At 41.6% G+C, this 64118-nt stretch overlaps 2 protein-coding genes and 1 pseudogene across 5 annotated transcripts; all 3 read left to right on the top strand.

The window, feature by feature from the left end:
• The first annotated feature begins 7034 nt into the window (after window positions 1-7034).
• Window positions 7035-13018, top strand: LOC117559887 (cytochrome P450 2K1-like). The gene is made up of 10 exons (XM_034236612.1): window positions 7035-7300; window positions 7424-7586; window positions 7670-7819; window positions 7913-7985; window positions 9762-9849; window positions 10464-10643; window positions 11516-11657; window positions 11757-11941; window positions 12090-12231; window positions 12305-13018. Exons 1-10 carry the CDS (start codon window positions 7094-7096, stop codon window positions 12490-12492), a joined length of 1518 nt encoding a protein of 505 aa, XP_034092503.1. The 5' UTR covers window positions 7035-7093; the 3' UTR covers window positions 12493-13018.
• Window positions 13019-23078: 10060 nt separating this feature from the next.
• LOC117559886 (cytochrome P450 2K1-like) lies at window positions 23079-48438 on the top strand. Of its 4 annotated transcripts, none has more exons than XM_034236608.1 (9): window positions 23079-23302; window positions 23423-23585; window positions 23669-23818; window positions 23912-24072; window positions 28775-28954; window positions 47299-47440; window positions 47522-47724; window positions 47873-48014; window positions 48088-48438. In XM_034236608.1, exons 1-9 carry the CDS (start codon window positions 23096-23098, stop codon window positions 48273-48275), a joined length of 1536 nt encoding a protein of 511 aa, XP_034092499.1. In that variant the 5' UTR covers window positions 23079-23095; the 3' UTR covers window positions 48276-48438. The 4 variants fall into 4 exon arrangements, with proteins under 4 accessions (XP_034092499.1, XP_034092500.1, XP_034092502.1 ...); XM_034236609.1 differs by having other exon boundaries at window positions 47540-47724; XM_034236610.1 differs by having other exon boundaries at window positions 23183-23330.
• A 6446-nt stretch (window positions 48439-54884) lies between these two features.
• LOC117559889 lies at window positions 54885-58120 on the top strand (annotated as a pseudogene).
• The last annotated feature ends 5998 nt before the right edge of the window (window positions 58121-64118 follow it).

Raw genomic sequence — 64118 nt, forward strand, 5'->3', positions numbered from 1 at the left:
ATGGATGCCATGGCCTAATTCTTTCTCTGTACACCGTCAGTTTCTATCCCTCAGACCGGTTACTGTTTCCCTGCTAACGTCCACTCTTTAAATTCTACTGGGTTCTGTTGGTTTCTTCACTGGTTTGAGACAAGTGCCCTTATTCGAATCACCTCCCTTTGTAGCCAGATTTCACCACAGTAGAGGCGAGTTTCTGTCTTTAGGTTTAAACAGCTTCACAGTCAGGTGTATCCAGGATGGTCTCTCCGCCACTCTAACTGCAGTCGGTGTAGACAGGAGTACTTGGTAGGGACCCTCCCACTTGGGCGAGTGCCAGCTCTTCCTCTTTATCGCTCTGGTGAACACTCACTCTCCTGGTTTCACTGTCTGTGTAGTGTCAGGTACTTCCTGTGCAGAGGGGACAAGAACATTTGTGATCTCTTTTCTTCTCAAAATGTTTGCCATATATTCTGCAGTGTTTTCACTCATACTCTCGTCCTCTCTTACAAATGGTTTTAACTCAGGCAGATAATATGGTCTTCCATATAACATTTCAAAAGGTGATAGCCCTCTAGCAGTAGAATGTGCATGCTTAGCATCAATGGTGCTAAGCATCTCATCCATGTTTTCCCTGTCTCGGCCATCATCTTCTTCAGTTTAGCTTTTACTGTACCATTATTTCTTTCTATCAACCCTGCTGACTGTGGATGATAAGAACAATGTCGTTTTAATTGTATTCCAAATACAGCTGTCAAATCCTGAATTACTTTATTTACAAAGTGTGTGCCATTATCACTATAGATCTTTTCCGGAATTCCAAAACGTGGGATTATGTGATTTGTCAATGCTCTAGCCACTGTCAATGCATCCGGATTCCTAGTTAGAAAAACTTCAATCCATTTTGAGTACATGTCAATGATTGTTAGACAATATTTCATTCCCTCATATTTATTTAGTTCAATAAAGTCCATGCAAATGTGCTGAACGGATACTGGCTCCGGTATTTTACCTCTCTTTGGTTTGAACTGTCCCTGAGGGTTATACTGTGCACACACAGAACATGCTAAACATTTTTTTTTTAGAGTAGTTTGTAAAGCCATAGGCTGTGAATATCTTCTGTATTACGTCCACCATTCCCACTGTTGAGCCGTGGTCCAACCCATGGCTCAATATAGCTGCATATCGAAATAAGCTATTTGGTAATACAAATGTGCCTTCTGTACTTTCCCACAACCCCTCTGTATTCTGTGTACACAACTTCTTCTTCCAGTATATCTTTTCTTTGTCAGGTGCATTAGCTTGCATGTCTTTTAGGATGTCATGATCAATGTGTTCCATATTTTCAGAAATATATTGGTCATTGTCCTGTCACTGTCTTTGCACTGCTTTCTTAGCCTCTTCATCTGCCTTTCGGTTCCCTGTGGAAATTGGGTCCGTCCCTGTAGTGTGTGCTGCACACTACAGACCGCCACTCTCTTAGGGAGTTGTACTGCATCCAAAAGTGATAGGATCAAATCTTTATGTGTAATAGGTTTGTTTGTGGATGTTACCATCCCCCTATTTTTCCATTGTTGTGCAAACACATGTATACATGAATAAGCATAGTTGCTGTCTGTATAAATGTTAACTGTCTTCCCTTTTCCCAGTTTTCATGCCTCTGTTAGTGCGATTAGTTCTGCTGCCTGTGCTGATAAGTGAGACGGCAATGCTGCGCCCTTGAGCAGTTTCGTCTGTGTCACATACAGCATAACCTGTTGCATTAGTTCCATCAAGATTCCTCTTTCATGAACCGTCAACATACATCGTTATGTCTGCATCTGGGAAGGGAATGTCCGTCAGGTCTGTCCTTGGTAACACTCTGTTCTCAGTTTCTGCGATACAGTCATGTGATTCCCCATCTATCTATACTGGCAGTAGTGTAGCTAGATTTAAAGTAGGCCTAATACATCTCTCGATAGTAAGATTTGGTTGTGATAACAACGTAGCCATGCATGCTAAATGTCTAGCTGGTGACATATAGGTTTGTTTATTTTGTAACAATAGTACGGACACTGCATGAGTTACTTTTAGAGTTAAGGATCTAAAAAGCACTATTGTTGCAGATGCCTGTACTGCCATGGAGGCTGCTATTACTGCTTGTAAACAAATGGGCATGGCTCGAGCTATGGTGTCCAACTGTGAGGAGTAAAATGCCACTGGTCTATTTTTTTCCCCCATGTAGTTGAGTGAGTACTGACGTCATAAATCCATTTTTACAATCTGCTGTCTGAACAAACGGTTTTGCATAATCTGGTTATTTTTTGTAAAGAACTTTGAATTGCCTTGTGTTGAAAAGTGATATATAAATAAACTTGCCTTGCCTTGCCTTGCCTATACCCAAGGCCTCTAGTTTGAAACCACAAACCATTTAAAAGTACTCTAGATAAGTTTACCTGTGTCTTTCTAGGACTTTTTTGGTATCCTTCCGCGAACCAAGGGGTTGAAACCAAAACGGTGCCTGTATTGACTTTCTCTCCTGTGTCGGTAGTTCAAGGATCCGTCACTCCTCTCCTCTCCAGCGTAACCTGGCCCCCCTATTTACCAAATTGTTTCTTTGTAAAGGAAACAAGGTAGGGGTATTTTTTAAGAGTCTCTCGACTCCCTGTGCACAGTGTCAGGCTCGTTTGCCCGGAGAAAAAAGGAGATCTTGGATCCGGCTCGAAGGAACAATATGTTAGAAAAATATCACTTGACACCAGGTTGAGAATCAATGATCAGGTAACTAATTTATTCTTGCAAGAAGGAGCAGAGTTAAATCACATACAAAGGATATGGGTTAACTCACACACATGGGGTATGTTGCTCAAAGGAACAGCAAAAAACATCAGGCTTATATAGTCCAAAACACAGGAGATATAACCCTGTCTCCTAAAAATTACGTTCCCACAGAACAAAACTGCATTCTCAATTACGTTTAGCAAGAAACGTATTTTCTCCCACGTTACGTTTCTTATGAACGTATCTTAAATACGTTTATTTTCGACATATCTTTGCCATTTATTGTCTTGCTTATAATAATGATAATAGTCATTTATAAATATCATTTTAGAGCACACATTTGAAATCAGTAGGCGAGGCTGTAATTTCGCCAGCTGTTACTCTCATGAGCGAGGCAGAAAATAATAGTTTTATAATGCCAAAAAGCTGCTCTGTCGTTTATTGCACCTCAAACATTAAAACAAATCCAGTTACGTGTTTCTGTACTTCCTCCAAGAAGAAAGGACAGTAACAGAAGATCTCTGTGACGCCAGATGTGGTGTTGTTAATGCGATATGATATCCGAAAAACATTTCAGTTTAGGATGGCCGAAGACACTACACTACCCATAATCCCCAGCTATTGTTTGGGACAACAGTCCCGTTGACAAACCCCGTGATTAATCTTCAAGCTCTGGGAGTGGATGTTGGAGTGGCAGTGCGCCAAGGTTACGCCGAGCGTCAAGCTCTTTGAAATGGAACGAAACCACGGCAGACTATTCAAAACTGGACTCGAACGCCCCCCGAGAACTACACATGCTGGCTATTGTGTTTCGCAACATGTTCTCTATGGCACGTCTCTACTGGGAATTGTAGTTTTAAAAGACGTTTTCGTTTTTCCAAAAATTAGAAGTTGACAGTGACAGTATTGAACTGTGTACAGCCCTGGAGGTTTAGGCGATAGGAAACACATTGTTGTGTACACATTTAATAATGTAATTACTACATGGGTGAAAATCGCTTGTATCCATAATGGGCAGCATTAATATATATTCTACTCCACTACAATTCAGAGGTTAACCTGGTATTTTTACTCCACTACATTTACTTTAGTAACTCTGCAGATTCTGATTAATGATGTGAAATATAAACAACCCTTAAAGCAGACTTTAGTTACACCTGAGTAAAATTCAGGGAAGGTGATTGTCAAGTGCCAACAATCAGGAGAGATATTTGATAGTTGGTGCTTGAGAAGACTAAACATGTATCTGCAGATCTCTATAAAGTATATTCATTACTCGTTATTCTCTACTAATAGTTAATTAAAAACTGTATATAATTGCTATTTTGCACATCCCTTTCAAGATTTCAAGATTTTCAAAGGTGTATTGACATATCATATACACAACTACGGTGTAGTTATGCAATGAATGAAAAACTTGGGTCACAGGTTCCTCAACAGTGCATTACAAGACATCTATCAATATGTGTGTATACCTCCACCATTAAACTGTCAAATTCTGCACATTTATTATACTATCTACATACATAAGAGTATAATTCATATGTATAATATCAGTTAAAATAAGTGCTTCAACATAGTTAACATTGCAGGAAAGCAATATATTAGACGTTAAGTACTTTGTCAGGCTTAATATTTATCTGTAGATAGATACCCCCAAAGCTTTTTTCTTATTTGAAAGAAGACCTTAACCTAAAGTATTCTTTAATGTGTTAATAAAGGTTAATTAGTTTGTCTGTTTTGCACATCCTCATATTAATATCTTTGTACATCCTGCACTAAACTGTTTTATTGTAGAGATCACTTGCAGTATCTTCTTGATTTTTTTATATTCTATACTTCTATCATTGACCTTCTACTTTCCCCCTATGAAAGTATGTACTCTTAATAGTTTTTTCATCAAATAACATTATTCAACAAAAATAACATTATTCAACAAAAATAATTCAATAACGTGCTTTAACCACTAGGCGGTGCACACAAGGTACACACAGCATACTAATAATAACTTTGTATTATTAGTGTAGGACACTTGTGTATGTACAACATCTGAAGATGTGTAGTTTTATTTATGTTTTTACATAATTTTACAGGATATTGCTATACTATTTCTCATGCTTTACTTCTACACATTAATATCTGATTTGTAAAACATCACAGACAGAAAGCCATATCCGTCATTTAATGGTAAGCTATTGAAATTGTGATTCCATAGATGTGTCTCCCATTACCCAAAACCCCTGACTATTCTCTCAACTCAGTATTTACATTCTTATATTCAAAGAAAATCAGTAATATCTTTAAAAACTACAAGTCCTTTTCTATCAGCTGTGCACCGTTATGGTGTAAATGTAACCTATTATCTACCAATTGGATCAAATATAAAAGTCAGCCGAATTAGTATTGATACTGCAAGGAGATGTATTTTGTGAAAAGAAATGCAAGGTGTTGTTTAATTGTTGATATATTTATGATCCACGTCACATATTCAGTTTCGGCGGCAGTTCTCCTGTTTGTCTAGAAGTCTTCACATCAGGGCTCTATAAATAGAGAACTACAGCAGATGTGTAATATTTAATGCAGCCGAACCGTGTATTACAATGCCGTTAAGTGATGACTTCCAAAGAGAAAAGCAAGAACACTCGAAATAAAGTATTATTATTATTTTATTTTTTCGGATATCATATCGCATTAACATCATATCCCAACATGCATTGCGGCTAAACATCCAATCAACGAGCTTCAAGCTGAGGATCTTGGGTAATCTGTTCAGTGGGTTTGTGTGTATCCTGTGGAGTCTATTTGTATATAACATTACAAGACTGATTCTTATTATTACATGATATGCTTATTATGCTCATGAGATTGCTATGACTATAGAATAAATAGACACAATCACTAATCCCAGGTTCTGATGGGTTAGATACCAATGAGGGGAATAGTCAGAAGAAAGTTTTAGCTTGCAATAGAAAGTAGCAGAAGCCAGATGCAGGCACTGTAGGAACAATGAGTTATTGAGGCTATGGCCTTGGCCGCCTGGGTTAACTCCGTGCCCACGCATAGCTGGGAATCAGTATAACCAAGATTCCACTTTTCTGTAGAAGCTTCCTCAAAAAAAATTACGTATGATGGTGCCAGAGTAGGGAGGGACTTCCACAGGCCGGCCGAATGCTGATTGGAGGATCGTGTTGCCAAGAGACTCTATCTGAGTCTCCGCACCAACCAAAGAGAACCAAGTCTAAACCGTGGTATCTCTTCAGCTAGTCTTGACCAATCATAAATGTACGGGCAACGCCCTGTGTAATAAAATGTATTGTCGCACAAGGTTCGAGGCTCTTGACGGATTTGGTGGTTACAGATTACAGCTTTGCTGCCTGTGATTCCCAAAGACGTGATGAGTCCTTGGCCAAGTGAATATATATTTTGCTCTCTTTACAATAAATAGTTAAACTTAGAAGTTGTCTGTCTTTTCTGGAATTCTGAACCCAACAATCCTCAAAATGTCCCTTATAGGCCTACGTCTGTTTCACGCATGCTAAAAAGCCCAAGATTATAGAATTAAACGAATAAATAAAAACAAGGATAATTGTGTGTTATTGTTGAGTAAATAAGGAAAAAAAGATTTTCAAAAATACAGATTTCAGTATTTTGAGGCTCTAAGCCCCATTTATTTTCCTCACAGACGGGAAAAAAAGTCCGACATTATACGATTTAAAATAAAAACATAAAACACTGGCATGTAATTTACATTAGAATAAATAGAATGGTTTTGAATAATAGATGATAGTAAAATCTACGTCACTTTACAGCCCCGCCCACTTTTGGGGAAACCAACGCTGTCATTTGAACGGCGATCAAGCCTGAAGCCACAGAGATCTTCTGTTACTGTCCTTTCTTCTTAGAGGAAGTACAGAAACACGTAACTCTGGATTTGTTTTAACCTGTTAAACCCCGAGCCTGTTTTTCAGGTTTCAGGCTCGAAAATGACATTCCCAGAACAAATGACTATAACTTCACTTCTAAAAGGTTTATATGAATAATTGTTGTTATCAAAGCAAGGTTACATCTGTGAGTTGGATGTAGAAGTGTCAGAATCAATATAGATTTTTCTGTGTCAGAGTAAATTCAGATGGAACATAGCAAAAAAATGTAAATTCCTGTCTCCGCCTAAAGAAAACCCATTACTTATAGTGAAGACCAACCTTGAATGCACACAAACATTATGTAACAACCAATTATACTGCAGATCTTGTCCCTCCCTTGTCCATCCTCCACGCCTCCAAAGCCTTACCTCTTCATCCAAACACCCACATAGCAAACAAGTTAGAGTTGGACTTCAGAAGACTTGATTAACGTCATGGGAATATTAGATATATTTCTCCAGGCCTGGAGCACTAGCTCCCTGTTGATGGCTCTAGTTGTCCTGATGTGCTTCTACATATTATTTTCTTCCAGCTTCAGCTCCCAGGATGAAGGAAAGGAACCACCAGGTCCAAAACCACTCCCCTTCCTTGGGAACCTGCTGCAGCTTGACCTGAGGAGACCCTACCACTCATTAATGGAGGTGAAGCAGTGCCGGAAGACAAGTTATTGTAGGGTAGTCTGTTTTACAGCTATCTTATCTTGTGTGCTTTTTATTGTGCACGTTTTATATAAAATACATATCATGACCTTATTCTGTTCTTAGCTTTCCAGAAAATATGGATCAGTGTTTACCATCTATATGGGACCAAAAAAAGTGGTGGTCCTGGCAGGTTACAAGACGGTGAAGGAGGCACTTGTTAACCATGCTCAAGAGTTTGGAGACAGAGACCCATTTCTAATTTTTGAGGAATATAATCAAGGGCATGGTGAGGAAAACATTTATAATTTAATTAAACCTACATCCTTCAGTTTTTTATTCAACATATTTTTCTGAAACACTTTAACTCAGGCATTACATGGGCCAATGGTGAATCATGGAAAGAGATGAGACGCTTTACCTTGACTAACCTCAGAGACTTTGGAATGGGAAAGAAGGCCTGTGAGGACAAAATCATTGAGGAATGTAACCAGCTTATTGGAGTGCTAAAGCAATTCAAAGGTAAAGGTCTTATTATTAAAATGTAATATCTGATCAACTTTTTCTGGGAAAATAGATATGACTTTAATATGTGTTCCTGTTTCCCTGTCACAGGAGAAGCTTTTGATACGACCACACCAATATTTTGTGCAGTCTGTAACATTATTTGCTCGATGGTCTATGGCAGGGGTACTCAAATACAAATCTTAAAGGTCCAAAATAAATATTTCAATAAGACAAAGGTCCGTTTATTACGGTCATTCAAACTTTTAAACAATTGCAACAAGATTCTTAACACGAGGTTGCAAAAACAAAAATAATCTGTATGCAGCAGTTTTCATTGTTATTGTGTCTGTGCTTGACCCCTCAGAGTCGCAGTGTAAGAGCTGCACAGTTATGAATAAAGGCAGCTGCACCCTCTTTCATTCAGCGTTCCCATTAGTGCTTTATAAATGTCTTGCCCCCTTGTGTGTCCACTGAGGTTCGTCAGGCCCAACACATCTTCAACAAACTCCCCCTTTGCCTCATCATAAAAACTCACAAACATCAGCAACTGAGCATTGTCAGTGGTGTCAGTGGACTCACCCACAGCTAAGGAAATGCACTGTGCATTTTTTATTCCATCACAAAGCTGATTAATCAAATCACCAGCCAGTATGTTCTTCTGGTTGCTGTGGAATCTGAGAGGGGGATTTGCTTGATTTGACCTGTTATTTCCTCTTTTTGTTTGCCTTCAACATGGTCTCCATCACTTCAGTCATGCATTCTTTTATACTCAGTTATGATCCAGTGGAAAGTCCTTACCTACTGGCCTAGTTCAATCAAAGTGGTTACTTTTTTTTGGCTGGGCAGTGTAGTTTTACACACCGTCTGATTTGACTTTCTCAGGACTTAAAACAGTTTTTTGGGGGCAGACCCCCTCAAAGAAAAAAATATATTTACACACGTAAGGTCATCATCTTAATAGTTGTGTATGCTCATCCGTGAGCAGAGCATCAAGTTGGCATGTCTATTACAGCTGAATGCGGCGATTACCATGTTGTTCAGCAAAACGCCTCACAAACGTATTAAGATCAACAGCTTTAGTGCGTTTTGATTCAATGCTGAGTACAGCCAAACTGACACAGTCTCTTCTCTGTCATTGTAGACCGCAAATACCCTCATTCCTTCAGTGCTTGGGTCCGAATGCTTCTCGTTTTGCGCCGTCCAGTTCAAAATGAAATCGCCGCCAATCGTATATCCACGCTCGCGCCAGGACCGGGGGAGGGGTTACATGACGTGCATCTTGTGCTGCATTCACTTGCACTCGGACATTAGAGACTTTCTCTCATAAATGTCCGATGAGCCACAACTTTTCTTTCAAAACAAAGCTGCCAACTGGGGTGGCAGCTGGGGTGGCAAGGCCTATTTTTAGGGTGTCAGTTGCCACCCCGGTAGGTGAAACTAGGCTACTAGCTACAGTACAGATGGAACTAGATGAGCTGTTAACTCTCGCTCTGAATTTTTTTTTTTTAAATTCTCGCTCTGACTTAGACAGGTTGAAAGAGACACACACATGTTTCCCACCCGCATTCCGCGAAGACCCGCCCTACTGTGCCTCTGATTCGTAGATTGTTTGGGGGAAAAAAACGCTGACTGGATGCTGAATGTGATTGGACCAAAGCGTTGACACACACAGGTGGAACACAGTGGAACAGTCAGACATGCAGAGCGCTGTTTGCAGTGGACATAAAGGAGAATTTTGACTCGTTGCGAATGCGTTGTGGCGATGTCTCACATATAATACAGAAAGATAATACATATGAAAAGTATAATTTGCTCAGAGTCCGGAGATAGTGGTGTTTCGGTCCGGATCCGGAGCGGAGTCCGTAGTTTGAGGATGCCTGCTCTAGAGGAACGTAGACTTCTACAGATGGATTTGAGTCCTCCAAATTATGCAACCTTGTACGTCACTCTATGGCATCAGATTTCAATATGATGATCCAGAGTTTAGGTCTCTGCTGGAGGATATGAGCAGACGTGGTCGACTTTTGGGCACCATTTCAATCCAGGTATGATTATATTTCCCGAAGACCTTGAATGTGAGTATAGTGTGAGTATATGAATAGCAAACAAATTATAATTACATAATTAAACTTGACAAGTTTATTAAAAAAGAACATTTACCGTTTATTGTCTGCTATCGGGGGTGGGGCAGGAACAGTTTATAATAGACCTGTATATCTTTAACATATAACCAATGTGTTTGTGTTTTTATTGTTCACAGAGGCACAAAAGTGTCAATCAGAAATTGTCTGCAAGAGCAAAAGGTTCTTCATTGATGTAACGACTTAATTTTAGATGCATTTCATCTTCACTGGGGGAGCAAGCCCCCTCTGTAGTCGCTGAAATCAAGAAGGAAAAACCTTGCTTTTTGATAATTACATTTTTCAATGTAAATGAAATACCATTGAACTTAAGCTAGTCTTCAATCTCTATCCGCTGAGTATTTGTCAATCTTAAATCTTTCTTAGGTGCTGTCTGAGGTTAGGGCCCCTCACGTAAGGTAATTAATCTAATACAGCCCACTGTTTTTGGCAGAGGTACAATCAGAGACAACTTCCAGCTGTAAGAGATTGCTTTTGGAAAGGAGATTGTTACAATTTATATTTCTATTCTTTGGCAGGTGTACAACATGTTCCCAAGGTTCTTCAAATGGATTGGGAACAGGAAGCTTTTCTTCAGATTGGGTGTTGCCAGTAGAAAACAGAACCTAAAGATTATCTGTCATTTGAAAGAGACCCACATACCACAGATGTGCAGAGGATTTGTGGACGCCTTTCTGCTCAGGAAGCAACATCTTGAGGTTGGGAAACATATATCAAAATAGATATGTTGGTCAAAGTAGATGGGGATATTAGGAGCTTGTGAAAATATTTTTGCTGAATGTACACTAGCTGGAAAGAAAAGTATTACAGCAGAATGCCAGTATTGGTCATGTATTTGCTTTTGTTTGTTGGAGTGGTTAAGAACAAGATGAGTGACATTGTGTCAGGGATGAGCGAAGCAGGCAGGACCCAAACGCAGATTTCTCAGAAAAAACACCTTTATTCCAAGGCAAAATGAAACCAAACAGAACTCTTCCCCGTGAACAACGTCAAACTACAACAAGGAACTCACAAAGACTAACAGAAAACACAGAACCTAAATGCACACAGGACTAATCAAACAAACAAGAGACAGGTGAGGAAGTAGGAGGGAGGAGAAAACACAGGGGCACCAGGTGAACACAATCGGGTAATCAGGGAGGGAAAACAGACAGAAAGCAACAGGCAAAAATAAGACAGAAAAAGACAAGACAAAACACAACACAGACAGATTGTGACACATTGGTCAACTAAAGAATAAAAACATCAGGATTAGGGTTAGGCAGTGGTTTTTCTGTGGCCACCGACGGAGCCCAACATTGAAAAAGCCAGATTTGTTGACATTGCATTGACCATTATACCTTCATTTTCAACAGCTTATATTCATCTAGTAAAAAAAAATATAGAAGAATCACTTTACTTTTCATAATGGGCAATGGATATCCAAAGTTGCAAATTGGTTCAAAACTGACGGTTAACATACTGTACTGTACATTTATGACAGTAATTGCAAAATTGATTAACTGCAAAGAAATACATATTTGTGATCAGAATTGTTTGAATAAAAGCAGTGATATGTGTTTACTTGAAGACATCTGGGATTACCAACAGTCACTTTCACGATGACAACCTTATGGCAACAGTCTTGAATCTCTTTGCTGCTGGCACTGACACAACATCAAATACACTGAGATGGGCACTTCTGCTTGTGACCAAGTATCCAGAAATACAAGGTAAGAAGCTTAATATATCCACATCCTTCAGACCAAGCAAAAAAACATGAAGTTCAAGCCGAATTGTCATCATAAAAATAGAAGCTCTTCATTATTTAGACCAGGTCCAAGAGGAGCTGAGCAGAGTGATAGGACCTCGTCAAGTACAAATTCAGGACAGAAAGAACCTGCACTTCGTCAATGCTGTCCTCCATGAGATACAGAGATTGGCTAACATTGCCCCAATATCGGTTCCTCGCAAAACTAGCCAAGATGTGACCTTTGAAGGTCACTTCATTAAGAAGGTACAACTGAATTAAACAAACACCTAATTTTCCTTTATACTAATCTTCATGTCTTAAAATGAATGTTATATGCAGGAAATGTTGTTTTTGCTTTAAGACATTTTAAATGTATCACGTCATATAAAAACATTTTCAACTCTGCATACAGGGGACCACAGTGTTTCCTTTGTTGACGTCTGTCCTGTATGATGAGAGTGAATGGGAGAACCCACACAGCTTTTATCCTGCTCACTTCCTTGACAAAGATGGACGGTTTGTGAAGCGAGATGCCTTCATGCCTTTCTCTGCAGGTTTGTGAGCTTAGGCAACACTTCTTGTTCACTTTGTAGTAACTGGCAGACTAACCTTCACACTCTCTAACAGGTCTCAGAGCTTGTCCCGGAGAAAGTTTGGCCAAAATGGAGCTCTTCCTCTTTTTCACCAGCCTCCTGCAGTACTTTAGATTCACCCCTGCTCCAGGAGTTTCAGAGGACTTACTCGATCTGACTCCATGCCTGCACCTAACCCTCGACCCAGTACCGCATAAACTGTGTGCTGCACCTCGAATATGAGGAGTTTACCAGGAGGGACTAAGTTCAACACAACTGAAGTATTTGGGATGATGAATATTGATTGGATGTCAGAAGTGCTTATGTGCAAGCAATCAAAAATGATTATATAGCTATTACTGGCACAATCATTCTAAATATATTACATAATGTCTTTCTTGTAACTTGAAATGTAAAATACGAATGAATGTAACTCTTTTATCTTGAAGTTTTACATTTTCCAAGTTGAGTAACACAGCAATAAAGTTATAAACTTTAAGGAACTCTCCTCATCAAAAACGCTTCAAAATCAATACGACAAATCTTCCTGCAGCAAACCTATCCACCAAAGATAATGTGATTTTTAAAGGGATATACAATTAAAACCAGTCTGACCAAAGTAGAGGGTTCCCCAATGTCTTCATATGTCACTGTACATTTATCGTCCTCTCCAACATTATGTATCTGTGAAACAAAATTGAACAAATGTGTCCACCTATCGTCAAAATAAAACATTTCATAATGTATTTTTTTATTTTAAACATTACAATATCGCAAATAAAATCATTTATTTCTCGCTTTTGTTCCCTGAAATAAAAAACTTTAACTTTAAGTAACTGGAATGATTCTGACTAGTTCTTATCCAAATGTTGACAAGACAACCATTGCTAGAGACACAAATAAACAATAATTAACCTCCACAAACCTGGAACAAAACTTAATCTTGTTAATATATATAACATTTTAGCTGTAGCTTTCCTGGTCTATACAATCCCTATTGGCTACAGAGGTTTCCACTAGGTGCAATATTATGTATTTGTAATATTTAGCAACCAAACAAAACATACCTTGAGGTGTTGTTGAAATGACACTGATAAAGACAATATTTTCAACATAATAACATACAGTATTAACATTGCCATGTCCATGTTCTGCAGGTGTTGCCACCAACATCCTTCCCTGTTTCATTTCATTTAATTTCAAACCTTTATTTAGACAGATAGGTCCCTTGAGATCATGCCATGGATCTCTTTTACAAGGGAGACCTGCATCAATTTAGTTCCACATGAAACATAAAAACAACATAAAAACAAACAATAGAGGACATCAAATGTACATATTCACCAACACTTACAAACACCCATAGTGTCAGAAAGCATCTCGTGCAGACGTGCCTGAAAAACATTCAGAGAAATAAAATGGTTCAATTTCAATTTGGACTGTAGGCTGTTCCAAGCAAGTGGAGCTGCGCACATAAAAGCAAGACAATAGCTGCCCGCAACTTTCTGCTTTACCAGAGAACAGATGTAATACATCAAGCTATGTTGGGCAAACGCCCAACATAGCTTTATAAATAAAAGTGTACCAGTGACTGAGCCTCCGTACAGAGAGTGATGGTAAACCTGCCTTGGTATACAGTGTACAGTGATGTGTAAGCGCTTTACAATTTGTGACAAATCTCAGAGCGCTGTGATATGCAGCATCCAATTTGCTCAGGTAATTGGCAGGTGCATTCATATACAACAAATCACCATAGTCCAGCACAGGTCAAAAGGTCACAGAGCCTTTTCCTGGCCTCAAGCGCGAAACAGGACTTGTTTCTGAAAAAGAACCCTAGCCTAACCCTCAGTTTTTTAAGCAGGTTATTGACATGAAGTTTAAAAGAGAGACAATCATCAAGTCAGATACCAAGGTATTTGTAACAGGCAACAACTTCAAGTTTTGTTCCTTGCGTAGTTACAATATCTAAAACAGGCTCTTGTGTCTTTTTAGCTTTTGAAAAGAGCATTACCTTGGTTTTATCCACATTTAAAAGAAGCTTTAATTCAGAGAGCTGAGTCTGAATAGTGTTAAAAACAGCCTGTAATTTAACAACAGCCTCTTTAATGGAGGGACCACAATACATCACAGTATCATCCACATAAAAATGTAAAGTAGCTTCATCCACATTATCACCTACGCTGTTAATATATATGGAGAATAAAAGTGGTCCTAAAAAAGAACCTTGTGGTACACCATTAGAAATGGTCACCGCAATCACACCCGTAGAAGCAGAAACAGGCAGGAGCAGGCCTTCACACCGGAACCAAGACAGGTGGATGGCACCAGAGCAGGCCTCCGATCCAGCAGAACACGGGCCCTCCTCCGTGACAATCCTCCTCCTCTCCCAGCACACGACAAAAATATGAAATGGAAAGACAAATTGAAGCAAACCAGTCCAAAATCTCCCAGATCTTTTGTCTTTGTATCAAAAGGCCGTGTTTCTGAGTATTCCCAGCATGAAGACGATACCTGACTGTGTGTATCCAGCCTCAAGTCACGTCAGTCAACGAATGTCTGAAACTTCTATGTGTGGTGTGTAACCTTTGTTTTAAGCAGCAAACATATCGCTGTCTGTTTGATTTAGCTTGTAGTCATCACCAATTCTTATTTTTTAAGTACATAAAATGCATTACTTCTGTTTCTGACAAAACAACCATCAGATGAGTCTGGGTGAAAGTTGAGAGAGAGCAAGTTATAATAAAACCTTAAATAACATTTGATATGGTGATCTTTGCCACCAATCTATTACAAGTAATTTGAGATAAGTTATACATGTGACCCAGTTAAGTTGATCATTTACGAGGGTTCAAAATATCTTGGTTGCAAGGTCATGTTTGGCCAGCTGGTGAGAAATTAGCTGTCTCGTCTACCCCTCTCTATGAAAGTCTGCTTTTCAAATATAGCAGTTTAGATCAACTCTCACTTTAACTTGAACTAGTCTTTCCTTTATTACATGACATTACATGTCACTTGTTAGACGCTTTTATCCAAAGCGACTTACATACTCAATACTGTGGACAATCCCCACAGGAGCAATTTGGGGTGAAGTGTATCAGGGACACAACGACATGCTGACTGCAGTGGGGTTTGACCTGTGACCCCCTGATCCAAACACCAACACACAACCCACTGCACCACACGCCTCCCTTTATCTTGACCCTTGAAGTAACATAGTCAATAGTCACTGTGGTTATCAAAAATATGAGTTAATAACTACTTTAATTCTTAAAAGTTTAATTAATTGAAAGTTTCATGTAGTTTTTAGTAGTACAGTGTTATCATAATCATAGGCAATGCTCCAGCAACAGATCTTCTGATTGCAGAGCATAAGCTATGAGAGAAAAACAATGGTAGTAACGTTGGGTTACGTATTGTAACCCTTGTTATATTAACACAGGCGGAGCCCTCTACTGGACTCTATGGGTACTACCTTACCCTGCGAGCATTCTCCCACTGAGACTTCTATAGACGTAGCCGGCCTTGGGCGGGCCTACCTGAATGCGCGCGCATCACACCGTATAAAAGGAGTCCTCGTCTCCTGACTATCATCCTACACCTCTCTTCAGCGTGCGGAATAGGACAGACAGTGCCCTGAGTAGAGGGCTCCGACCTGTATTACTATAACAAGGGTTACAATACGTAACCCAACGTTATATCTCTCACAGGCTCCACCCTCTACTGGACTCTATGGGTACAGTGGGTGGAGCCCCGATGTATACGCGCACTGTCGTCCAACAACATTCCACCCTACTGCCCCTGACCGGCTTTTCTGGTCAGCAGCTGCTGCCCCACATTCTCCTTTAAGGCGAGACACCCCAGGTGAATAGGGCAATTTTTTTAACTTAAAGGTATCAGCTAGAAATTTCTCCAGTTAATTACTTACAATAAGGCAATTGTCTTTTGTATTACAAGTTTTCTGAAATAGCATGTTTAAATATGCAAATTATCCATTATCTCATTAAATATGCACATATTTTAACACATTTCAGGAATCGAAATCTGAACTTTGGATAAAGCCAGATTCAAAATTATTGTTTCATTTTGTAGTCATATTAGTATCTAAGGCTTTTACAGAAGGGATATTGGATATCTCTTTGTATCACTCCATAAATCAGAAAATACTGTCAACAGCCCTAAAATATCCATTTTCGCCATGTTTTTAGGTATACAATGTTGTATAATTCAGGCTATGAATTATATATGAACAAACCCTTCAGTAAAAGCCTTCATAATATTGATAGGAATATAACTGGAAGGTTTGGTGTATTTACGTGCTACTGAAGTGGACATTTCGAACTCAGAGTAGGAGAAAAAACTCATTTTGAGAAAACGACCTTTAAAGATTGCAGTGAGGCGCTAGCTAAACCCTCCTGTTCTTTGGATGACAGCTTGCGCATCGATGCACTCCGTGAAGGTATTTCATGTTCAGGGTCATTTTATTTGTTATAACCTTGCTTCGTGCAAGTGAAAATTGTTGTCGTCTTCTCTGTGAACGTTTTTTTCGCCGTTCTTTTGGCATTTTGAGATTTCAATTTCTAGCTGAAAGCTAACCAGGAAGTGTTTTAGCACACCACGTGACGCATCTGAACGAATCACGTTGTCAGAAATTGACACCAGCCAATGAGATTTCGTTTCTTGTTTTAAGAGCCCTTTGTGCTTTCACGATTGGTTGCTGATACAAAGGAAATTACCATATTTGGATCCGATGAGATTGTGTAGGAGAGACACAGCTTTCCAGCGATACCTCTGTTGACATGGTGCAAACAGCGGTCGCGGTACTTTATGTTACGTTAGAATGCTAACTTTTGGTGAATTTAGGAGAAATCTACAGACGCAAATAGACAAACTATAGTAAAATAAACACTTAAATGTGTATTTTGTATGTTTTCCTTCCAAAAGCCTGAAAGAAAACATGTTATGGAATCAAAATAGCACAAAATCTCAAAATTGACCAGTACTTGAAAAACGATGTTTTTGCCTGCCGTGTCTCGCCTTAACCCGGTTGTGACCGAGGAGAAATCTGGGATGTGGCTGACAGAGCACACCCTGCTGCGCTTACCTCGCAGAAAGTGTGCTCAAAAAACAGTGCCGGGGGACCCCCCCCCCGCCCATAGACGGATGGGGAGAGCCCCCTCGGCCCCGAATGGGCTTACTACACGCCTGCCTCCCTGAATCCCTAAGGATAACAGGGAGAGCGCCAGAGCCCATGCCCCACACTCAAACACTGACCCCGTGCAGAGTGTGTGGACTAAAGTGTGGAGGGCTACCCCCCTCCAGCCCTGTAAGGGCCCAACGCGCCCCTCGCCCATCCCGGGACCCTCAGAGGGCCCGAGAACAGCGAAGGCGCATTACGTCCGGGGAGGGGGTCAGATGCCAACTGACCCACAACCCCCCCCCCCCCCCCCCCCCCCTACCAGTCCTGTGTTGCCCCCGCAAGCACAGATGAGGAGAAAGAGCCAGACATGTCCAAGAGATAAAACCTTATGAAGGGGCCTGGCGTCGACCAAGACGCCGCTGTGCATATATCCTCCACACTCACACCGTTGAATAAGGCTGTTGACACAGCTACAGCCCGTGTGGAGTGCACACGAGCCCCCGTGGGGCAGGCTCTCCCTGCCTGTCCGTAGGCATGTGCAATGCACTGCAGAGCCAGTCTGCCAGGCGTTTCTTGGACAGAGCTTTCCCGATCACCCCGCCCCCGAAGCACACGAACAGCTGTTCGGTGCGTCTAAGGGCAGCCGTGCGCTCCACATAACTAGCGCACGCACCGGGCAGAGGAGGTGCAGTTTAGCTTCCCTGTCCCCACCATGGGGGGGAAGACTAAAACCCCCTAACTGAATAGCCCTTGACCTGAACGCACTCCTTAGGCTCTTGGGCACAAAGGACTAAGGAGGGGTTCGGTCTGAGTGTCGCGCCGCTCCGGTCACCCCGAATCTGTAAACAGCTCGGGTGCACCGACAGAGCGGTTAACTCGGACACTCTTTTGGCTGACGTTAAGGCAAGAAGCAAAGCTGTCTTCCACAACAGTGCTTTTAGGGAGGAGAGCTCCAGAGGCTCAAATGGTATAAGGCCAGAGCTCCGAGCACTAGGGGCAGGTCCCACTGCGGGGTGGAGGCGTGCACTACTGGGCGCAGCCACCTGACCCCCTGTAAAAACCGCAACATCAGTGGTTGACTAAAGGCTAACCTTCCGCCAAATCCCTCATGGCAGGACGAGATGGCTGCTGCATACACTTTCACTGTTAAATGCGCAAGCCCTCTGTCCACCACCACCAACACCTGATCTGCCGGATTTGGAAGCCCCTCTTTAGTTTTTCACCTGCAGGGCCCAGAGTAAAATGCTTTTGTGAGCACAAACTAGAGGGGAACAGCAAGCACCAGTGTGATTTTGGTGAAGTTGTGACTATCCTGGAGAAAGATATAGGGGGGGTTCCAAATCCGGCAGGAGAAATACCTGCTCTGAACATGTTATGTAGAGAACAGTGCAGATCTTCCCTATTGACACCAGGATTAACCTAGTCTAAAATAAGGAACATTAATAGTGTGATAGAAAATGAAATGTAATGTAATAGAGGCACAGATATAAGATCAATAATACACTTTATTTTAGGGCACCTTTCAAAGCAGGCCCGGACTGGCCATCGGGAGGACCGGGAGGTTTCCCGATGGCCTGCCTGTTAAGTGGCCTGCTGGCCTGAGGAATTTTTGTTTTGTATGTATTGTGAACGCAACGCTGCGCAAATGTGGGTCTGACTCTGCCTCACAGAGGGTGACTGGCTGTCTACAATACATGATGTGGCCTGCCGACATGGCCACTTTCATACAGATCATACTAATGCCCTCGATTGGTCTCTGTGTGTCATTCAAGCTCGGGAGTGTGTGTATGTGTGGCGTGAGCGAGGGAGAAAGCTTGCGCACCGGTTACGTGTATTGTTGTTAGCATCTGGTGCTAGCTAGCTGCGCTAACGGATATCATGAGCTGTCAACAAGGTGGAGGAGAGTCCTCTGCTGTCAGACTGAGAGACTGATAACTACAGCTCAGGTGAGGTAAAGTGTTTAGATAGTTAACTTAGTCTAAGTTCTCTGTGGGTCTCAAACGGTTTGGTCACCATTTATGTAAACACATATTTCCATTTGAGAGGTGATTAGTAAAATGCATGAATAAATTAAAAAAAGTTAACTAGGTGAAAAAAGGCAAGATACACTTTTAAAACTTGTTGAGAGCTAAAACTAGTCTTTGCTTCTGCCTCAAAGAGGAGCAGGGGGGAGAGGGGGGAGACAGGTGAGGCTGGTTCAGGAGCCCAGACACACTCACAACTATAAATGAACCAAAAACAAATAAATAAACAAGTTTCAGTGTTTTTTCATATTGGATATGGTATGTTATTGGTTATGGCCATGTTCTCATGATTTTATGATTATTTAAATGTATACAGTTCTGTTTCATATGGGTGTAGTCTCTTTATTTCCCCCTCAAAGTGCACCAGATTGATGCATTTAAGTCCAACATTAAAAAAAAAATCTTACCGGGGGAGCATGCCCCCGGACCCACCTAGAGGATTTGAGGTCCACCTCCACTTAAAATATGTTCACATGGATAGGTTCCTAAATAGATTTGCAATTTTTTTTTAAATAGTGACCCATGTCCATATGTTTATTCTGGGGTAGTAGATTTAAAGTTTAGGGCTATCACTATGGGCAGCAACGCTGTAAATATTGACAAATAAATCAAGGAAAATGGCACAAAAGAAAACTGGTAGTGGCCTGGCTGGGTGTATAATTCCCAGCCTGACTTATTGTCCCAGTCCGGCCCTGTTTCAAAGCATTCAATGTCACCTTAAAATACAATTAAAAAAAAATATGAGTGGCATTACAATACAAACATGTGTTAAGTAGGGATATATAAAAATGATATTCAAAGGAGCAATTCAAGTGAGTGAAGCCAGTTTGAACACATTATCTTTTCTTGATTGAAAATAACACAGTGTCTGACATGATCATGTGATATCATTACTGTTATATCATTGCTTACTATTCGTGGTTATCAGACACTTAAACAACAGAGAAGGTTTTAAGAAATAGGACTATTGACAAATCACATATTATCTTGTCATTGTCTGTTCTGTAGGAAGGAGGAACATAACAGAGTGGGACTATACACTCAAAAACTGAAGTTTATTCCAATACGAAGATTGTGAAATATCTGAAAAACGTGTCCTTAAAACGAGCCTCCTCGCAATTGTATGCACATTATTTATTCAGCCGTTTGCTGTTTAATCTGATATATCATTCAAAGAGAGAAAAAAGCTTTGAAAAGGGTGAAAAAAACGGCGAACGCTCAATACAAGGCGATGACGTCACCTTTGCGCGTCCCCGCGAACAGGGCTTCAAATCCACGGCAAGGCTTCAACCTACGGCATAACACCGGCACGCCGGTTCCACGGGGTGGGCCGAAGAGGTGGAGGGGCGCCGCGGGCACGGGATCTCCGTACGGACATTATGGGGAAAAAGTGGAATTGTGGAGAGAAATGACTCTTACTCTGGGATAAATGCAATAGTCTTTACTGAATGCATTTTTCCCACACACACACACCTCACTCCAGAACTAGAGTTTACAAATGTAAACCACCGTTCTCCTGCGGGGGTCCCTGAACGCACCGCGGCCAATCTCACGAGGGCCGCGCGCCCACGTATTAATGCTGTATTTCCCATTGCAATGGTGAAATGCATTAATCGGAGCTATTATACCAGGCAAGGTGTGTTTTCTGACAACAGCACGCCGGCAATAGCGTCTCTTGAACCCGCACAGTGCTTTGACAGCACTCGGTTTATTCCACTCACGTGCACACGCCCACCTGCTGGCTCCCTATACTGGGGTTTACAGCAGGGGCGGGGAGTGTAGGACAGTGTTTCTTCCGCTGGGGATGGGCAAGAAGCAGCTACGCTGCGACTATTCCTCATCCCGTGAGCAAGGAGATCGATCCAAAGAGCCCTTCCGTAAACACGGGGCCCAGGAGATCAACACGATCCTCTTTGGAAAGTGCCACGCGGCGTGATATCCCAGGGACATCACACGGCGGGCAGCGGTGGCGGCCTGTGATGAAGTAGGGTTGAACCTATATCACGTGAAGCCACCGAGCACCGGTCCCCGGGGGAACCGGGCCTAGGGCCAGGCCCGTGGACCAAGCTACTTATTCGGCCTTGCGGCCCAATAATCGCTCTGACCTGGTGAGGCGGGGGCATCTCTAGCAATAAGTGAGTAGCCCAGACACCCGCCGCCATGATCATCATCCAGGGAGAGTACAGCCTTGGATGGTGGACTTCCATGGACGCCAGACCCGGAAGGAATGGCGAACGTGAATGGCACCGCCTCGGCCATATCCTGGTCCCCCAACCACTCGAAGCAAGGTGGTGGGGATCGGCGGCCGCTATTTCAGCCAGGGCACGAAGGACAGGCCCGGGTCTCTAGCAGTGGCGACTCCCTGGAGGTATGATAACTAGTGATGGCAGTTTGACACTGAAGCTTCGAACGGAGCTTCAACCCTGGACTTCCTATTCCATAGAAGCAGTGCTTCGAAGCTTGCTTCAAATCACGTTACATGTGACGTCCGAAGCAGCAACTGCTTCAAATCACGTGACATGTGACGTCCGAACCAGCAACTGCTTCATTTCCTGAATGAATAACTTGACTGGTTCGCGGTCCAATCAGGCGATTCAATGCACTGCCTCGTCTCGATTCTGACAGGTGACAGGTTGAAACAGTTTCAAATTTGAGCGCTTCAACACTTCAACACCGCTCTAAACAATGCGCAATGTGTGGGTTGTTGTCGTAGTTTGCGTTGTTGCTGTTGAGTTGTTGTTGGCATTGCATTTGAATTGGATCATTATAGAGCAAGCCAGGAAGAAAGATAGGTCGTTCTGGCTCGTGAAACACTTCGAAATGTGGAGAAGTTGTGAACAAAAAGAAAATGAGTAATATAAAAACACTTGAATGGTCTAAGGAATAGATAGCCCAGTGGGTAGAGCCGGCGGCCAGGATCCAGCGATGTCCTCCGCGCAGCTGGTTCAAAGCCCGGAATAGTTAAACTTTTAATCATTGCTTTTCAACTTTAATACTTTAATGACTGATAAAAGGCCCTCTCCTCCCAAAAATATGTCTATCACTCTCTAGTCTCTTCTCAATAACCCAATACACACAATTATCAATCTTTAATTGCAAATAGAACATGATATTCAGTCTTAGTGTGTGTGTGCATCGAATATTTTTCAAGGCAAAGATACGTTAAACCCACTGCAGCCTTGCACTTCGCCAGGAGAGGTCGCTGTAACTGAAGCTTCGAGAAATGAACCTATTTCCGACACAATTGTCCAAGTGGTTCGATGCTTCATTCAAAGCTTCATTTTGCCATCACTAATGATAACTCTTTCTTCTTCTTTCAAACGTCTCAGTCTCTCGTGGAATCACTTCCGCTGCTGAAGAGAAAAGGATGATAGTCAGGAGGCGAGGCCTCCTTTTATACGGTGTGATGCGCGCGCATTCAGGTAGGCCCGCCCAAGGCCGGCTACGTCTATAGAAGTCTCAGTGGGAGAATGCTTGCATAGAGGGTAGTATCCATAGAGTCCAGCAGAGGGCGGAGCCTGTGAGAGATATAACCACACACACAAACATTATGTAACAACTAATTATTCTGCAGATCTTGTCCCTCCCTTGTCCATTCTCCACGCCTCCAAAGCCTTACCTCTTCATCCAAACACCCACATAGCAAACAAGTTAGAATTGGACTTCAGAAGACTTGATTAACGTCATGGGAATATTAGATATTTTTCTCCAGGCCTGGAGCACTAGCTCCCTGTTGATGGCTCTAGTTGTCCTGATGTGCTTCTACATCTTATTTTCTTCCAGCTTCAGCTCCCAGGATGAAGGAAAGGAACCACCAGGTCCAAAACCACTTCCCTTCCTTGGGAACCTGCTGCAGCTTGACCTGAGGAGACCCTACCACTCATTAATGGAGGTGAAGCAGTGCCGGAAGACAAGTTATTGTAGGGTCTGTTTTACAGCTATCTTATCTTGTGTGCTTTTTATTGTGCACGTTTTATATAAAATACATATCATGACCTTATTCTGTTCTTAGCTTTCCAGAAAATATGGATCAGTGTTTACCATCTATATGGGACCAAATAAAGTGGTGGTCCTGGCAGGTTACAAGACAGTAAAGGAGGCACTTCTCAATCGAGCTGAAGAGTTTGGAGACAGAGACCCATTTCTAATTTTTCAGGAATATAATCAAGGGCATGGTGAGGAAAACATTTATAATTTAATTAAACCTACATCCTTCAGTTTTTTATTCAACATATTTTTCTGAAACACTTTAACTCAGGCATTACATGGGCCAATGGTGAATCATGGAAAGAGATGAGACGCTTTACCTTGACTAACCTCAGAGACTTTGGAATGGGAAAGAAGGCCTGCGAGGACAAAATCATTGAGGAATGTAACCAGCTTATTGGAGTGCTAAAGCAATTCAAAGGTAAAGGTGTTATTATTAAAATGTAATATCTGATCAACTTTTTCTGGGAAAATAGATATGACTTTAATATGTGTTCCTGTTTCCCTGTCACAGGAGAAGCTTTTGATACGACCACACCAATATTTTGTGCAGTCTGTAACATTATTTGCTCGATGGTCTATGGCATCAGATTTGAATATGATGATCCAGAGTTTAGGTCTCTGCTGGAGGATATGAGCAGACGTGGTCGACTTTTGGGCACCATTTCAATCCAGGTATGATTATATTTTCCGAAGACCTTGAATGTGAGTATAGTGTGAGTATATGAATAGCAAACAAATTATAATTACATAATTAAACTTGACAAGTTTAGTAAAAAAGAACATTTACCGTTTATTGTCTGCTATCGGGGGTGGGGCAGGAACAGTTTATAATAGACCTGTATATCTTTAACATATAACCAATGTGTTTGTGTTTTTATTGTTCACAGAGGCACAAAAGTGTAAATCAGAAATTGTCTGCAAGAGCAAAAGGTTCTTCATTGATGTAACGACTTAATTTTAGATGCATTTCATCTTCACTGGGGGAGCAAGTCCCCTCTGTAGTCACTGAAATCAAGAAGGACTAAACCTTGCTTTTTGATAATTACATTTTTCAATGTAAATGAAATACCACTTGTTTGTAGCCTTTATTTAACCAGGTGAAGCCCCTTGAGATCAAAATATCTCTTTTTCAAGGGTGACCTGCAGGACATTAGTTACACATGTAACATAAAAACAACAGAACAACAATAAGGATGACATACAACATAATGTACAGGGTACAGTTTACAAACTCTATTTACAGTGACAGGTACCATGAGTATCAAACAGCATGTCACCCAGCCGAGTTTTAAAATGATGCAGGGGAACCAAAGTGCTCAGTTTGAAACATGTTTGCAGACTGTTCCAATTTAGTGGAGCTGCACAACTAAAAGCTTTCTTCCCTTAAAGCCATGCTGGGTAAACTACCTTTTTATATCTGCTCTCTGATCTCTCGACGAATTGAAAGTACATATTGCCTGAGATCTCATGATGTTGTTTTATTAAATGTGCCAAGTGCTAGGACTGTCTTAGGTGAACATGTACCAGTGACTGAGCCTCCGTACAGTTAGTGAAGGCAGACCTGCCTTGGCCTACAGGGTACAGTGATGAGTAAGTGCTTTATAGTTAGTAACAAATCTCAGGGCACTGTGATAGGCGGCATCTAACTTTTCCAGGCAATGGGCAGGTGCATTCATATAGATCAAATCACCATAGTCCAGCACAGGTAAAAAGGTCACAGAGCCTTTTCCTGGCCTCAAAAGAGAAACAGGACTTGTTTCTGAAAAAGAAACCTAGTCTAACCCTCAGCTTTTTAAGCAGGTTATTGACATGAAGTTTAAAAGTAAGACAATCATCAAGCCAGATACCTAGGTATTTATAACTGGTAACCACTTCAAGTACATGTCCTTGCATAGTAACAATATCCAAAACAGGCTCTGGTGTCTTTTTAGCTTTTGAAAATAGCATTAACTTGGTTTTATCAACATTTAAAATAAGCTTAAATTCAGCAAGCTGAGTCTGAATAATGTTAAAAACAGCCTGTAATTTAACACCAGCCTCCTGAATGGAGGGACCTGCACAGAACATCACGGTATCATCAGCATAAAAATGTAAAGTAGCATCATCCACATTTTCACCTAAACTGTTGATATAGATGGAGAATAAAAGTGGACCTAAAACAGAACCTTGAGGAACACCATTAGCAATGTTTAACCACTCAGAAGACAGCCCATCAAAGTGAACACATTGGGACCTTTCAGAGAGGTAGTTCACAAACCACCCCACTGCATGGCTGGATATGCCGATACTGAGTAGCCTCTGCTTTAAGATGCGATGATCGACGGTATCAAACGCTTTGGAAAGGTCAATAAATAGAGCTGCACAACTCTGCTTATTGTCTAAAATACTCGTAATGTCATTCACCACTTTCATTGTGGCAGTGATGGTGCTATGTTGTTTTCTGAAGCCTGACTGATGTTTAGACAGGATATCATTTGTACATAAAAACTCCTTTACCTGTTCACTCACTAGGTGTTCGAGCACCTTCGCCAGAACTGACAATTTAGAGATTGGCCTATAGTTATTTAAAATAGTTGCCTCCCCTCCTTTTAGTAAAGGCAAGACATACGCTGACTTCCATACTTTTGGAATTGCATTTGTGCTGAGGGAGAGGTTAAAGAGAGTAGTAAGAGGAAGAGCAATAAAATCTGCAGCTATCTTTAAAAAGAAAGGTTCTACGTTGTCCGGGCCAGCCGTTTCTTAGGATCTAGCTTAGATAAGGCTTCATGAACAACATTGACAGTAAAAGGAGTAAAACTGAAAGGGTTTTCCAGACCACATTGTTCAGAGTCACGGATTGGGGTGTTCACAGAAGCAGAGTTAGTCACAGAATCAAACATAGAACCGCAGGACACAAATGCTCATTAAAGCAATTTAACATAGTGGCCCTGTCCGATATAGAGCCAGATGCTGTGGTAGGCACGGAGGTAGCTCATTACGGATTTCACCGGTGGATATCGATTTTATTGCTTTCCAAAATTTCCTAGGATTATTTAGGTTTTCTGTGGTAATTGACAAGTAGTACTTCGACTTTGCACTTTTGACCTTTGAAGTGAAGCTATTCCTTAGCTGCCTAAAACGCAGCCACTCTACCTCTGAGCCTGATTGCCTAGCCTTTGCCCAGGCCTTGTTTCTCTCATGAAGGAGACTAGACAGCTCAGCAGAAAACCAAGGATAGTCTCGTCCCTTTACTCTAAATTTACGCAGGGGTGCATGTCTATCAATGATCTCCATAAAACCAAGATAAAAATAAGACCATGCAGTTTCCACATCAGCACACAGATCGATTTTACCCCAATCAAAATCAAACAGATCATGCACAAAACCCTGCTCAACAAAATGTTTTTTGTCTCTCTTGATGATAATGCGAGGTTTAACCTTTTGGACCTTAGTGTCCCTAATTGTGGCTACAACACAGTGATCGCTCAGATCATTTGCAAATACTCCCACAGATGAATATTTATGGAGAACATTAGTTAAAATGAGATCAATTAGGGAGGATTTATTAGGGGACTTAATATTTGGGGCGAGTAGGACTGTCACAATCTGAGTAACATTCAAAGAGATACAAAGGTTTTTAAAATCCTCTGACACTGCAGTTAACCAGTCCCAGTTAAAATCTCCAAGTAGCACTATTTCCTTGTAGTCTAGTTGTGATAAAAGATTTGCTAGTGAAGACAAGGAGTCTTTGACAGCTGAGGGGGGTCTGTAACAGCCCACGACCATGACCTGTTGACACCTTTGCCACTTCTATATTAAGGCTAAAAATTCAAATTGCTTACTGATCGATTTGGAAACTAATGTGGTTACACTGAACTTATTCTTAACATAAATGGCAACGCCACCACCTTTATTAGGCTGGTCGGTACGATACACATTAAAACCATTTAAGGCAATGTCAGAGGCCAAAATAGATTTGTTTAGCCATGTTTCTGATAAGACAATGACGTCAGCATCAGTCGAGCTCGCCCAGATACGGACAAAATCTAGTTTACCCAACAGACTGCGCACATTCAAGTGGATGAAACCCAACCCAGACCTAGCTTTAAAATCAGCAGGAGTAGCGATCTGACTACTACTACTGGGCGGACCAGGGTTAGGTTGTACATTTTCTGACAGTAATAACAACAAAAACAGGCATATTTTCCTCTTAAACGACACAAATACATTGTCATCTAATTTAGAAACACCGGAAAAGTCTGCGAGAGTGTGATTAGAGCTTAAGAAGCAGTCCTGAAGAACCATCATCGCAGGAAAATAAAAAAGACAAACATATTTTGTCGAGCAGATTGACTGTGACAAGGCAACCGGTAATTGTTTGAGCAACACATCCGAACCTTTGCAGGGGATGCCCACTGCGGGTGGCAGAACAGACCTGAATCCAGTAGTCTTCTCAGAATGACTAGAGATCTTCTCATAGTCTAAAACAGTTAACAGGCACAGCAGAATCCCGATATGGGCCATTTCCCCAGACCAGCACACAGTATCCGCGATGTTCCTGGAGCAAAATCAGCACAGCAGCAAAGGACAGGCGAAAACAGCAGCGTGGAAGTGCTCCGGTCCCTCCGTGGTATCCCCGGGGTGAAAGCAGGCCTCTGCAACAGCAGAACCAGGACAGGTGAAAAGCAGGCCCCAGCGGTGGTAAAATCCTCGTCCGCACAGCAGCACACGCCCGGTGGAAGCAGGCCAAGCCCGAAGCGTGGATCCACTCCGTCTCTCCGCGACGACTCCGGGGTAAAAACCTCTCCAGTACAGCCGTATTATACAGGTGGGAGCAGGCCTCCGTAGATCGCAGATCGCAGGCAGCAAACAGGTGGAGCCACTCCGTCTCTTCGCGACGAGCAGGCCTCCGTAAATCGCAGATCGCATTGCAGCAACAGGTGGGAGCCGCTCCGTCTCTTCGCGACGTCTCCGGAGGAAAAACACCTCAGTACAGCCGCACTCGACAGGTGGGAGTAGGCCTCCACAGTTCGCAGACAACTAAAACTACTACTTGTATAAGCAGGGATGGCTAAAAGTTTGTAAGCAGGAGAGCTAGATGCTAACAGATGCTAACAGATGCCAGATGCTAACAGGTAAATGCGAGCCTGTAGAAATTGCGACTGCCTCGATGTGATGATTGAGCTTAAGCTGGTCTTCAATCTCTATCCGCTGAGTATTTGTCAATCTTAAATCTTTCTTATGTGCTGTCTGAGGTTAGGGCCCCTCACGTAGGTAATTAATCTAATACAGCCCACTGTTTTTGGCAGAGGGTACAATCAGAGACAACTTCCAGCTGTAAGAGATTGCTTTTGGAAAGGAGATTGTTACAATTTATATTTGTATTCTTTGGCAGGTGTACAACATGTTCCCAAGGTTCTTCAAATGGATTGGGAACAGGAAGCTTTTCTTCAGATTGGGTGTTGCCAGTAGAAAACAGAACCTAAAGATTATCCGTCATTTGAAAGAGACCCACATACCACAGATGTGCAGAGGATTTGTGGACGCCTTTCTGCTCAGGAAGCAACATCTTGAGGTTAGGAAACATATATCAAAATAGATATGTTGGTCAAAGTAGATGGGGATATTAGGAACTTGTGAAAATATGTTGCTGAATGTACACTAGCTGGAAAGAAAAGTAGAAAAGTATTACAGCAGAATGACAGTATTGGTCATGTATTTGCTTTTGTTTGTTGGAGTGGTTAAGAACAAGATGAGTGACATTGTGGTCAGGGGATGAGCGAAGCAGGCAGGACCCAAACGCAGATTTCTCAGAAAAAACACCTTTATTCCAAGGCAAAATGAAACCAAACAGAACTCTTCCCCGTGAACAACGTCAAACTACAACAAGGAACGATAGTTACGTAGGTAACTATGGTTCTATGAATACTGGATGACCGCCAGAGGCGGTGCTTTAGCACTGGATATCTTCTGTCTCGCGCATGCGCAGGTCGAATATTTATATCAACAGTGTCACGTGTGACTTCGTATGACCCCGGAAGGCATAAGTTCCGGTGCCGTCAACGAGTTCAGTCCTATGGAATCTTCTCGCAGAAACACGAAATTCCGAGTGACTAAGAACTCTGGTGGTGGGACAAGCGCTGTTTTGTGAGCACACGGCCCCTTCTAGGACCACCGTAACACAAAAAGAGCTGGTCAGACTGACACATGCCTGCGGTAGTCTGGACATAAGCTCTAAGGGCCCGCACCGGGCATAGGAGTCTTGACCTCTCTTCCACCTCTCCTGATGGGGGGTCAAACCGTGCCAGCTGGATAGGCCGATTAAAGTGAGAGCGTGCAAGCACCTTAGGGAGGAATGCTGTGTTCGGCCATAAGGTGACACCTGAGCCATCTGAGTTCCACCTCAGACACGAGCTGTTCACGGACAAGGCCTGAAGCTCGCTTACACGCTTTGCTGAAGGTGATGGCAGAAGGAAAGCAGTCTTGGCTGAGAGCCACCTCAGATCTGCCTCTAACAAGGGTTCAAAGGGAGGCAAGCATAGGGCATCCAGCACCAAGGGCAGATCCCATGTAGGGGCCCTTGGGATGTTCGGGGGGCAAAGTCTCAGTGCTCCCCTTAAAAAGAGGGATACCAGCCTATGGCTCCCCACTGTGCTGTTGTCAACCCTTGCATGTTGGGCTGATATAGCAGCCACATAACACCCTGACGGTAGCGGGACACCGGCAATGTACTGGGTCCTCATTTCGCCCTTGGCACCAGTCAGAGAACAGTTTCCACCTGTTTCCGTACTGTCTACGAGTAGATGGTGCCCTCGCATTGAGAGTAGTTATACACATACCACTTTCGTCTCATTAGTATGCATAGAAAGTGACAGGTCACACCTCTAAGCCCCGCCCCCTTCCACAGGAAGTCCCACCCCTCCATAAGCCCCGCCCCTTCCGCCGGAAGTCCCGCCCCCACTTCCGGTTTTTCAAAATAAAATTAAACAATATTTTAAAAATGATCAAAATAAAAATGCTGCCTCTACCGGTCGCCCCCACTTCCGGTTTTTCTAAATAAAATAAAAAAATATTTTAAAAATGATACAAATAAAAATGCTGCCCCTACCGGTCGCCCCGCTTCCGGTTTTCAAAATAAAATAACATGACATTTAACAACCATGAGAAAAATAAAATGCTGCCCCCTGCCGGTTTTCAAAATAAAATTTGAAAATAATTTGAAAATGATAAAAAAAAAAATGCTGCCCCTACCGGTCGCCCCCGCTTCCGGCAAAATAACATGAAATGTAACAACCAGGAGAAAATAAAATGCTGCCCCCTACGGTTTTACAAAATAATAATTTTATAATGAATCACATATGCATAGGATCAATGTCCATGCCACCTAGTCACTTCCTGTGCGCCTGTATACAGCCAGTATTGACTGGCAACTTACAAATACTTGCAAATAACATGAAATATACAACCATATTTTTAAAAGTAATGTCTCAGCTCTAAGAGCAAGGTCCCGCCACCTAACCACTTCCTGTGCCCCTGTATACAGCAGTATTGACTGTAACTTACAAATACTTGCAAATAACAAGAAATATACAACCATATATTTGTTAAAAGTACTGTCAATCTCACTAACTCTCTCTCTCTGCTATTCTCTGCCGTGAAAAGTTTGGTGAACAGTCTGAAGACAAGCTAGGACACGTCATAAAACCCCCGACATCCTCTGCAGGCAAATGGTGGGAACACACACACACACACCACACACACACACACACACACACACACACCACACACACACACACACACACACACACACACACACACACACCACACACACACACACACACACATCCCCCACCACTCACCCCTCATCCGTTAGGGTTAGATAAATAAGAGCCATTCGTCTTCTCACTCTTCAATATTTTCTCAAGTCGAGAGAAATGGCCAAGAGACGTCTTGATATGGGTGTAATCTGCGAGACACCGCCACCTAGTCACTTCCTGTGCGCCTGTATACAGCAGTATTGACTCAACTTACAAATACTTGCAAATAACATGAAATATACAACCATATATTTTAAAAGTAATGTCTCAGCTCTAAAGAGCAAGGTCCCGCCACCTAACCACTTCCTGTGCCCCTGTATACAGCAGTATTGACTGTAACTTACAAATACTTGCAAATAACAAGAAATATACAACCATATATTTTTAAAAGTACTGTCAATCTCACTAACTCTCTCTCTCTCTCTGCTATTCTCTGCCGTGAAAAGTTTAGTGAAACAGTCTGAAGACAAGCTAGGACACGTCATAAAACCCCCCGACATCCTCTGCATGGCAAATGGTAGGGCGATGGGAGGGGGGGAACACACAACACACATTTAAATTCAGAGGATGAAAAAGCAGAAAACATAACTTGTTTTGTAAAACGGTCAGCACGTCAGTTTCAAGAAAGACGTTTGCATACATAAAAAAAGTGTATCTTACAGTTCCTTTGTGAGAGAATTACACACAAATCTGCAGAGTGTCACTAAAAAGTTGTAACACAGGGACTGACATTCTGTATGGGGTTTCACACGGACACAAAGTCTACTTCTCATTATCTACTTTGTCAGCTTTTATACACAAAAAGTGTATCTTTCAGTAACTTTCTCAGAGAATTTAAGCATAAATCTGTCAAAGATTCTTAACGAAATCTACTTCATTATCTACTTTTCAGCTTTTATACACAAAAGTGTATCCTTCAGTAACTTTCTCAGAGAATTTAAGCACGACAATAATTAGTAGTTAGACATTTTGGATATCGTGCGTTCTGGCAGTACTATTCCGGTCATTGGGAAACTTTTTGGGACCCATTTAAAAGAGAAATGTTCTCTGTCGTTCTTAATGCAAAAACAAATCATCTCTACTCCTTTGGGTGAAGTCCAGGAATGTTCTCGGGGGGGAGTGGACACTTGCTGTTACATGGCATAAAGCTTCTGCAGTGTGCCAATAAATGTATAGTTTCCCTAAAGCTCCATACATTTACACATATTGACTAATGACTCAGCACATGAGGGGTAAATACAAAACAAATCTAAATATCACCAATTATTCCAGAATGTGACTAGAATAGAGTCTAGAGAATGGACCCAGGCTTTGTCTTCAGCCATCAACTAAATAGGGGCGTGCTTTTTTTTTTTGAATCACCAGTATGTTACTCACCATTGAAGACAGTGTTGAGGGGGCAAGCAAAGTGTACTCAGCGGCAGATTGCATGGAAGCAGAAAGGCCTGGCTCAGACACCATGTCTCCAAAGGTTGACGGGGAACTTCCAACCAGTTCCATCACCTGTTTAGCTTGAGGGAATTTAAACACCATTAAAAATATGGATTACAGAAAAACAATATATGTAGTAAATCGGGTAATCATTAATAAGGGGGAAAATGTGCAAGTCTAACCTGAGTCTGGCATGAGCACTTGATCAATAAGGTGGATGACAATGTCCTTCTTGAGCACCATCTTGATGCCATTGACTGTTAAACTCTCGCCATCACAGCCTTGAAATCAAAGTAACGCTTCTAAAAACATATATTTTAGAAAAGTAATGTTAGTCATGTCAAGTTATCAAGACTGCTGTGTTTCATCGAAACAGTGTACAGAGCAGAAAGGGGAACATTTGTCGCCACATTAACATACCGACTCCTCTATCAGTTTTTGCATACATAAAAAGTGTATCTTACAGTTCCTTTTGTGAGAGAATTACACACAAATCTGCAGAGTGTCACTAAAAAGTTTTACACAGGGACTGACATTCTGTATGAGGGTTTCACACCTGAGCTGCTGGGGGGAGGGCGTTGAAAAGGGGGTGAGTATGTTTGGCTCTCTGGTGTGTTAAGAGTCACAGTCTTAAAGAAAAATCTGGTCAGAAAAAGTACTTAACTTTCTACCAGTTGTAAATTGTCATACATATAAAAAAAGTAAGAGACTTACTGTTTCCTTTGTGAGAGAATTACACATAAATCTGCAGAGTGTCTGTAAAAAGTCTCAAAATCACAAACTGCAGACGCCTCAAGGAGAGACTTGAAAAGATCCATGCCGAGTGGGGGGAGAAGAAGAAGACTAATAACCAGCAGTTGACTGAAGCCAGGGACTTTTTTCTTTAAAGTAAAATAAAAATGGGAAACTACTATGCAAAACGCTCTGTATATATTGATCAGAATGTAGTCAATACCCTTTTAATAAGTGTGGTGATGAGGACGATTGAAAACAGAACGAGTAGTGACCCCTGTGTAAACAGAATGGCTGAAGTTTTGTAAACTAGAAGACATTTTGGCTATCGTGCGTTCTGGCAGTACTATTCCTGGTCATTGAGAAACGATTGTAAACGAAACATTTAAAGTGGTCCTGGAATCTTCATTTTCCGAAACATTCTGTAACATTATCTCAGAAATGAAACAAACATCAAAAGTGTATCATGTGCTATCAGTGTATGCTCTGTTTGTAGATGTAATGCATCTCTGTGCAGAAAGCAGCATACACATGAATATTCTGACTGAAGTGAAAAAACTCCATCACGATATCTCCAGTCATATGGGGAACTCTAAGCTGGAGACGGTCCTGCGGATGTTGCAATCAGTATAACTATTTGATTTTTGGGTGTGAAAAATAAAAAAGTGTTTTTACATTTAAAAACTGTTGTCTTCATTATAGCAAGGGGGAGCGTGTCTGATACATGTGTATTACAGTCCTTCTTTTTGTGTTTTTCTGTGTGTCTGTGTGACAAAGCACAAATCATTTCAAACAAACCCTGAATCAAATTTAGAGAGGACCATTAAGAGTCAGAATCTTAATAAAATCTACGGACACAAAGTACTTCATTATCTACTTTTCAGCTTTTATACACAAAAGTGTATCCTTCAGTATATTTTTGAGAGAATTTAAGCATAAATCTGCCAAATGTTTCAAAAACAGCCTTGTTTCACTGAAATAGCCTCAAAATCACAAACTGCCATTAAGAGTCAGATGCTTTTACGGAATCTAATAAAACAGAGTATTTTCTACAGATGACTCCTCCCACTCAACGCAATAAGTCCCATCCCACTCAGCAAATCATATAAAACTAAGGACCCCCACTAAGACGACCGTTGAAAGTAGACATGAATCTGAGAAAAACCAAGTCTGATGTAGCCTCCCCTTATTATCACCAGGATAACGGATATGGGCTTAATGACTGGATGTTACAAAGTAAGGGGGAGGATGTTCCCGAAGAAGAGCCCTCCTCTATATCATATCCATGTAAGGTCTTTAGGACAAAAGAGGACCACGATAACATGACATATGAAGAATATCTTTCTTTAAAAGAGGGTATTATAGATAACCTTTATAGAAACAGTATATCTCATACCACTCGCCAAGATCGCAAACGACAATTAGCAGAAAAGAAAAGAAAAAGTAAAGAAAAACGAAGAAAAAATGAAAAGGAGAAGAAAAATGAAAAGCAAACGCAGAATGCGAATGAAAAGAAAAGGACGGAAAACCAAAAAGACAAAACGAAGGAAGGTGAAAAGAAAAAGGAACAAAGTGAAGAAATGTAATGGTGTTGTTGAGTCATTACCGGATCATAATAATCTTATAGATCATCTACCGCTAACCGACTGCTGCGAATGTGTTGAACAAATACCAAAAGCAATGGCAGAGCTTTGCTTCAATATAATGAGAGAAAAAGCACGATACTGTGGAATTGCCCAAATTGGTGACAGTGCCAGAACATGCATTAAAAGAATGTTGGAGGATTTCTATTCTAGTATCGGTTGTCATTACATCGAAGGATATGCCAAAACGTGTGACGACATAGACAAAGCTTTTGAAGACAATTATATGGTACCTGTCCTTACAGCTAAACAAATCCTACGCCAGGTATTCAACAGACCACAAGAAGCACAAGAAGCCCCAGAAAGGATTACATTCAGAGCTAATAACGGTGAAACCGAAGAAGAAGCAAAGCAGATTATAATCGTTGCGGGTGAAAGGATAGAGAATTTTGCATGTGATGTTAATGCATTTATCTGATATAAAAAATGCATTTGTTTACTTCCAAGAGACCCCTAAACATCTACTTGGGCAATGTGAATTGAACGATAAACCGATCACTGTCAATGAAACGCGGAGAGAAGCAGCAGTGCAAATCGTTAAGTCTATTACCTTGTATGCACTACGGCATTAACTTGGTCAAATGTAATGTGTTTTTATGAAAGTGTGTTGAATGTTGTGTTTTCAATTAAACAACCATTACAAAATGAAAATGTGTTTTATTTATTTTTTTGCTCTCATATATAGTAATAGTATTGTAAACGAAACATTTATAATAAATCTTCGACAGGCTGCCACACAGCCTACAGTCCGTCACCCCGACCCTCAGTATGTGCACTAAAGAATGGGCAAAGATTACGGCTTTTTCGGTTTTCTAACCACCATTAGGCGTCTAAAAAAGAGTTGGTTTTACTGAGGCACCATTTTTTGCACGTAATGGATGTCCTGTGGTGCTGATCAGTCAGAGTTGAATAGGCCTGCGTCAGGGGTTCACACCAAAGCCATAAAGGAGTCTTTTGTCATTGATGAGCGAGGTCATCTCTCTCCTCCACTGGCCAATAAACTTTCACATTCTCCACTTTTTTTATGATTTTGTTTAGCTCACGGACCCCAAACAAAAGTGCAAAGAATTGAATTAATCACAGGGAAATGAATAAAGGATTAATTTGCATTGATTTTTGCTCCACCACAAATGGAGTCATTTTCTTGACCATAAGGACCTGAGATGTGCACCAACCTGGTGACCAAATACAAGAAGCATCTGACCTCTGTGCTGTCCAACAAGGGTTTCTCCACCAAGTACTAAGACATGTTTTGCAAGGGGATCAAATACTTATTTCCTCCACTATATTTGACTCTTCACTTGCTGTAACAAATATGCATTTCCTCTCTGTGGGACGAATAAGGGTATTCTGATAATTCCTCATACATACTCCTTTAAACCATTTTTTTAAAAGTTAAGACATTCAATGGTAACCTTGTTAACAGAAGTGGCAATAACAGAGTGATATTGACTTTTAGTGATTTATTTATTATGCACTTTTTTCCTGCAGGTGTGGCTTGAGGAAGGAACACAGCGGCGGAGGAAAATGCCACAATGTCAATGGGGGTACATGAGCCAACCACCTTAGGTATAAAGGCAGGGTTGGGCTTCAGCAACACTCTCGTTTGCCCCGGGGCAAACTGAGTGCACGAAGGATGTACAGGCAATAAGGCTGTAAAAACTCCTGAGCTCTGTGAAGTGTTTTCACTTATCTTTTTTATGTCTTGAGTATATTGTATGTTGCATTATTGGAGAAGCTTAGGACCCAGGGTTAGGTTTAGGGTTTTCATTGCCTAAACAACGCTGTTGTGCATACAGTATGTCAATACAACTTGGTATGTTGAATTGAAACTTGTGTCCAACAGTATAATCAACCAGTGCTGCTATAAGCTGCCATCACGTCTCCCCCTGCCACGGAGCTTATAGCAGCACTGGTTGATTATACTGTTGGACACAAAATCGAAGATTTATTATAAATGTTTCGTTTACAATACTATTACTATATATGAGAGCAAAAAAATAAATAAAACACATTTTCATTTTGTAATGGTTGTTTAATTGAAAACACAACATTCAACACACTTTCATAAAAAACACATTACATTTGACCAAGTTAATGCCGTAGTGCATACAAGGTAATAGACTTAACGATTTGCACTGCTGCTTCTCTCCGCGTTTCATTGACAGTGATCGGTTTATCGTTCAATTCACATTGCCCAAGTAGATGTTTAGGGGTCTCTTGGAAGTAAACAAATGCATTTTTTATATCAGATAAATGCATTAACATCACATGCAAATTCTCTATCCTTTCACCCGCAACGATTATAATCTGCTTTGCTTCTTCTTCGGTTTCACCGTTATTAGCTCTGAATGTAATCCTTTCTGGGGCTTCTTGTGCTTCTTGTGGTCTGTTGAATACCTGGCGTAGGATTTGTTTAGCTGTAAGGACAGGTACCATATAATTGTCTTCAAAAGCTTTGTCTATGTCGTCACACGTTTTGGCATATCCTTCGATGTAATGACAACCGACACTAGAATAGAAATCCTCCAACATTCTTTTAATGGCATGTTCTGGCACTGTCACCAATTTGGGCAATTCCACAGTATCGTGCTTTTTCTCTCATTATATTGAAGCAAAGCTCTGCCATTGCTTTTGGTATTTGTTCAACACATTCGCAGCAGTCGGTTAGCGGTAGATGATCTATAAGATTATTATGATCCGGTAATGACTCAACAACACCATTACATTTCTTCACTTTGTTCCTTTTTCTTTTCACCTTCCTTCGTTTTGTCTTTTTGGTTTTCCGTCCTTTTCTTTTCATTCGCATTCTGCGTTTGCTTTTCATTTTTCTTCTCCTTTTCATTTTTCTTCGTTTTCTTTACTTTTTCTTTTCTTTTCTGCTAATTGTCTTTTGCGATCTTGGCGAGTGGTATGAGATATACTGTTTCTATAAAGGTTATCTATAATACCCTCTTTTAAAGAAAGATATTCTTCATATGTCATGTTATCGTGGTCCTCTTTTGTCCTAAAGACCTTACATGGATATGATATAGAGGAGGGCTCTTCTTCGGGAACATCCTCCCCCTTACTTTGTAACATCCAGTCATTAAGCCCATATCCGTTATCCTGGTGATAATAAGGGGAGGCTACATCAGACTTGGTTTTTCTCAGATTCATGTCTACTTTCAACGGTCGTCTTAGTGGGGGTCCTTAGTTTTATATGATTTGCTGAGTGGGATGGGACTTATTGCGTTGAGTGGGAGGAGTCATCTGTAGAAAATACTCTGTTTTATTAGATTCCGTAAAAGCATCTGACTCTTAATGGCAGTTTGTGATTTTGAGGCTATTTCAGTGAAACAAGGCTGTTTTTGAAACATTTGACAGATTTATGCTTAAATTCTCTCAAAAATATACTGAAAGATACACTTTTGTGTATAAAAGCTGAAAAGTAGATAATGAAGTACTTTGTGTCCGTAGATTTTATTAAGATTCTGACTCTTAATGGTCCTCTCTAAATTTGATTCAGGGTTTGTTTGAAATGATTTGTGCTTTGTGTGTACAGACACACAGAAAACACTGAAAAACACAAAAAGAAGGACTGTAATACACATGTATCAGACACGCTCCCCCTTGCTATAATGAAGACAACAGTTTTTAAATGTAAAAACACTTTTTTATTTTTCACACCCAACAATCAAATAGTTATACTGATTGCAACATCCGCAGGACCGTCTCCAGCTTAGAGTTCCCCATATGACTGGAGATATCGTGATGGAGTTTTTTCACTTCAGTCAGAATATTCATGTGTATGCTGCTTTCTGCACAGAGATGCATTACATCTACAAACAGAGCATACACTGAGAGCACATGATACACTTTTGATGTTTGTTTCATTTCTGAGATAATGTTACAGAATGTTTCGGAAAATGAAGATTCCAGGACCACTTTAAATGTTTCGTTTACAATCGTTTCTCAATGACCAGGAATAGTACTGCCAGAACGCACGATAGCCAAAATGTCTTCTAGTTTACAAACTTCAGCCATTCTGTTTACACAGGGGTCACTACTCGTTCTGTTTTCAATCGTCCTCATCACCACACTTATTAAAAGGGTATTGACTACATTCTGATCAATATATACAGAGCGTTTTGCATAGTAGTTTCCCATTTTTATTTTACTTTAAAGAAAAAAGTCCCTGGCTTCAGTCAACTGCTGGTTATTAGTCTTCTTCTTCTTCTCCCCCCACTCGGCATGGATCTTTTCAAGTCTCTCCTTGAGGCGTCTGCAGTTTGTGATTTTGAGACTTTTTACAGACACTCTGCAGATTTATGTGTAATTCTCTCACAAAGGAAACAGTAAGTCTCTTACTTTTTTATATGTATGACAATTTACAACTGGTAGAAAGTTAAGTACTTTTCTGACCAGATTTTTCTTTAAGACTGTGACTCTTAACACACCAGAGAGCCAAACATACTCACCCCCTTTTCAACGCCCTCCCCCCAGCAGCTCAGGTGTGAAACCCTCATACAGAATGTCAGTCCCTGTGTAAAACTTTTTAGTGACACTCTGCAGATTTGTGTGTAATTCTCTCACAAAAGGAACTGTAAGATACACTTTTTATGTATGCAAAAACTGATAGAGGAGTCGGTATGTTAATGTGGCGACAAATGTTCCCCTTTCTGCTCTGTACACTGTTTCGATGAAACACAGCAGTCTTGATAACTTGACATGACTAACATTACTTTTCTAAAATATATGTTTTTAGAAGCGTTACTTTGATTTCAAGGCTGTGATGGCGAGAGTTTAACAGTCAATGGCATCAAGATGGTGCTCAAGAAGGACATTGTCATCCACCTTATTGATCAAGTGCTCATGCCAGACTCAGGTTAGACTTGCACATTTTCCCCTTATTAATGATTACCCGATTTACTACATATATTGTTTTTCTGTAATCCATATTTTTAATGGTGTTTAAATTCCCTCAAGCTAAACAGGTGATGGAACTGGTTGGAAGTTCCCCGTCAACCTTTGGATACATGGTGTCTGAGCCAGGCCTTTCTGCTTCCATGCAATCTGCCGCTGAGTACACTTTGCTTGCCCCCTCAACACTGTCTTCAATGGTGAGTAACATACTGGTGATTCAAAAAAAAAAGCACGCCCCTATTTAGTTGATGGCTGAAGACAAAGCCTGGGTCCATTCTCTAGACTCTATTCTAGTCACATTCTGGAATAATTGGTGATATTTAGATTTGTTTTGTATTTACCCCTCATGTGCTGAGTCATTAGTCAATATGTGTAAATGTATGGAGCTTTAGGGAAACTATACATTTATTGGCACACTGCAGAAGCTTTATGCCATGTAACAGCAAGTGTCCACTCCCCCCGAGAACATTCCTGGACTTCACCCAAAGGGAGTAGAGATGATTTGTTTTTGCATTAAGAACGACAGAGAACATTTCTCTTTTAAATGGGTCCCAAAAAGTTTCCCAATGACCGGAATAGTACTGCCAGAACGCACGATATCCAAAATGTCTAACTACTAATTATTGTCGTGCTTAAATTCTCTGAGAAAGTTACTGAAGGATACACTTTTGTGTATAAAAGCTGAAAAGTAGATAATGAAGTAGATTTCGTTAAGAATCTTTGACAGATTTATGCTTAAATTCTCTGAGAAAGTTACTGAAAGATACACTTTTGTGTATAAAAGCTGACAAAGTAGATAATGAAGTAGACTTTGTGTCCGTGTGAAACCCCATACAGAATGTCAGTCCCTGTGTTACAACTTTTTAGTGACACTCTGCAGATTTGTGTGTAATTCTCTCACAAAAGGAACTGTAAGATACACTTTTTTATGTATGCAAACGTCTTTCTTGAAACTGACGTGCTGACCGTTTTACAAAACAAGTTATGTTTTCTGCTTTTTCATCCTCTGAATTTAAATGTGTGTGTGTGTGTTCCCCCCTCCCCATCGCCCTACCATTTGCCTGCAGAGGATGTCGGGGGGTTTTATGACGTGTCCTAGCTTGTCTTCAGACTGTTTCACTAAACTTTTCACGGCAGAGAATAGCAGAGAGAGAGAGAGAGTTAGTGAGATTGACAGTACTTTTAAAAATATATGGTTGTATATTTCTTGTTATTTGCAAGTATTTATAAGTTACAGTCAATACTGCTGTATACAGGGGCACAGGAAGTGGTTAGGTGGCGGGACCTTGCTCTTTAGAGCTGAGACATTACTTTTAAAAATATGGTTGTATATTTCATGTTATTTGCAAGTATTTGTAAGTTGCAGTCAATACTGCTGTATACAGGCGCACAGGAAGTGACTAGGTGGCAGGGACATTGATCCTATGCATATGTGATTCATTATAAAATTATTATTTTGTAAAACCGTAGGGGCAGCATTTTATTTTCTCCTTGTTATTTGCAAGTATTTGTAAGTTACAGTCAATACTGCTGTATACAGGGGCACAGGAAGTGGTTAGGTGGTGGGACCTTGCTCTTTAGAGCTGAGACATTACTTTTAAAATATATGGTTGTATATTTCATGTTATTTGCAAGTATTTGTAAGTTACAGTCAATACTGCTGTATACAGGCGCACAGGAAGTGACTAGGTGGCGGTGTCTCGCAGATTACACCCATATCAAGACGTCTCTTGGCCATTTCTCTCGACTTGAGAAAATATTGAAGAGTGAGAAAGACGAATGGCTCTTATTTATCTAACCCTAACGGATGAGGGGTGAGTGGTGGGGGATGTGTGTGTGTGTGTGTGTGTGTGTGTGTGTGTGTGTGTGTGTGTGTTCCCACCATTTGCCTGCAGAGGATGTCGGGGGTTTTATGACGTGTCCTGGCTTGTCTTCAGACTGTTCACCAAACTTTTCACGGCAGAGAATAGCAGAGAGAGAGAGTTAGTGAGATTGACAGTACTTTTAAAAATATATGGTTGTATATTTCTTGTTATTTGCAAGTATTTGTAAGTTACAGTCAATACTGCTGTATACAGGGGCACAGGAAGTGGTTAGGTGGCGGGACCTTGCTCTTTAGAGCTGAGACATTACTTTTAAAAATATGGTTGTATATTTCATGTTATTTGCAAGTATTTGTAAGTTGCAGTCAATACTGCTGTATACAGGCGCACAGGAAGTGACTAAGTGGCAGGGACATTGATCCTATGCATATGTGATTCATTATAAAATTATTATTTTGTAAAACCGTAGGGGGGCAGCATTTATTTTCTCCTGGTTGTTACATTTCATGTTATTTTGCCGGAAGCGGGGGCGACCGGTAGGGGCAGCATTTTTTTTTTTATCATTTTCAAATTATTTTCAAATTTTATTTTGAAAACCGGCAGGGGCAGCATTTTATTTTTCTCATGGTTGTTAAATGTCATGTTATTTTATTTTGAAAACCGGAAGCGGGGCGACCGGTAGGGGCAGCATTTTTATTTTTATCATTTTTAAAATATTTTTTAATTTTATTTTGAAAAACCGGAAGTGGGGGCGACCGGTAGGGGCAGCATTTTTATTTTGATCATTTTTAAAATATTGTTTAATTTTATTTTGAAAAACCGGAAGTGGGGGCGGGACTTCCGGTGGAAGGGGCGGGGCTTATGGAGGCGGGACTTCCGGTGGAAGGGGACGGGACTTCCGGCGGAAGGGGGCGGGGCTTAGAGGTGTGACCTGTCACTTTCTATGCATACTAATGAGACGAGAGTGGTATGTGTATAACTACTATTGAGAATAGTCCTCCTGACAGGCTCTATGCAGTCGCTCAGCAGTGGGTCGGGCCCTCCAGTGGCCAGACCCACAGCTGGAGGCGGCAGGGGTCGGGGTGCCATATTTGACCCTCCAGCTGAGACAAGAGGTCCTTCCTGTTGGGGAGACGCCAAGGTGTCCCGCAACAGAGTCTGTGCAGCAGGGAGAACCAAGTCCTGGCTGGCCAGAAGGGGGCCACCAGAAGAAGCCTGTGGCCCTGATGAAGCACTCTGAGGAGTGTTGGTAGGATCAGAGGGAGGGGTGGATAGAAATAGAGAAGACACCCTGGCCATGAATGAGCCAGGGCGTCCTGACCCAAAGGGCTGGTTTTCTCCCTCAAGGAGAACCACAGGAGGCAGTGGGTCGACATCTTCGAGGCAAAGAGATATACCTCTGCCCTGCCGAAGAGACCCCAGATGTTGGCCACCACCTCTGGATGAAGCCGCCACTCCCCTGGTGGAGCCTTGTGACGGGAGAGGGAGTCTGCGACTTGGTTCTGCTCTCCGGGAAGATACATTGATCGTAGGCTGGCCAGGCAAGGAGCTGCCCAGGTCAGGAGAGTCTGGGACACCTCTAGCAAGCGTGCAGATTTGGTGCCCCCTTGGTGGTTTATATGATACACAGCTGTCCTGTTTTGCCACACCGCACCCCATCCCGAGAGGCTGGCATCCGTCGTAACGGTCTCTCTGCGGAAAGGGACGGAGCCCATGGCCACGCCCCTTGACATATATGACCTCTCCCTCCATGGGGATAGAGTGGAGAGGCACTGTTGTGACACCCTGATTTTTCTGTGCCTGTGCAACTTGGGGTCTAGGTGGAGGCCGTTCAGCCATCTCTGCAGGGGGCGCAGTGACAACAAGCCCAAGGGAATGACAGTTGAGGCAGCTGTCAGCATGCCCAAGAGGCAGAGAAACAGGATAAATGCCAGAGACTGCCCCTTTTGAAGAGGGAAGAAGCTGGAGGATGTCGTCCAGGCGCTGAGCAGATGGACAGGCCCCGCATAGTGACTGTTGTCCAGAGCCACCCCAATGAAGGTTAGGCTCTGAGAGGGGTTCAGACAACTCTTCTCCATGTTCACCTTGAGGCCTAGCCGGGCGACATGAGAGAGAAGGAGAGCCGTGTCCTGGGTCGACTGCAACCGGGATGGTGCACAGATTAGCCAGTCGTCTAAGTATGGCAGAATCTTCATACCCTGAGACTGCAGGGGTGAGAGGGCTGCCGCGACACACCTGGTGAACACCCTTGGGGAGAGGGAGAGTCCGAATGGGAGCACCCTGAACTGGAAATGACGGCCTCTGAAGGCAAAGCGAAGAAACTGCCTGTGATGAGGTACAATAGGCACATGAAAATAAGCGTCCTTTAAATCGATGGACGTGAACCATTCCCCCCTGGCAACGGTACGAAGAACGTCCGCTGTGCTCAGCATATGGAAAGGTAAGATCTTTAGGAACTTGTTGAGTCCCCTCAGATCGAGGATTGGGCGAAGTCCACCGCCTTTCTTCCTTACCAGTAAGTAGGTCGAGTAGAAGCCCCCGGGCTTAGTTAACAGGACCGTAGCAGGCCGGCCCCCTCGTGGGATGCTGAGGTCCCTGGCGGGCACCGGGGTGAGCCGGTGGACGGGAGCGGCCTCGGGAGGCAGATGCGGAGCCTCTCGGCCTACCGGAGGGGGGCATGTCTCTGCGAAGAGCTGAGAACTGTTGCCTGGTCTGACTAGCTTGGACAGTCCGTTCGAGCACCTGTACGGCAGCTGAACCGAACAGTTCCCCGGGCTCCACTGGGACAGCAAGGAGATTCCTCCTACATGCCTCTGATAAGGGTGACTGTGCCAGCCAAACCTGGCGACGAGTCTGGACGAGAGTGGACATCAGGCGCCCAAGTTCTCTTGACATCAGAGCAAACGCCTGTAATGAGGCGTCACTGAGGCTGGTAGCAGAAGCGCTAAGAGCCTCCTGCTACAGGGAAGCCGAGAGGGCGAGCATGAGGTGAGAGAGGGAATTGCCTATACGGCCCATGCGTGCCGCTGCATCGTAAGCTTTAGTGAGCAGGTCATCAGTGACCCGACATTGGGGTCGAGGGCACCTGGCCTCCGACCTCAGAGCTTTGTCAGGGGAAACTATGAGGGAAGCAAGTGTAGGCTCCACAGCCGGCATGTGGTCAAGACCGACCTTTGCCACATCTTGCATGGTTGCTAGGGCTCGGCCAACGGACGTAAGACGGGAAAGAGTCTTAGTGTCCCTCCAGCATGCATGTAACTCCCTCAGATACTCACAAGAGGGAGGAACTGCAAGGATGGCGGGTGCCAAAGTGCGCCTGAAGAACGCACTAGCAGGCGCCGTTTCGGGCTGCTGTACATCCAGCTGCTGGCGAGCCAGTGCCATGCGGGTGACGGTACTCATGGAGCCGACATCCTGCCCCCTCCGAGGATGCATGAGCTGAGGTACAGGAGCCAGGCCCAGAAGCCTGGGACGGGCCCTCTCTGTCATACTCATTAAATTGAGTGGCTGAAGCTGCCATCGAGAGCACATCGTCATCTGGAATCAGTTCAGCCATGGGTGGACTGGGTGCAGCGGCGTGCTCTGTACGGACACCAGAATGAAGAGCCAAGAGGAGTGACTTCATCTGGGCAAGCTCAGTAGTGAGTAGGTCCACCCTAGAGGACAGCCTATCAGGCTTAGTCCTTTTCTTGGGCGGGGCTACCGCAGCCTCTGCTGCCCGACGCCTAGGACGGGTAGGTTGGGATGTAGTCGACTGTGCAGGGGGAAGGCCACCCTCAGTCAGTAGTTCAACCCCGGCTAGTCTAGCAGCTCTTACCCCACGAGGCATGATGGTGCAATTCATGCACGAGTCCTCCGAAAGGCCCTCCCTCAGATACTCGAGGCCAAGACAAGAGGGGCAAAGGTCATGGCCATCATCTGGTTGCAGAGAGGCCATACAGGTGTTACAGCCGTTAAACATAGCGCCAACTGCGCACTCTGCTAACTGGGGTGCGAACAAATTAGTGGTCAGTTAGTGGTATATATGCTGTGAGAGGAGAGCGGGAATACTCTCTCCACTAGCACCGTAGCGAGTTAGCCTGAGCGAAAGCACTCTGCTAACTGGAGATGGAACGGGTATTAAACCAACTGTGTGTAGTGAGAGGGGAGCGGAAGCACTCTCTTCACTAGCGCTGTAGCAAGTTAGCTTTGAGCGAGAGCACTCAGCTAACTGGAGGATGGAACAGAAACCAACTGTGTGCAGGGAGAGGGGAGCAAAAACACTCTTCACATAGCGCTGTAGCGAGTTAGCTTTGAGCGAGAGCACTCAGCTAACGTAGGATGGAAGAGAAACAATTGTGCGCCGTGAGGAGAGGGGCGAAGACACTCTTTCACTAGCGCCGTAACAGTTAGCTTGAACGGGAGCACTCAACTAACTGGACGATATAACAGGGTAAGGAACAAATGGTATGTAGTGAGAGGAGGGCGGAGACGCTCTCTCCACTAGTGCAGTAACAAATTAGCGAGAGCCCTCGGCTAATTTGTACACAATTATCTCGTTAGTTTGAGAATATATAGCACAATCAGCAATAAACGGTGTTAGCGATCTCACCGGGCTGACGTGCAGGAGCGTCCGCTCTTTACGATCCGGAGCTCCTAGGATCCGAGCGGTGAAACACCGCGGTCCCCCTCCCTTGCGGAGGGCGGACAGCTAGCTCGTCGCAGCCTTTGGAAGGGCGAGCGGTTTTTCTAGCCCGCAGCTCCGATCTAGACGATCACAAGGCTACAGATAGCGATGAGCTAGGATCTTAATTGTTCAGTAAGCTAGCTTGGCTTCTACTCATAAAGTAGTAACTTGCGCTGCGAGAAGATGAAAAAGGACTGAACTCGTTGACGGCACCGGAACTTATGCCTTCCGGGGTCATACGAGGTCACACGTGACTTTGTTGATATAAATATTCGACCTGCGCATGCGCGAGACAGAAGATATCCAGTGCTAAAGCACCGCCTCTGGCGGTCAGTAAGGATGAAATAGAACTCACAAAGACTAACAGAAAACACAAAACCTAATGCACACAGGACTAATCAAACAAACAAGAGACAGGTGAGGAGGGAGGAGAAAACACAGGGGCACCAGGTGAACACAATCGGGTAATCAGGGAGGGAAAACAGACAGAAAGCAACAAGCAAAAATAAGACAGAAAAAGACAAGACAAAACACAACACAGACAGATTGTGACACATTGGTCAACTAAAGAGTAAAAACATCAGGATTAGGGTTAGGCAGGGGTTTTTCTGTGGCCACCGACGGAGCCCAACATTGAAAAAGCCAGATTTGTTGACATTGCATTGACCATTATACCTTCATTTTCAACAGCTTATATTCATCTAGTAAAAAAAAATATAGAAGAATCACTTTACTTTCATAATGGGCAATGGATATCCAAAGTTGCAAATTGGTTCAAAACTGACGGTTAACATACTGTACTGTACATTTATGACAGTAATTGCAAAATTGATTAACTGCAAAGAATACATATTGTGATCAGAATTGTTTGAATAAAAGCAGTGATATGTGTTTACTTGAAGACATCTGGGATTACCAACAGTCACTTTCACGATGACAACCTTATGGCAACAGTCTTGAATCTCTTTGCTGCTGGCACTGACACAACATCAAATACACTGAGATGGGCACTTCTGCTTGTGACCAAGTATCCAGAAATACAAGGTAAGAAGCTTAATATATCCACATCCTTCAGACCAAGCAAAAAAACATGAAGTTCAAGCCGAATTGTCATCATAAAAATAGAAGCTCTTCATTATTTAGACCAGGTCCAAGAGGAGCTGAGCAGAGTGATAGGACCTCGTCAAGTACAAATTCAGGACAGAAAGAACCTGCACTTCGTCAATGCTGTCCTCCATGAGATACAGAGATTGGCTAACATTGCCCCAATATCGCTTCCTCGCAAAACTAGCCAAGATGTGACCTTTCAAGGTCACTTCATTAAGAAGGTACAACTGAATTAAACAAACACCTAATTTTCCTTTATACTAATCTTCATGTCTTAAAATGAATGTTATATGCAGGAAATGTTGTTTTTGCTTTAAGACATTTTAAATGTATCACGTCATATAAAAACATTTTCAACTCTGCATACAGGGGACCACAGTGTTTCCTTTGTTGACGTCTGTCCTGTATGATGAGAGTGAATGGGAGAACCCACACAGCTTTTATCCTGCTCACTTCCTTGACAAAGATGGACGGTTTGTGAAGCGAGATGCCTTCATGCCTTTCTCTGCAGGTTTGTGAGCTTAGGCAACACTTCTTGTTCACTTTGTAGTAACTGGCAGACTAACCTTCACACTCTCTAACAGGTCTCAGAGCTTGTCCCGGAGAAAGTTTGGCCAAGATGGAGCTCTTCCTCTTTTTCACCAGCCTCCTGCAGTACTTTAGATTCACCCCTGCTCCAGGAGTTTCAGAGGACTTACTCGATCTGACTCCATGCCTGCACCTAACCCTCGACCCAGTACCGCATAAACTGTGTGCTGCACCTCGAATATGAGGAGTTTACCAGGAGGGACTAAGTTCAACACAACTGAAGTAATTGGGATGATGAATATTGATTGGATGTCAGAAGTGCTTATGTGCAAGCAATCAAAAATGATTATATAGTTATTACTGGTTATTTATGCAGAGCACAATCATTCTAAATATATTACATAATGTCTTTCTTGTAACTTGAAATGTAAAATACGAATGAATGTAACTCTTTTATCTTGAAGTTTTACATTTTCCAGTTGAGTAACACAGCAATAAGTTATAAACTTTAAGAAACTCTCCTCATCAAAAACGCTTCAAAATCAATACGACAAATCTTCCTGCAGCAACCCTATCCACCAAAGATAATGTGATTTTTAAAGAGATAACAATTAAAACCAGTCTGACCAAAGTAGAGGGTTCCCCAATGTCTTCATATGTCACTGTACATGTATCGTCCTCTCCAACATTATGTATCTGTGAAACAAAATTGAACAAATGTGTCCACCTATCTTCAAAATAAAACATTTCATAATGTATTTTTTTATTTTAAACATTACAATATCGCAATCATGTCATTAAAATGTAAATTGTATTCATGTTAATCTTTGTCTGCATTTCTTTGTAAATCATTGAGAAATTGATTTCACCAAAGTCAAAAACCTCATTGAAGTCTTTATGAAATGAAGGGGTTGAGTACCTTGTTAAAATAATGCATGATTCGCCACATTTTGCCAATGTTTAAAGTATTCATTTATTATCCCATTTCCCCTTTTTACAAGAGAAGCTTAGCAAATAAACTGCGCCAATTTGAATTGTATGTGTTTCATTGTTAATGGCCAAAAATGTTAATATAATGATCTAGAATGTACATAACTGGTAGAGGAGGAAATAATCAGTTAATACAAAGTATTTACCCTAGAAAACCAGAACCACAATAAACATCCACAATAAAGAAATAAATTAGTTCATGTTACTCCCACTCATATACAAGATTCAGAGTTAACTGAGGTGCTTCACTTGGTCTAGCATACTTGTTCTCACAATTCTATAGCATAGAACAACAAATAAAAACTCTTCATGTTTATTGATGGCTGATATTCACTCAAATGATTCATCGTTGCATTAATGTTAATGTGCTCTGTGAATTGATGTCGTGTATAGCTCTTCTAAAATCCTGCAAAATTTGAGAAAGAACCGGTGTACCAAACCCAACAAAGTGTCATATTTTTTTTAAACCAGCCCATTTCAGTAGGCCGGATTCATTACTTTATTTTCCATTCATCTTCTACAATGACTAGAAAGTGTTGAAGAGCGACAATCAAAACCCAACAGGCTGGGACAGAGGTATCTGTCAATATGATATACTTAACTTTATTATTCCGTTAAACTCTCCCATTTGGATCACATGACATTTAAGATAACAAATATTTGTGTCTATTTTCTTTTGCCATGTTTCTGTATACTGTGCCAATACTGAACTGTTTGCACTGGAAGTCCACTCTGTTCTTTCCTAGAGAATAATTAGCTTTATCGTTCCATAAAACTCTACCCTTCCGATCACATGACATTAAGATGAGAAATTTCCAAACCAATATTAAACAACAAAAGTAAACTATTTTCAGAAAGGTACATAACAAGTTTGTTAGCTGATGCTCTTATCCAAAGCAACTGACATACACTTCAGTATAATAGACCTGCCTGCTACTTGAGCAATTTGGGGTTTGTTTCCTGCCCGATGGCACTTGATATGTTCAGCCTGTCCTCCTACAAAAAACCATAGGTCGATTGTTCAGCAGCTAAATACGACCCAGAGTCACGTTTTAAAGTGTAGCACCTCTAGTGGTCGTGTAAGAAACAACATGCTCCTGTCGATTGCAAACGCTCCGGAGGGTCGTTTATTCACAAATAACCCGCTCTGGAAAATCCTAAATTGTGGAATAGTTTGGCCATTAAAATGCTTCTTTATTAGATTTCTAGCGAGAAGTGTATATTGTACTTTTATAATCTACGTCCAGTGGATGTGTAGGATCTACAGTTTGATAGATATACGAAGATGATTTGAGGTCTCGCCAGGAGAACGTGTATATGGGGCAGCTTCCATGTAAAGTTAGCGTGGGTAAAAACAGTATTTCCGGTCTCGAAGTTTTCATAATAAAACCGGAAGTATTCCCCACACTGTCAAATGATTACACAGTGATATCTCCATTACTCATCAACTAAAAAACATCAGTTTATCCTTGTTAATTACACAATATTGATTGGTTTAAATTGTGTACAATGCTTTGTGTTTTTAACCTTCGATTCGGAGAAACAAATAGTTTTTTCGGAGTTTAGACATTACAGAGTCTCCGAAGACACTACACTACCCAGAATCCCCAGCTATTGTTTGGGACTACAACATCCGCCTTGCTTTACAAACCCTGTGATTAGCCCTCAAGCTCTGTGATTGGATGTTGGAGTGGCAGTGCGACAAGGTTATGCCGAGTGTCAAACAGCTCTTTGAAATGGAATGGAACCACGGCAGACTTTCCAAAACTGGACTTGGACGGGTCCAGCCCAGCCCTCCCCCCCAGAATTACACATGCTAGCTATTGTGTGTTTCGCAACATGTTCTATGGCACGTCTCTACTGGGAATTGTAGTTTTAAAAGATGTTTTCCTATTTCCCACATTTAGAAGTTTGCCAGTATTAAACTGTATACATCCCTGGAGGTTTAGGGGATACAAAACACATTGGTGTTATCAAATTTAAAACATATAATTAATACATGGGTGAAAATTGCTTGTGTCCATAATGGGCAGCATTAATATACCCACATGACAGCTAAGGTCAGAAGAGCTTTATTTAACAGCTGGTCTTATGTCTGTGACCCCTCCTGTTGTTCATTGATAAGCCTGAAACATGCACTTGTATAGGTTCAACTTCAGATGCACATTTAGCAAATATGGCAGAAGCCATCGATCATCTTAAAATAAGATAAGATATACTTTATTGATCCCAAGTTGGGAAATGTTTTTGTTACTGCAGCATGTACTACTTTGTTCTACTCCACTACAATTCAGAGGTTAACCTGGTATTTTTACTCTACTACATTTATGTTGGTTACTTTGCAGATTCTGATTAATGATGTGAAATATAAACAACCCTTAAATCAGACTTTAGTTACACCTGAGTAAAATTCAGCCTTATCAGTTTGTCTGTTTTTCACATCCTCCTGTTAATATCTTTGGACGTCCTGCACTAAACTGTTTTATTGTAGAGATCACTACAGTATCTTCTTGATATTTTCTATTCTATATTTCTATCATTGACCCCTATTTTGTATGTAGGCTACTCTTAATATTTAAATGTTTTCATCAAATATAACTTATTCAACAACTACATTTAATAACGTGCTTTAACCACTAGGCGGTGTGGGTTAAAAAAACAGTGGTCTAGTTAATAAAACATAATAATAACAAACATAATATGACTATTCACTTTATTGTGAAATTAAAACAGAATGGTAAAGGAAAATACAGTTTCAGTCTCTCGATGTGAAGCTTATGCATTGTACCATGAACCTGTATAGACTTGTAACAGTCAACTGCGTGAGGAGTTGGAAAGGTAGTTCAGAAAATCAGTAATATCTTTAAAAACTACAACAAAGTCCCTTTCTATCAGCTGTGCACCGTTATGGTGTAAATACAGACTATCTACTAATTGGATCAAATATAAAAGTCAGCCGAATTAGTGTTGATACTGCAAGGAGACGTATTGTGTGAAAAGAAATGGAAGATGTTGTTTAATTGTTGATATATTTATGGTCCACGTCACGTATTCAGTTTTGGCGGCATCTCTTCCAGTTTGTCCAGAAGTCTTCTGATCAGGGCTCTATAAATAAATATCTACGGCAGATATGTAATATTTAATGCAGCTGAACCGTGTATTACAATGCCGTTATGTGATGACTTTCAAAGAGAAAAGCAAGCACACTCGGAATAAAGTATTATTTTTAGGGCCGGGACTTTAACGCGTTAATTAAGATTAATTAATTACACAAAAATTAACGCGTTAAAAAAATTAACGCATTTTAATCGCACTTATTTTTGCACCGCGGAACGTTTCTCACTGGATGAGTTTCAGGCGTACCGATTATACTGGAGCACCAACTAACGTTCATGACTTCAGACAACAACAAACCACAGTGAACAACAGTGGGAAATGTTGTTTTAAAAAACGGACGGATGGAAGCGTCGATAAGAGCACGGTTGTGTGCAAATTATTAGCATGGTTGTGTGCAAATTATGCAAAAAGGAATTTGCATATCACCGCAGCACATCAAGCCTCAAGTATCACCTCAATGCAAAATATATAGCAGCTAGCGTGGAAGCTAGCGTGGACGTTAGCCTCTTTTATCGCGTTCACACCAAAAAGAGCCGGTACTTAAAATTAGTTCATGAGAACCTTTTTTACCCCCACGAAAGTCCCTGCTAGAGAGCAGAGAGCTGCTAGAGAGCAGGGACTTTCGTACGGCTCTCTTGTGAGAAAAGAGCTATATTTCTGATTGGCTGGGTGGATTGCAAACCACGCCCTGTAAAACTCCCAAAAAGTTTTGTGAAGCCGCCCATTTTATTATCCTCGCATTAGCATTATTAGCATTAGCCCAGCGCAGAAACGCAGAGAGAGACTAACTTATGGCAACACAAAATAAAACATGGGAGCGGTGGAGATGAGGACGGTGTCGGCGTTCTGGCGATTTACTCGGAAGGCTTCAGTAGAAGCTGCTGGGACTCCCAGCAGCTTCTACTGAAGCCAGTCCCCAACTCCGGGGACTTCCGGCCGGGGGACTTTGGGCGGCAGTATACGCCGTGAAGTGGTTTGCGGCCCTGCCAGTAAACCCAAAGCAGAAGAAGAAGAAGTGACGTCAGCGGCTTCATTTGCCTAATCCACCCCCAGGTTCAAAGAGTTCTCATGAACTAAATTCTCATGAACCTTTGTGGGAAAAGTACTGCGGTGTGAATGCGCCTAATGGTATACTAAAATCCATGTGAAAAAAAATTGCTTCTCACTGTTCTTAGGTCAAATATGTATATGCGATTAAAAATGCGATTAATTTCGATTAATTAATTACAAAGCCTCTAATTAATTAGATTAATTTTTTTAATCGAGTCCCGGCACTAATTTATTTTATTTTTTTTTAAAGTTTTGCGATTTCATATCACATAAACACCATATCCCGACGTGCATTGCGACGTGATTTTAGCCTATCAAAACCTCTGAAAAAAGAAATGTGTCTCTCAGAATCGAAAGAGAAAAACCTATGGGAAAAACACAAAAGCATTGTACACAATTTAAACCAATAAATGTCGTATAATTAACAAGGATAAACTGATGTTTTTTAGTGGATGAGTACTGCAGATATCACTGTTAAGTCATTTGATCATTGGTTTTATTATGAAAACGTCGAGACCGGAAATACTGTTTTCAACCCGTAACTTTACATGGAAGCTTGCCGCATATACACGTTCTCCTGACGAAACCTCAAATCCTCTTCATAATATCTATCAAACTATAGATCCTACATATCGACTGGACGTGGATTCTAAAAATACAATATATACTTCTCGCTAGAAATCTAATCAAAAAGCGTTGTAATGGCCAAACTATCCTACAATTTAGGATTTTCGAGAGGGTTATTTGTGAATAAACGACCCTCTGTAACATTTGCATTCAACGGGAGCACTAGAGGCCGAAAACTTTAAAACGTAATTATAGGTTGTATTAAGCGCTTGAACAAACGACATATTTGGTCGTAATAAGGGCCTGAACAATCGACCCATTTGGTCGTATGAGTTGGAGGACTTGTTGGATATGTTGGCTGCATGGGTTGGGATTGTCTATTAACCATCAGATTAACAGCTACATTTTTTTTGGACAAATCAAAAGGGTGATTCATTTGATGCCGATTGCTGCTGGTCATGTCATAGCTCTGAATAGCAAATATGACCATCATTTCAATTATGTTGTCTATTATCTTTTGCCATGGATCCGTGTACTGTGCCAATACTGAACGGATCGCACAGAAAGTTCACTCTGTTCTTTCCTAGAAAATAATTATCTTTATTTTTCCATTACACTCTCTCCTTCGAATCACATGACATTTAAGATAAGAAATCTGCTAACCACTATCAAGCAGCAAAAGAACACTGTTCTGAAAAGGTACATAACAAGTTAGTTAGCTGTGGCTTTTATCCAAAGCAACTTACATGCACTTCAGTATCATAGACCTGCCTACTACATGAGAAATGGGGGGGGGTGTTTCTCAATCTCGAGGAAGGCTGCTCCAGAGTCACTATTTCAAGCATACTACGTCATCGAGTGCCGCCAAAGTACTGTTCCAATGTCCAGCATACTTGGAATTCTACCGAGCCCGGCGTACTTCGTTTGGAGAAATGTCGAGGCTGCACATGTGTAGACTCCGCGGTCTTAAAATCCCCACAATGATTTGCGCACGGACCAATTTCCCCAAATCTGTGGCGGAAAATGTAAGGCGGGGCCTCTCGATGACACACACCTGCACACTTGCTCGCCTGTTCCATTCTTTGTTTTCCGAGGCTAGGAAGTATTATTGCCTCGCTTCTGAAGCAAGACGCTCGGAAGACATGTGCTACAAAGCAAGCGTACTCGAGATTGAGAAACACCTGTGGTGTTTGTGTCCTGCCTCTTGGCTGGAGGGGTTGGGATCGTTGACCTTTAACAATCAGATTAGTAGATTAGCACAATACCTCCCTGCACTGTTACCCTTAAAACAAGCTCCAAAAGACATCTGTCGCTGACACTAAGGGCCAAAGGCAGAAGCATGTTGTCAGAACTGAAACAAGGAAGCTTTTTCTTTTGAAATCATGGGGCTATTGGATCTGTTTCTCCAATTGTTCAGTTCCATCTCCCTGTTTGGAGCTCTGGTTGTCCTGCTGCTCGTCTACATTTTCTCCTCCAGCTTCAGCTCCCAGGATGAAGGGAAGGGACCTCCAGGTCCAAAACCACTTCCTCTACTTGGGAACCTGCTGCAGCTCGACCTCAAGAGACCCTACCACACATTTATGGAGGTGAGGAAATTATTGAAATAATGTTCATTTCATTAGAGGTGTTATGTTCTATGTGCTCTGCAGATATCACATTGTTGGTCTTCTCATTCCTGTTAGTTTTTTTTAGACATGATTTTATTATTTCCATGTTTTTTGTTTTTGTTTAGCTTTCCAAGAAATATGGATCAGTTTTCACAGTGCATTTGGGACCCCAAAAAGTGGTGATCCTGGCTGGATACAAAACTGTGAAGGAAGCACTTGTCAACTATGCAGATGAGTTTGGTGACAGATATTCAGTGCAAATAACAAAATAAACTAGTGGAGGCCATGGTAAGGAACGTAAAACAAGTTGTGTAAAGTGCTTTTCAAAATAACCCCACTTTTCTGTTAAATCTTTTGCATAAGTTTATTGCTTTTGGTGCTGGATGCAGTAAATCAGGACACAATCCACAATTGAAAACACTGAGCAAACATGGTCTGGCCATAACATTGGTTTTTATCTTAGGGGTTATATGGGCCAACGGTGAATCATGGAGAGAGATGAGGCGCTTTGCCTTGACTAACCTCAGAGACTTTGGAATGGGCAAGAGGGCTAGTGAGGACAAAATAATTGAGGAATGCACCTGCCTCATTGAAGTGTTAAAGAAATATAAAGGTAAGTGTCTTATTAAAACCAACTGCATGATAAGCAACATGTTGCTTGTGGTTTTAATTTATTTGACTGATTCTGTTTTTACAGGAGAAGCTTTTGATACAACTCAACCCATATACCAGGCGGTGGCTAATATTATCTGCTCAATTGTTTATGGCAGTAGATTTGAATATGATGATGCAGAGTTTACGTCAATGGTAGATAGAGCTCACAGAAATATTCAACGTGTGGGCTCCCCTTCAATACAGGTGCCATTCCATTTATTTAAAATAAATAAAATGCCTTTTAATAAAGATTACACTTCAAGGTGTGATTTTATTTGACATAACACATGAATTGGGGCTTCTTTTAAAAAGGTGTTTAACATGTTCCCATGGATCGGTAAATGGATTGCTGACAGAAAGGAACTTCACACGATAATTGCTGAGAGCAAGAAACAGAATCAGCAGATGTTTAGTCATTTGAAAGAGACCTTCAATCCACAGATGTGCAGAGGATTTGTGGACGCCTTTCTGCTCCGAAAGCAACATCTTGAGGTTGGGAAGCATTTCATTACTTACCCCGTCTACACCTTTTCCGTGACCAGTTGAGTTGTTAGTGACAAAGGAGGAAATGCAATTTGTTCTAACAGTTAGTCACCAGCAGTAATATCAATTTTAGAAATCAGTAATTGCTTTCTGACTATAGAGATCCAAGCCAACATGTCCATAAGATGATATGGACAAGCAGTGATTCAAATTGATTAACATTCTGACATTTTGAGATGTAATTTACAATAGAGATGACTACATCAGTACTAGTCAGCCCTTTGATTAAATAATAAAAAGGCTTGCCAAACTATACCTCAACAAAAATGCCCTCCTATGTAACACGTCAAGGGTTTGGTTCAGATTTGTTTGAATACCTGACTTATCTTTACTTGCAGGAATCCGGAATCACAGACAGTCACTTCCATGATAAAAACCTGATACAGACGGTTCTTAACCTCTTTACTGCTGGCACTGACACAACAGCAACTACACTGAGATGGGCACTACTATATATGGCCAAGAATCCAAAAATACAAGGTAAGGAGCTTAGAATCCTCACAATTTTCAAAAAACAGTCCAGGAAACAATATGTGCTCACCAACTAAAGAAAATATTCTTAATGGACACAAAATCTGGTACTTCCTAGAACAGGTCCAGGAGGAGCTAAGCAAGGTTTAAAGGAGGTCGTCAAGTGCAGGTTGAGGACAGGCAATCACCTGCACTTCACAAATGCTGTCATCCACGAAATCCAGCGACTGGCTAACATCATCCCCATGGCACTTCCTCACAAAATGAGCCAAGACATCACTTTCCAGGGTCACTTCATTAAGAAGGTTGGATAAAATAAAACACCTAAAGAACCCCAAAATGACTTGGAAGAATGAATCCTACATAATTCAAAATGGGGGGTGCTGAGTTAAGTGGCTTGTCACTAAATGAAAATACTGTATATTGTCCACAGGGGACCACAGTGTATCCTCTCTTGACATCCGTCCTGTGTGATGAGACTGAGTGGGAACACCCCAGCAGCTTTTATCCTGCTCACTTCCTGGACAAAGATGGGAAGTTTGTCAAGCGAGATGCCTTCTTGCCTTTTTCAGCAGGTTTGTGAATTTAGCCATCACTCCTCAATATTCACTTATTTTGCAGATGAGTTGAAAATATTCCTTTTGTTTTCCCTCACAGGTCGCAGGCAGTGTCCTGGGGAGAGTCTGGCCAGAATGGAGATTTTCCTCTTCTTTACCAGCCTCTTGCAGCACTTTCGTTTCACTCCTCCTCCAGGAGTTTCAGAGGATGAATTGGATCTGACTCCAATAGTGAGCTTTGCCGTTAGCCCGTCGCCTCATAAACTGTGTGCTGTTCCTGTTGTGTGAGCTTTACAATGCTGCTTTTCTAACAGTCAGTTGTGCGAGTTGGTTCAAAATGGAACATTTTGAGATACATCATTATATTAAATGTAGTGATAAAGTAGGCCAAGATCAGATTTTCAATATCGATGATGTAATATAAATGAATAGACTTCTTTCTCTTTAGTTTTTAATGTCAAGCGTCACTACTTAAGCAGCTTCAACCAATTTATAATTGTCTTTATTACTAATAAAGCTCACTGATATGCTCATCTTAATGTCTCACAATAAAAGAGAGTCCACTGCCAACAACAAGGAATAATAGTGAAGTTAAAGCTTAACAGTGTCCCAAAGGAACAAGTTAACCTAGATACCTTTAAACTTCCCTATAACTAGATTATTATATCTCCTTTGAATGTTTTAAAGATTAACTATCTATGCTACCATTTTAAGAGCTTAACTGTCCCGGTCAAAGTTTGTCTCTAATATGTTTGAGCATTGGTACTCTTTTTTACAACAAAACAAAAACAATGAGTATATCAAAAAGTACTTGCTGAAATCAAAAACTCTGTTTCAAAATAATGTAGTTTAATGAAAACTGCGATAATCAACTTATACTCCTTGGACATGTACATTGCAGTGACCTGCGGTGTGGTTCATGGCTGGTGAGGCACTGACTCTTTCAGAGTCAGATTTACAAATATTATATTTTGACCTTAATCGAAATATTCGGTTATTTTCAAAAGCTTTTTTAGTCTGATGCTTCGATTCATTTTAAACAGACCGTTCAACAAAAGGATACCCAAAATCTAAATATTGGATTGTTGTTTCTTAGTAAGATCCCATTTTCATTACAATTGGGGTCTTACCTTGACTTGAAGATGAAGTCCATGCTTTCCTTCTGGACAACAATCTCTATTACTTTTTTGTAAAAGTCCTCCTATCTTCCTCTAGTTTCAAAAGTCTAGTTTGTTGTTTGCGTCTACAGTCTCTGCGTAGAATAACAGTAGCAACAAGAACCTGTGGGCTCACTTGCGCCCCCCTTCAGTGCGGCAGAGGTTATGGCTTGCCTCCCCTGGTGCTTTTTTCATTGCCGTTTGTACGATGAGACCAGCAAGCCTAAATATCATATATACGTGAAATAAGTTATTTAGAGACTATGGATGGCGAGGATAAATGTAATAAAGGGATCTACAAACATTACATGGTGACATACAGTGAGATGGTGCAGGCATGCACTTAGGGCCGCTTTCCAGCCAGTTTCTGTGGGGTGACGCTTTCTGATGTGAGGCAGATCTCATCTGTTTCTCACCTCACCCCACAGTAACTGGCTTGAGCGCGCTCACAAAATAAGTGCCCGTGTTAAATTAATGCCCGCGCTCCAGCCAGTTACTGTGGGCTTACAAGAGGCAGAGCTCGTCCCTGTCTCACTTCTCATCGCTACCCGTAGTTGTAGCGGAGCTCGTCAAATTAGCTGATTTTGACTATAAAAAGCGATTGGAATCATACATAAATCACATTTACAACACAGATCAGTGGAGACATTTTATTATTATTACTATTTAGTTTTTCTTTAGGCAAGGCAAGGCAAGGCAAGGCAAGGCAAGGCAAGGCAAGGCAAGGCAAGGCAAGGCAAGGCAAGGCAAGGCAAGGGCAAGGCAAGGCAAGGCAAGGCAAGGCAAGGCAAGGTTTATTTATATATCACTTTTCAAACCCAAGGCAATTTAAAGTGCTTTACAAAAAATGAACGAGATTAAGAAAATGGCATTTAAAATCAGTCATTAAAAAGCAAAAGCTAATAAAATAAACATTAAAAGAAAAAATACATGGATAAAAGTTACAGTGCAGTCATTAAACATTAAAAGAAAAAAGTACATGGATTATAAAAGTTACAGTGCAGTCTAAGATATGAATAGTTCAATTAAAAGCAGCGACAAAAAGAAAAGTCTTCAGCCTGGATTTAAAAGTAGTCAGAGTTGTAGCGGACCTGCCAGGTTTCTGGGAGTTTGTTCCAGATATTTGGAGCATAATAACTGATACGCTGCTTCTCCATGTTTAGTTCTGACTCTGGGGACAGAAAGCTGACCAGTCCCTGAAGACCTGAGAGATCTGGATGGTTCATCATTTAGCAGGAGGGTCAGAAATGTTATTTTGGGCCTAAACCGTTCAGTGCTTTATAAACCAGCAGCAGTATTTTGAAATCTATTCTTTGACACACAGGAAGCCAGTGTAAAGACTTCAGAACAGGAGTTATGTGATCCACTTTCTTAGTGTTAGTGAGGACTCGAGCAGCAGCGTTCTGAATCAGCTGCAACTTTCTAATAGATTTTTTAGTGAGACCTGTGAAGACACCATTGCAGTAGTCGAGTCTACTGAAGATAAAAGCTATGGACAAGTTTTTCCCAAATCCTGCTGTGACATTAGTCTTTTAATCCTAGATATATTCTTTAGGTGATAGTAGGCTGATTTAGTAACAGTTTTAATGTGACTGTTGAAACTCAGGTCAGAGTCCATGACTACACCTAGATTTCTGGCTCTATCTGTTGTTTTGAACTTTGCAGACTGAAGCTCAGCGCTAACTTTTATACGTTCTGACTTGGCTCCAAAAACCATTACCTCAGTTTTATCTTTGTTTAATTGGAGGAAAGTTCTGACACATCCAGTCATTGATTTGTTCAATGCACTTACTAAGTGTTTTGAATTGGAGCATAGTCTCCTGGTGAAATGGTTACGTAAATGTGTGTGTCATCTGCATAGCTATGGTAACTATTTGTTGTTTTTCATTATCTGATTCAGTGGTAGCATGTAGATGTTAAAGAGAAGAGGCCCCAAGATGGAGCCTTGAGGAACCCCAACATGTCATATTTGTCAACTCAGATGTGTATTTACCTATAGAAACAAAGTTGTTTCTGTCCTTTAAGTAGGATTCAAACCAATTTAGAACTGTTTCCGAAAAGTCCCACCCAGTTTTCCAGTCGGTCTAGTAATATGCTGTGGTCAAACAGTGTCAAACGCAGCACTGAGATCTAATAATACTAACACTGAAGTTCTGCCACTGTCTGTGTTTAAGTGGATGTCATTAAAGACCTTTACAAGAGCCAGTCTCAGTGCTGTGGTTTGGACGAAAGCCTGACTGGAACACATCAAAACAGTTATTTTAAATGCAAGAAATTACTCAACTGTTGAAAAAACAACTTTTTCAATGATTTTACCTAGAAATGGCAGGTTTGATATGGGCCTGTAATTGTTCATTACTGAAGCATCTAGATTATTCTTTTTGTAAGAGCGGTTTAATGACTGCAGTTTTCAGGGCCTGTGGAAAAATACCTGAGTGAAGAGATTTGTTTACTATATGAAGTAGATCTGAGGCCCATGCAAGGCAAAACATCTTTGAAAAATCCTGTTGGAATAATAATCAAGGCAGCAAGAGGGAGGATTTCAGAAGTTGAATAATGTCCTCTAGGTTTTTATCATTAATCTGATGGAATTGTGTCATGATGTCTGAATTGATGTTAAGTGGAGATAGGGACAACACATTTGCTGTTCCTGATGCAGAGGCACTGACTGCTTGTCTGATTTTCTGAATTTTGTCAGTGAAAAAGGCAAAATCATTGCACGCCCTGGTGGATAGAAATTCAGAGGCTACTGACACTGGGGGTTAGTTAGTCTGTCGACGGTAGCAAACAAGGCACGTGCGTTGTTTTTGTTTTTGGTAATGATGTCAGAGAAGAACGATTGTCGTGCGTTTTTCAATTCCAAATTATAAAGGCCAAGTCTCTCTTTATAGATTTCAAAGTGAACCTGGAGATTTGTTTTTTTCGCCACCTGCGTTCAGCTTTCGACATTCTCTTTTTTCTGTTTTCACGCTCATGGCCTTTCTCCATGGAGATATTTTCTTGCCAGACACTTCCTTTAACCTAGTTGGAGCAATGGCAATCTATAACATTTTAATTTTTGAATTAAAATGATCTACTAGCTCATTTACTGAGATGTTGGGCAGGGGCAAGTGTGGAAGAGAAATTCTGAGTAAACATTTCCCTAGTATTTTCAGTTTAAATATCGCTTTGTGGTTACCTCTTTTTGAACATTTTTTGTGAACAGAAATAGAGCTCTCAAAGAACACACAGGAATGATTCAGAGAGTGCAAACATCAGTCACCACAACCTTAGAGATATTCACGACCCTTTGAGATAATTAAGTCCAGAGTGTGCCCCTTATTGTGCGTGGGCTCCGTCACATGCTGAGTCAGTCCATAGCTATCAAGAACACAAAATAGTTCTTTAGCCCCTCTGTCCTGGGGTGTTGTCAACATGGATGTTAAAATCACCAACAATGACTAGACGGTCAAAGTCAATACACACTATAGACAGCAGTTCAGTAAAGTCATCAAAAAAGCTTGCACAGTATTTGGGTGGTCTATAGATATTTAGGAACAGAGCTCGAGAGGAGCATTTCAGCCGAAGGGCCACATATTCAAAAGAATCAAAGTTTCCATACGATGTCTTCCTGCATTGAAGGGAATCATTGAACAGAATAGCAACTCCACCCCCTTTCTTATGCATTCTTTCCTGACTCATAAAACTAAAGTTGGGAGGGGTTGATTCGATAAGAAACAGCTGCACTGTTATTTTGTTCAATCCAAGTTTCTGTTAAAAACATAAAATCGAGATTGTGCTCAGTGATAAAATCATTGATTAAAAATGTTTTTCCTGCCAAAGACCTGACATTTAATAAAGCTAGTTTAAGTTTGTTAAACACACTATCAGTTATGTTTTTTGTAACAAGCTGTGGCTGACATGGAATCACTGCTAAATTAGATACACTGACACAAACGTTTGAGCGCTTCCTGTTTCTATGATTCACCGCTCTTAATCTATTACCTATCAACACAGATATCGGCAAAGCTACTGGCAGGCAGGGCCCCGACATGTCCTGGAAAGAGTTGAGAGTGCCATACGCCCTTGAGCCTGGACCCATCACATATCAGTAAGAGTTTGTTGTGTTTTGTACACACACATCCTTATCAGGCTTCGGAGACTGCAGATGCCCCCTCGAAGGGAGGGGAGGTGGTCGACGTAGGCACGGTGATGGAGACGGGCGAGATGGTGCGGGGGTAGAGGACATGCTGCCAGGGGGGGGAGGTGGTTGACGTAGGCGCGGTGATGAGGACGGGGGAGATGGTGCGCGTCTCCGCGGTGATTTTGGTGGGCGTCGTTGAGGAGCGGGGGTAAAGGACATGGTGCCAGCCCTGCGTATCGCCTTCGTTTGGTCTTTGAACTCCAGGAAGGAATCGGTGCCAACCCTCTGTATCTCCTTTGTGTGTTCATCGATCTCCAGGAGGGTGGGCGAGGGTGAAAGGGTGAACGGAGTATCCTCAAAGGCGTTGACAGGGGGGGGGGGCAGTGGAGACTCCTCCATTTGTCTCATAGGTCTCCCATAATCAGAACATTCCTCAGGCGGGTGCAGTGATAATTCTTCAGGGTTTTCTGCGTGATGTGTTGTGTCTTTCTCCTGTTTTGATTCCTCTTGCCGCTTGTCCTTGGCAGAGGGAACAGATTGATGACGCAGGCAGTTGAATATGTTAGAGATAAACAATTTCACTCCTGACTTGTTCAAGCAAACTCCATTTGCCTTGAAAAGATGTCTGTCTTTAGTTGTTTTTCCGTACATTGGAGTATGACAGGTGAGGCTCTGCCTCCCCTGCCTCCCCTGACTGCACGTCGCTGGTACATTGTTATATTAATCGAAGCAATAATTTCAACTTGCGGTCAACAAAAAAGTACAACGGCCCTGTGTCACCCTCTCTTCCACCCACACCTAAGGTAGGTGAACGGGATTATAATGAGTGCCGCCCATATCCATGTGACCCAAGCCAACCAATCAATAGAGATCAAACACATATCTTATATTAAAACATAAAGGATTACTAAACATGTTTCATGGCTCCTACACGCTTAGTGGAAAAACGTTTCCACTAATTAAGTAAGCCACTTGGTTAGATTAAGCTAAAAATCATGGTTTGGCTTTAAAACAAGAACTGTATTATATTATTATAGTAATGGAGATACATAAAATATAAGTTATTGGTTGACTAATAGTTTTACACGGAACACCAATCTCCTCCGTGAAAGTCCGGTGTTTGTTTGACCATCCTATGCAAACGACCTCCTTACGGAGACAGCACTTCCTTTGATTAACACCTTGATTGTGAAAGATCAAAAACAGATGTAATCCAAGACAAAAAAGGGTCCTTCAAAACGGGGTTTCAAA

The sequence above is a fragment of the Gymnodraco acuticeps genome, unplaced genomic scaffold (genome assembly GCF_902827175.1).
Source record: "Gymnodraco acuticeps unplaced genomic scaffold, fGymAcu1.1, whole genome shotgun sequence".
Taxonomy (NCBI): domain Eukaryota; kingdom Metazoa; phylum Chordata; class Actinopteri; order Perciformes; family Bathydraconidae; genus Gymnodraco; species Gymnodraco acuticeps.

Bases quoted from the DNA above. Each gene is read 5' to 3' on its own strand.
- LOC117559887 (XM_034236612.1), top strand. From the start codon at position 7,094: ATGGGAATATTAGATATATTTCTCCAGGCCTGGAGCACTAGCTCCCTG. The intron at 7,301-7,423 runs GTGAAGCAGTGC...TTCTGTTCTTAG, and splicing joins CCTACCACTCATTAATGGAG to CTTTCCAGAAAATATGGATC. The intron at 9,850-10,463 runs GTATGATTATAT...ATTCTTTGGCAG, and splicing joins TGGGCACCATTTCAATCCAG to GTGTACAACATGTTCCCAAG.
- LOC117559886 (XM_034236608.1), top strand. From the start codon at position 23,096: ATGGGAATATTAGATATTTTTCTCCAGGCCTGGAGCACTAGCTCCCTG. The intron at 28,955-47,298 runs GTTAGGAAACAT...GTTTACTTGAAG, and splicing joins TCAGGAAGCAACATCTTGAG to ACATCTGGGATTACCAACAG. The intron at 48,015-48,087 runs GTTTGTGAGCTT...ACTCTCTAACAG, and splicing joins CTTCATGCCTTTCTCTGCAG to GTCTCAGAGCTTGTCCCGGA.